A 72,089-nucleotide genomic window follows, 5' to 3' on the forward strand; every position below is an offset into this window, starting at 1 on the left:
AAAACAGAAACAAAAAAATCTCACATAATGAAACTGAAAAATTATTCGTACAATTTAAAATTAAGTACATATTTTTAAATTATTTTGTGAAAATTCAATATCCTATTAATTGGTGGGATAGCCCTTACGTTTTAGGACCTCGGCAAGTCGTTGTGGCATTGAATGAACCAGTTTGGATGTGTCATGATTTGTAATTTTGGCCCATTCGTCCATGATCACATTTTTGAGCACTTCTTTGGTGGTTATGGTGTGTTGGCGGATTCTGCGCTCCAGTAAATCCCACAAATGCTCGATGGGATTAAGGTCTGGAGATTGAGGTGGCGGGCGCAATTGGTTTTTTATGTTATAGAGCAACCAAAGCTTTACATTGTGTGCTGTGTGCTTTGGATCATTATCCTGTTGAAACCAAAAATCATCACCAAGACCCAACTGCTGAGCACTATCCTTCAAATTACTTTTCAAAATGCTTAAATAGCCGAATTGATCCATTATTGAATCTATAAAAACAAGTCTGCCTGCTCCTCCTGCCGCCATACACCCCCAGATTATCACGCCGCCTCCGCCATGTTTGACGGTGGGTAAAAGATTTTCTTTATCAAGTGCAGTACCACTCTTGCGCCACACCAACTTTTTTCCTTTAATCCCAAAAGTACAAAACTTGCTTTCGTCGCTGAATAAGACACGTTCCCAAAACTCTCGAGGCTGGCTAATATGTTTTTTGGCAAAATCCAAACGTCTTTTTCTGTTCACTTCGGAAATAAAGGGCTTCCTGCGTGCTACCCGTGTGTGATACCCATCTTTCTTCAAAAATTTTCGTAGAGTATCTTCATGGAGATTCTTGTCAAATGAATTTTTAATGTTTTCACAAATTTGCGAGGCAGTAAGGCGAGGATTTGCTCTTACTGACTGTAATATTGTTCGTTTTTCTCGAACGGTCAATATACTTGGACGACCAGAACGTGGTTGTGACACAATCAAGTTAGTTTTTTTGAATGCTTGCACGACATACTGCACAGAAGAATGAGGTCTTCCTATTATTTTACCTATTTCCCTGAATGATTTGCCCTCTTTTCTGAGTTTAAGAATACTTTCTCTTTCGCCAGCACTAATTTCTTTAATTTTTGGGGCCATCGCGAATTTTTGCACAAAGAAAAAATTCTAATAACTTTTAAGTGAACTGTTCAAAGCGAGATCAATTATACACTACAATATAAGCGCTTATGTGAATGTATTTGTCACCATATAACAAGGGGAATACCCCGTTATGATGTGTACGGATACTTTTTCCGTTTAATTTAAGCGAGTTTTTTTGTTTTTGTTCTGCGAATTTGCTTTTAATGTGAATGTCTAAAAAAAAACCTTTGCAAAATGTAAAACCTTTGCAAAATGTAAAAGAAATACTAAATAAAACTTTTGTATATAATTTTCATACATAATGAGTTATTTGAACACAAATTTCTCAGCTTATTGTTTTCATATCGAGGTGTACGGATAATTTTTCTGGCGAGTGTATATCTTTACACCAAGTGCTTTCCGAACGTTGAGAATATTGTTCGCTTAATATGGCGACATCTATGTTTTCTTCTAGCACCGTCTGTTTTAGAAGGTCTTGTGCTGCAGCGCAATGATTGAGATTAAGTTGCAGTATCTTCATTTTTTCGTTGACTTTAACATATCTGCGTATTTAGGACAGGCCGTACTCAGAACAGAGTGTTCCCCTTTGCAGAGCATACAACTCGGGGAATTCGTGCATGTCTTTGCCATGTGACCTGGGGTTCCGCAACGAGTACAAAGGGATGACCTATCAATGGGGCTGCTACATTCGGGTGCTATATGTCCTAGTTGGAAGCACCTAAAACAACGAGTAATAGGTGAAAATTCCCGGATACGACAAATAGACCACCCGATCTTTACTTTACCGCACTTAAGTAAAGTTTTGGCATCCTCAGCTCGTAGGCATATAAGAGCTATTTGAGTGCCACTTCGAGTTTTCCGCAAATTTTTTATATTTTGCTTCCCCAGGTTTTGGATAACATACTCCTTTTGTAATGCCTCACAGATTTCTTCAGGGGTCGTTATCTCATCCAAGTCTTTACACATAATGGTAATATTATGAGTTTTTGGCTGTATTACGGCCATCTCACCAATAACTCCTTCAAGGGCACTTTCGAACGTATCCTCTCTCTTTTCTGCTTGATTTTTTAGTTCAATTAGCAGGTCTCCTTTGAGGGTTTTTCTAATGTACCTCACGTTTGAACCCAGTTCTTCAAGGCCTCTGTCGCATTTTATTTTTTTCAAAATATCCGCATACGACGCTCCCTCCTTTATTGTTAAGATTATAGCGTCTGGTTTCGGTCTGATTTTCTTCTCGATCGGTTTCTTCTTTCTTACGACGTCTATCCATTTCTCGCCAGCGCGCTTGTCTCCCACACTGTCTTTGTGCATGCATTCAGTGACCTCACTATATGTTGCTTGCACTTTATGACTCATGTTTTTCGGCTTCTTTGTTGGTGGCAAATATCCCAATACCTCGCGAGGTCCCTTTGGGGCATTTTTATCACTTTTGATAGGAGATACCTGCGACGCTTTTATTACCATAATTCTTTTCGACGGGTGCTCTTGCTTTTCTGCCTTGTCATACAAGCTTGTGACACAGCTTATCAGATCCCGCATAGCTTGGTTAATATGTCTCTGACCAGACATCATGCTTTCGAGCTCTTTGATTTTTTTACCCAGTTTGCAGAAATTACTGGGATTTTCATTATTTCCATTATTTTGGAGATGCTCAGATTTGCCACCTTTGCCTGCTTGGTCGGGATTTTTGCATATTTTTGCTGATCCAGCAGCGGTGGCCCCTTCAGGTTTGCCTTTTGGAGGCGTTCTCAAAATTTTTGAGTTCCTCGGAAAAGGATTCTCTGGTGTACATCCCAAACTGTTCTCAGAGGCCATAATTCTGCCAGAGAATAGTTGGGAACACCTGTCAGTGGGTACGTTCAGTCTTTGCCCTAATAAACCTTACTTATATTTTGATGGTTGGCAATGCCGTAACCAAAGCAAAACGAAGAAGGAGAAACAAAACAAAAAAACAGCTGATAGACTAAGTCAAAACGGCAAAAAGGAATGAAGTGCACGTTTTGATACGCTGTTATGTGGGGAAATTCCTATTTATTTTTGTTTTAATTATATAGTTTTATCAAAAAAGGGGCAGGTAAGTGCCAAATAGATTCTATTGAAACCAAATCAAAGTACTTATCTAATTTTTGGTACTAGCATCCAGTTCCAGTCTCCCGGTAAGTCTCAAACAAAAACACACAAAAACAAGTCTGCTACCACTTTAAAAATCACCAATTCTTTCTGATGTTTTAGACCACTAAAAAACACGTCTACTTTCACTAACATGCACTTGTGTGAATGTCAGAACTTAAGGGGGTACTCTCATGTGAACGCATACATTTTACCACTTTTTAGGAGATTTTTTTTTATGCAACAACAAAATTCAGTCATTTTAATTTTTTTTAAATTTATATTTTGAAATGTGCAAAAAAATTTTTTTTTTCGTTTTTTACATTTTTAATATATATTTTTTTAATCAAAGTAGTCCCCAACAAAGAAAAAGTAGTTCACTGGTCATGGTGATCGCGGCTGTTCATGTTGTCTGATTATTCATCATTTTCGCTGCTATTTAGCAGAAATGAGCACGTTCTCTGGCAGAAATATATGTAAAACGACTGAATTCATACGAGAATAAATAAAGAGAAATGCTTTGAAGAAAAATATACAAAGTCACACAGAGAATGTAAAAAAGCATTCTCTAAGTGACATATGCGTGATTATTCTGTATTACCGAAAAATGGTAAGAATTTTAATTTTTTTTACAAAATCGGGAAAAATTAGGTAAAAGTTATTTCAATTTTATTTCTCTTTAGGGGTCCCGGTGGTCTTGAAAAATCGATAGTTCGAAAGTATAGACCTTTAAGAATATACTGTAAACTTTTTGGAAGGATATTCACATTATTTTAGCTTCTACAGTCGTTTTAGCAGGTAGCGCTATATATATGTATATATATTGGTTGGTATATATATATCGATATATTAGTCCTAACCTTAAAATTCAAAATGTATTCTATGTTTACAGAATGGGTTATTTTTTTCCTTTTTATGTAAAAATGTTTAAAAAAAATTTGGGGACAATCGGATGATGGGAACACGGCGCGGAATCGTTTTAAAATTAAAAATTGCCTTCCCATAGGAAAAAACAAGCTTTATGTATTCAAGTATCAATTTTTATTTTATTGCATTAATTTTCTCCAATTTTTTGCATTATATTAACTTAAAACTACTACTTAAAGGAAATATTTTTATTCATATCAATTTATTTAATACTTCTAGAAATATTAAAACTTAAATTAATTCTGATTTTTTATAGGACTTATTTTTTTTGTATTCTTCAACAACTTGAAGGAGAAACTGTTTTTCTTCTTCTTTATTTGTAAGAATAGTATTGAAATCCTTTATAAATTTAATACCTCTTTCCGCTGTATCATTAGTAACAAGCAATTTGTGGCATATTGTGCGACCATTGGAATTCCTCGATTGTTTCACAAGACTCTGGATCCAAATGCAAAAAGTTGGTTGACAACTTGTACTTCATAAAAAATGTTAAAGTTCTTTTGGATACAAATTCGCTTAAATCCGAATTGCGTATGTCACTTAATTTTTTTTTTTGCGATTGTTTTGTAGTTTATTAGTTGGCTCTTCTGATTTTAAATGTTTTACAATTTTTTTCTTAACATCTACAGAAATATTGAAATCAAAGAAAGCCATTGGGACGTTTTCCTTTGACAAATACCACATGTGTTGTTGCATTTTTCTCAGCAATTCCGAAGAAATACTTGGGTTCACTTTTTCATAATTAATACATTCTTTTACAAAGTTTAAATCATGCAGGGGAGAGGCAATTGCATTAGAGCATTTGTACCAAGCTTTTATATGTATATAAACGCACTAAAAAAACGCAAATGTGACTTAAACCTTTTAATTCAGCTTTACTCAAGTGAAATTGATCACGAAAAAGATATATTTTCAAGGAATATATTCCCTTTGACATCCAACGTGCATGACTTGTAACTCCGGGTGTTTTAAATTTACCACCATTGTCACCAAGAAATGTAAGTACTAGACGTAAAAATTCTTTTTAGTCAGCACGAACAAAGGTTTTTGTAGTTGTGAATGACAAAATTGTTTGATTTCATTGCAGACTTATATCAGATTTTATATCTTCACATTGGAGCCCACTCTTAAATGATGAAGTGTCAATATTTGGCCAGGCTTTGGCGAATCTCTCGAAAATTGAGACTTCTGGTGCTTGAGTCACTTTGAAATGCAGGTCGAATACACTACGCAAGTATATTTCAAGAATGTGGTGACGGCATGGTAACGTCAACAAATTTCTTCCTAACATGCGTTGCAATTGAGCGCATGTTCCATTCATTGGACCAGTATTAGTGGACGTGGTGTCAAAAGACATGTCTTCTACGCGATCTAAAATATTCCATTTACTAAGTGTATCAAAAACGGCTGTAGCTATATTTTCACCAGTGGCAGATATAAGTTTTGGAGCGCCTAGAAATTTGGATTCGCCATTATAACTAACAAGCACTGCAATTCGCTCAACTTTTATTTTTCCAATTAGATCTGGCAATACTTTACCATCCCAGTGGACGACCATTGCTTGTGTATCACTTAGCTAGAATAGAATATTATTAGTATTTAAATAACCTATACGTATATTTTCAATCATGGTATACTTTGTCAATAAAACTCTCTTGAATCCTCTGTGTTTCTTTTCTGCGATGCTCTTCCCTCAGTCTATGGAGAGTAGAACGATTGACTACCAAGTTTCTAGTGCAATGGCCCAATGCTTCTGCAGTCGCTATCAGAATGTGCATCGCCTTTCCATCGCTTACTTTGGCGCTATCAAGTGCTGAAAGCAACCGCGGTGTGATAAAATGTTTTCTTCCCCTGTTAATACAAGTTGAAGCAGTTTGTTTTGTATTTTTTTTTTCACATTGGTTTCCGCTACTTCAGGCTCACTGTCACCAATATCTTCTTCATAGTCCATACCAAAATCGTCTTTGAGTTCGACTACACAATATCATTTTAAAATTGACCATTACCACTATAAATAAAATTAATTTCATTTGATAAACTTACGATTCACTTCCGACATTTGTTGATGTTTCCTTTTTCTAGACATTTCTTTCTCAATGCGATGATCTGCTATATTTTGTCGCCGATACAATACCATGTCAGCACCGGCCATGCTACCAGGGCGACGTTTTTGCCTTTGCAGAATCAAAAATTCTTTGTCTTCGCTAATACGCATGTTTTGTAAGGCATCTCTATGAGCAATGTCAAACAAATTATCCAATTCTGCAGAAAAGTCTTCAACCATTTTTTTCTGAGCATCAGATCTCTTATTTGGTACGGTTTTTTGAATCTTCTGCCATAATTTGTACGGAGATTCTAATTTATCGACACACCTAGCTACATCTTTTGTCGGAATTCGAGCTTGTTGCCAAAATATTAATACAGCATTTATTGTTAATTTTGCACTTTCTCTCAATTGCCGATACATAAATCTAATGTTATAAAATAGTAATTGCAGTATTTCTTTGTTCGATGGTAGTTTAGAACCTGTTATCTGATGAGAAATTCTTCCAATTAGTTCAATATTCACAACTTGTTAAGAACGTTGTCGTGTTTGTATATGTAATGTACTCGCAGTTGCTGGTAATTCACTCATTTCTTTTTTTTTATTAAATAATCACAATTTCGCACAAATTAACACATCTGATTTCAAATGCCAAACAAACGAGAGTGACAATTATTGAAAAAAGAACACAGTCCATTTACTGTTTTATTTCGCTGCCCAAAAATACCGTTACCAAAGTCTGCAGTCGTTCGTTTTTTATTTTTGCAAATATGGCTGGTTCATGTTGCAAAAATAAAGCAATCGACAGTTACGACGATGGTGCGATAAAAAAAATGTTATTTACCGTTTTTTCACTCGAAATAAGAACAAAATATTATTAAAATTATTCTTTATATCGTGCTAGTTGAGACATATTAAAGCATACATATTCATTTAATAAATACACTAAAAAAAAATTGATACTGGAATACATAAAATTTGTTTTTTCCTATAGGAAGGCAATTTTTAATTTTAAAACGTTTCCGCGCCGTCTTCCCATCATCCGATTGTCCCCAAATTTTTTTTTTAACATTTGTACATAAAAAGGAAATAAATTAGCCCATTCTGTTAACTTAAAACACTATTTCAAAAATCTCCATATAACGTAGAACACCTCTAATGTACTTGTTAGGTCTTTCATATATATAAAAATCGTTAATACATGCGAAAACGGATATTTTGTTGCGAAGTTTTTATGAGAACACAGCCTCCATTATACGTTTAACCTTATTGATTATAGATTGATTAATTCTAAGTATTAAAAAACCAGTAAAAAAAATCATTTAATAATTATACATACAAGAAAATATTCCTTTTAGCCTCAAATAATCACATTTAAGAAAAGGCATACTTAACAGCGTTGAATACATGGTCAATAAGTAAGAAAATTATTTTAAGAGCACATTTATTTAATAACTATAAAATTAAAATCAGCAAATATATTTTTAGCATTTCCACATATTTCATACGATTTATATTAGAGATAGATGATTCTATCATAGAAATCAGGTTAAAATTAGATAATAGAGTTACTCCCATTCGGTTGTACCTGGTGGTTTAGATGTCAAGTCGTATAAAACTCGGGATATACCATCTAATTTTGATATTTCGTGAACAATGTTATGGAGAACCTTTAATGAAAAAATTATTATTATTAGTAATGCATTATTATAATTTAAAGCAGATACACTCAATGTAAAATTACCGCATTCTTAATTATCAAAAAACTTTACTTTACTTACTATCTTTAGATTTTTACCTAATCATTGTTTCAAAATATTTGTTAGATAGTTATAGTGTTGTAATAGTTCAGGTACAATAACAATCATTTATAGAACTAATTTCAACACGAGGTTTTAAATATAATAATTTCGACTCGCTGTTGGATCGAATATCTTTTCATGATGAAATTGCAAACCTTACTGAAGAGAAATGTCAAAAGAGCGGAGAAAAATATGCCGTCGTTTGCTCTCCCTGTCGGTCTACTTATGTAGCTCCTTATTGAAAAACTGCAAGCAACTCCAAACGAATTTGTTAGAAAAAACGATTCAAAAACACAATATTAAAGCTTAAGTGTGCATCAGACCTATTAAAAATGTAATCTCATAAAAAGTAAAAAACTCGAAATATTATAAAATTTAGAATTTATTAATTTAAAGAATAATCATAAACTTCCTGATGCAATTTAATAACCCGAAAATTGTAAATAAAACCCAAAATATTTATGTAGTTATTCATCAAAATTTATTTTTTCGCCTTCATATTAATTCCCACCAGATGTAATACACTCATGATAAACGGTTTTTCCAGCTGTCGCAACATTTCATAAGCACTTTTTGGAATGGCCTTCAGCGAATTTTGTTTTATCTCTTCATACTACTGAAAACGGGTTCCACGAAGCGTCAACTTCAGTTTGGGGAACAAGAAAAAATCTCACGGAGCCAAATCTGGTGAATACGGTGGTTGATCGATGGTTTCCAATGCAATTTTGGCTTCAAAATCCGTTACAACCGTGGTTCAATGCGATGGTGCATTATCATCGTGTAAAATCCATGAATTGTTCTTCTACAATTCCGACCATTATCGAAAGATGTTCTCACGCAAACACCTCAATACGGCCAAATGGAACTCTTTATTGACCGTCTTTAGCTCCCGAACAAATTCATGACGCACAAAACCAAGAATATAGAAAAAAAAACAAAAAACATCACCTTGATATCTGAGCGGCTTTGGGGTATTTTTTTGGTTTCGTCTCGTTTTTTCCCCTCTATTCCGACGATTGTTGACTTGTTTGCATGTCAAACTTATAAACCCATGTCTCATCGGTAGTTATAACGTTTTATCGGAACGAGCCCAGAAAGAGTGGACTAGCGAGAAGTGTCGAGCTCTCTTGCCATCTCACTAACACTTGTCTAACAATTTTCAAGCACCATATCCTTCACTTTTTTAATATTTTCATCAGTTGAACTTCAACGATCTCTCGACCGTCTTTGAAGACATTGTACCACTCGTATTCGATAAAACTGAATCATCGTAACTCTTTTCTAAAATTTGCAACGCTTTCGCAGACGATATTTAGTAGAAATACAAAATTTGAGACTTTGTTCCATATTTTTATCCATTGTAAAAATCACAACGCATTACAGAGGTGTGCCGATTTAAGCATTTATTTGTATACATATATTATCTATAACTAAATCTTTAAACGTGATCGGCCATGTATACAAATGGTGATAGGATGATATAAACAACATTTAAGTATAATTAAAGTTGCTTACGGATCTTTTATGAAAATCTTTATCTTGATTTTGATCAGTTAGTTTGTATGGCAGTTACATACGTGATTCGACCTGAACAATATGTTTGGGGATGGTATCACTGTATTGGACAATAATTCACTCCAAATTTCGTTAGGAATTTAATTTTAATAGATCAGTCTAAGGTGGTAGCTATACGTTATAGTGTTCCAAAATCGGCGTTTCTAACAAATGAGCAGCTTATTGGGGTTAAAAGGTCGTATGAATAATTTCAAATCAATATCTCCAAAACTAAGGGAGTTTTCCTCGTTTATACAGACATACATGGATCACGATCGATTCAACATAGCTTGCTGATATATTGGGTAGTCGAAAAAGTCTTTTCGTATTTCTAATAAAATTTTAACTTATTTTTTTATATTTATAATCTATATAAATAAAAATGAATCGTCAAAATGTGTGTACGCTCATAACTCAATAACGCCTGGACCAATTTGGCTAATTCTTTTTCTTATATATTCGTTGAAGTTCAAAGATGGTTTTTACGGCGAGAAAAATTCGAATAATTTCCGGAAAACCCCTAAAACAGCCCTTTGCTTTACCCCATACAAACGTTAAAATCACGTTTCAAATCAATATCTCCAAAACTAAGGGACTTTTCCTCGTTTATACAGACATACATGGATCACGATCGATTCAATATAGCACGCTGATATATTGGGTAGTCGAAAAAGTCTTTTCGTATTTCTAATAAAATTTTAACTTATTTTTTTATATTTATAATCTATATAAATAAAAATGAATCGTCAAAATGTGTGTACGCTAATAACTCAATAACGCCTGGACCCATTTAGCTAATTCTTTTTCTTAAATATTCGTTGAAGTTCAAAGATGGTTTTTACGGCGAGAAAAATATGAATAATTTCCAGAAAACCCCTAAAAACAGCCCTTTACTTTTCCCCATACAAACGTTACAATAAAAATGAATGTTTGTTTGTTAGTAACACTAAGAGAACGGTTGAAACAATCTTGAAATTGAAACGTGGTTTGTTGTGGATCGGGAAAGGTTTAGAAACAAAATACCTTATACTTTTAATGAGAAGAAGTCGGATAATTGGACAATTCCAAAAAGTAACATTTTCCATACACATTTTTTTCAATTTTTGTTTGTTTTGGTTTTCAATATTTTGATTTGTAAATTATTTGAATTGTTCAATTGCGGTCGCTCGCTTTTTTATTCCGGCTATCCAAAGGAAAAATTATGAAAAATTTTTCAGTGAAAACTTTATGTGTGTTTCACACAATGTGATCAAGAGGTCGCGATAATATTGGTCGGCGTTCTTTTTGCCATCAACGTATGACAGCCCAAGGAAAGGCAAGAAGTGCTCCCAAAATTTGGGGACAATCGGATGATGGGAAGACGGCGCGGAAACGTTTTAAATTTAAAAATTGCCTCCTATAGGAAAAAACAAGTTTTATGTATTCAAGTATCAATTTTTCTTTTAGTGTATTTATTAAATAATATATAAAATAAATATAAAATATAAAATAACATTTTTTTTATCGCACCATCGTCGTAACTGTCGATTGCTTTATTTTTGCAACATGAACCAGCAATATTTGCAAAATAAAACAAGTAAGGAAGGGCTAAGTTCGGGTGTCACCGAACATTTTACACTCTCGCATGATAAAGTGATAATCGAGATTTCATTATACGTCATTTACATATTTTTCAAATACCGTATTTTTGTAAAGTTTTATTCCGCTATCATCATTGGTTCCACATGTATATAGTACTCGTATTATACAGAAAAGGCATCAGATGGAATTCAAAATAGCGTTATATTGCAAGAAGGCGTGGTTGTAAACCGATTTCACCCATATTTCGTACATGTCATCAGGGTGTTAGGAAAATATTATATACCGAATTTCATTGAAATCGGTCTAGTAGTTCCTGAGATATGGTTTTTGGTCCATAAGTGGGCGAGGCCATGCCCATTTTCAATTTAAAAAAAAGCCTGGGTGCAGCTTCCTTCTGCAATTTCAATTTAAAAAAAAGCCTGGGTGCAGCTTCCTTCTGCAATTTCTTCCGTAAAATTTAGTGTTTCTGACATTTTTTGTTAGTCGGTTAAGGCACTTTTAGTGATTTTCAACATAACCTTTGTATGGGAGGTGAGCGTGGTTATTATCCGATTTCTTCCATTTTTGAACTGTACATGGAAATGCCTGAAAAACACGACTCTATAGAGTTTGGTTGACATAGCTATAGTAGTTTCCGAGATATGTACAAAAAACTTAGTAGGGGCGGGGCCACGCCCACTTTTCCAAAAAAATTGCGTCCAAATATGCCCCTCCCTAATGCGATCCTTTGTGCCAAATTTCACTTTAATATCTTTATTTATGGCTTAGGTATGACACTTTATAGGTTTTTGGTTTCCGCCATTTTGTGGGCGTGGCAGTGGGCCGATTTTGCCCATCTTGGAACTTAACCTTCTTATGGAGCCAAGAAATACGTATACCAAGTTTCATCATGATATCTCAATTTTTACTCAAGTTACAGCTTGCACGGACGGACGGAGAGACGGACGGACGGACAGACAGACATCCGGATTTCAACTCTACTCGTCACCCTGATCACTTTGGTATATATAACCCTATATCTGACTCTTTTAGTTTTAGGACTTACAAACAACCGTTATGTGAACAAAACTATAATACTCTCCTTAGCAACATTGTTGCGAGAGTATAAAAATTAAGTGACTTAGGCAATTCGGATTTAAGCGAATTTGTATCCAAAAGAACTTTAACATTTTTTATGAAGTACAAGTTGTCAACCGACCTTTTGTATTTGGATCCAGAGTCTTGGTAAACAAACGAGGAATTCCAAAATGTTCGCACAATATGCCACAAATTGCTTGTTACTAATGATACAACGGAAAGAGGTATTAAATTTACAAAGGATTTCAATACTATTCTTACAAATAAAGAAGAAGAAAAACAGTTCCTCCTTCAAGTTGTTGAAGAATACAAAAAAAATTTAAGTCCTATAAAAAATCAGAATTAATTTAAGTTTTAATATTTCTAGATGTATTAAATAAATTGATATGAATAAAAATATTTCCTTTAAGTAGTAGTTTTAAGTTAATATAATGCAAAAAATTGGAGAAAAATAATACACTAAACGAAAAATTGATACTTGAAAACATAAAACTTTTTTTTTCCTATAGGAAAGCAATTTTTAAATTTAAAACGTTTCCGCGCCGTCTTCCCATCATCCGATTGTCCCCAAATTTTTTTTTTTAACATTTTTACATAAAAAGAAAAAAAAGTAACCCATTCTGTAAACATAGAATACATTTTGAATTTTAAGGACAGGTCTAATGTATGTACATTCATTCATAATAACAAGTGTCGCACGCATCTTTCGCATCTCCGTTGTCACGAAAGTGGCGTTTTGTCAAAGAGTCAATCTGTCGAAGCACTGACGCGACGACAAAACGCCACAACATTGTGTGATAATAGAAAATCCAAGCTGTGCCGAAAAAATAAAGAAATGGCCACCAATTGTCACCGCTTACCTTGCCGCTGTAAAAGCTTCGCCTACAAACTAGCGTCAATACGTATGTTTTTATATGAGCGTGCATACATATCGACACAGATTTTTGCGAGTCACGGAAAAATATTTTAGAATTGACAAATATTATAAATCGACAACAGCTATGTTGCCACTTTTCTCTCTTCTTTCTTAGAACAAACACCAGAAAGTTGTTCAATTTACGATTTTTAGCTTTTGCCATCGTCGCGAAAAGACACTTATAGGCAAAGGCATGCTCGGCGTCTGTTTTTATGAATGAAGCGAGGTCGCTTGTGGAATATGCGCCTGCGTTTATGAATGAAATCGTTTTTGTTGTAAAATTTACTACATTTGGGCTTCGCCAATTTGGCTGCCATATTGACTTGTGGTGCTTCTGCAATTTAGACAATTGTTGTTTTTGTAGAACAAAGTTTCAATTTTTTGTTGGTGACATATTCACATGTGTTTGTATGCTTGTGCATTATTTGTTCGGCAATGTATACAAATATATGTACATATAAGTATATATGAATGTATGAACATGCAGATCAATGCGCGCACATGTAATATATTGATAAGTGATAAAATCATGATTAGAATTTCTGAACGCGCGCACGCGTATACATACATTCACATGAGCAGATAATAAGATTAATATGATAGACGATTTATTTATATATATTTTGTGATAAATTCAATTTATATTACTAAAAAACATAATACAAACAAATTTAATAGTATAGTATATTATGTAAAAATCAAATTAAATTATTAAATATACAAGTCCAAATTGACTGTAAATAGTACTATGCATGCATTCAAACAAAATTATACTCATATCATAATTGTTTTTACATGCCAATATGGAAATGCCGACGGCAAAACGCAAAGCATACATATTTGCTTACATTACGATTCGCTAGTTGAAAGCAAAAATTGAATCATGAAAATATCACAATGCTGTTGTTGGGAGTATCATAAGGAGCATGCATACATATATTTATCTCTCTTCATATTCTCAGCTTGGGCATGCACGCCATGTCATTGTATGCCGAAAATACATACGTATATTTATTTCTCTTCATATTCTCTGTTGAGTATGTGGAGAACTGTTAAAACTGTTAACATTTCACAGCGTGAATTCTGTGGTTGTGAGGTTAATTCCTTACTATAAATCTCTATACTTTACCAGAGAACATAAAACATAGAGAAGGTGCAGGTTCGATGTCGAACATTTTATAAAATTGTAATACGAAATTTTACCTCACAACTACAGAATTCACGCTGTGAAATGTTAACATTTTTAACAGTTCTCTCACATACTCAAACAGAGAATATGAAGAGAAATAAATATATGTATTTTCGGCATATAATGACATGGCATATACATATGCCCAAGCATATTGAAGAAAAATAAGTTCCTTGATATTCCACTTTTAACAGCGAAAAATGTGTACAAATACAGCTCTCTCACATACTCAAAAATATGAAGGGACATAAATATGTATGCAAGTTAATGGTTGCCACCAGATGATTAATAACACGCTGTTTTGAATGGTGAAGTTGAACTCAACTTTCTTTATTAAACACATTTCTTTTATACAGAATTTGCTTATTTACTATAAACTTACATATGTACGAATTCTTACTTACTAGTACTTATTTCTATATACTCTATAATGATAACGTAAGCAATAATTATAGGAAAACAGCAAACCTCAGTTTGGTCGAGAAACGGCTTACATTGCGGTGGCACGGTTTCCTTTCTGGTTTAGTGCCGACGAAATGTGCTGTTGTAAATTTTGGAAATTAACTTTATTGAGCAATGATATTGTATATTTACAGAATATTGCTGAATTAAGTAATATCGGTGTATTTTGCTAGCTACGACAACTTTGTTGTTGTACATTTTGTTAGCTATGCTAGCTGTAATAACTTGCATACTCCTTATGATACTCCCAACAACAGCATTGTGATGTTTTCATGCTTCAATTTTTGCTTTCGCAATGTATGCAAATATGTATGCCTTTGCGTTTTGCCATCGGCATTTCCATATTGACATGTAAAAATAATTATGATATGAGTATAGTTTTGTATGAATGCATGCATAGTACTATTTACAGTCAATTTGGACTTGTATATTTAATAATTTAATTTGATTTTTACATAATATACTATACTAATAAATATTTTTGTATTATGTTTCTTAGTAATAGAAATTGAATTTATCACAACAATATATAAATATATCGTCTATCATATTAATCTTATTATCTGCTCATATGATTGCATGTATACCCATGTGCGCATTCAGAAATTCAAATCATGATTTTATCACTTATCAATATATTACATGTGCGCGGATTGATCTGAATGTTCATATACATTCATTTATACTTATATGTATGTACATATATTTGTATACACTTCCGAACAAATAATTCACAAGCATACAAAAATACAATTGCGTACACATTTGAATATGTCACCAACATAAACTTGAAACACTGTTCTACAAAAACAACAATTGTCTAAATTGCAGAAGCATCACAAGTCAATATGGCAACCAAATTGGTGAAGCCCAAATGTAGTAAATTTCACAAAAAAAACATTCATTCATAAACGCAGGCGCATCATATTCCACAAGCGAACTCGCTTCATTCATAAAAACAGACGCCGTAGCATCTCCCCGAGCATGCCTTTGCCAACAAGCGTCTTTACGCGACGATGGCAAAAGCTAAAAATCGTAACTTGAACATCTTCTGGTGTTTGTTCTAAGAAAGAAGTGAAAAAGTGGCAACATAGCTGTTGATGATTTATAATATTTATCAATTCTAAAATATTTTTCCGTGGCTCGCAAAAATCAGCGTCGATATGTATGCACGCTCATACAAAAACATACATATATACGCTAGCTTGTTGGCGAAGCTGTTCGAGCAGCAAGGGAAGTGGTAACAATCTGCGATCGTTTGTTAGTTTCTTTCGGCACAGCTCGGATTTTCTACCAACAACACAATGTTGTGGCCCTTTGTCGTTGTGTCAGTGCTTCGACAAAAGCATATTTCTATACTTAAACAAAATTACTTCAACCATTGTACAGATATTTCTTTCATGCATAACGAAAACATAATTAGGACAACGCAATAAACATAAGTGGTGTTGGTGGTAAGCGCTTGAAAAGTCAAGATGAGTACACAGGTTCGAATCTGGACAGAATTTATTTTTAATTTTTACCTTTTATTCTTCCATGAGAATAAATTGTAAAATAAGAATTTTTAATTTTTTTGTCACTTTTGTTGAGCTGCCGGCACTGTTGCAACATTTCTTCTAAGCAGTTGTGCCATCATGACGAGAAATAGTTTATGGGCAGCGATGCTTGTGCGGGAAGATGTGTTGATACGTATGTTGTTGCTGTTTTTGCTTCATTCGCAGTTTAAAACTATTTGAAGCCACATACACATACACGTGTTTCTTTGTTTGGCTGAAGTCATATTTATGTTGGTATGGTTGTGATAAAGAAGGAATTCTCTGCCCTGCCAACCACGGCTACCCTCATGAGTCAAATATTTCAATACAACTACACATTTTTTATCTATGCAGTAACATCAACGCACATTTTCGGGTTATTTTTGTTTAACTAAATGCCATGAAAAAAGTTTCTTTCATTTCTTGATTTATTTGAATGAGTGCGAAGGAGAAAACATAATTGTCAATAGTGACAAAAGAAAATTCCAAAAAGGGTGATAAAAAACGATTGAAAGACGCATGTCATTCGTGCTCGTACAACAAGAAGATAAGTAAGTGAATTTTATGTGATTTTTTTTTAAATAATTTGCAAATAATTACTGCATTTGTTTTTATAGAATTGAAAATCAGAATGAATTGGAAATAGCAGCAGCAGCAATATCATCAGAAGCAGCAAATATCAACTGTTAAGTAAGTTTGTGAAAAAAGTGTGTGTACTTTGAAATTGGACTGCGCAGTCCAATATAATACGCAAAAATAAATACATACATATGCATGTATTTTATGCGTTTAAGGCGGCCTGCACAATCCAATATACAAACAAATGTTTGTTTTATATATTAAATGATCAATAATATTGATCTTTTCTTTCAGATATTATTATCATTTTATACAATTAATCTTTCTTTTTCTTTTAGATATTACAAATTCAATGTAATTATTATTTATTTTCAGGTATTAATAACATTTATTTTGTTCCAATCTTTTTTCAGATATGTGTCTCTTACAATCTTTTTTCAATCTTTTATTTTCAGGTATTTGTCTTTTACAATCTTTTTCCACTCTTTTATTTTCAGGTAATTTGTTTTTTACAATCTTTTTTCACTCTTTTATTTTCAGCTATTAATTATACTTTTCTTTAATTAATCTTTTTTCAGATGAAATTATTTTTTTAAATTAAATATATTTTTATTTACACAATGTTAGCGTTAATATATATAATTACAATAAATTACAATTTTATGTAAATATGTATCAAAAATAATAAAATTAATACTTTAAAAATTAAAAAGTTTTCTTTAAAATTTTAAGAAATTTTCAAAGCAGGAATAAAAAAAAATGCAGCCCTGCATCAGCTGTTTAAAATAAAACTCTGCATCAGCCGTCGATTGGGGATATTAGAGCATGACAGATATACTTTTTTATATGACACTGCTGAATGAGCACAATAAAGATGTATGATCACATGTACTTATACGTACCATTGTAGAAACAAACAAGTAACAAAAGAATCATATGGTCGTAAACAGCTGAGATCACCTGATCGAAAGAGTTGATTTTTCGGCACAGAGATTTAAATAAAAGGATTTAAAAATAGTAAAGAGATTGCAATATAGGCGCGAGTTATGTGTATTAAAACAACCGATTCCGATGAGTGATCAAAACTTAATGATTTATTGTAATTTTAGTTCGAGAGAATCGTAACAGTTATTGTAAAAAATAGGAAAATGTTGTCGGCAACTTAAGTGTAACATAATATACAATGTTTATAAACACAACTTTTGTAGACATGTTTACATACATAATTTCTCCATCGCCTAAATTTAAAACTCTCAAAAACAATTGCGTACACATTTGAATATGTCACCAACATAAACTTGAAACACTGTTCTACAAAAACAACAATTGTCTAAATTGCAGAAGCATCACAAGTCAATATGGCAACCAAATTGGTGAAGCCCAAATGTAGTAAATTTCACAAAAAAAACATTCATTCATAAACGCAGGCGCATCATATTCCACAAGCGAACTCGCTTCATTCATAAAAACAGACGCCGTAGCATCTCCCCGAGCATGCCTTTGCCAACAAGCGTCTTTACGCGACGATGGCAAAAGCTAAAAATCGTAACTTGAACATCTTCTGGTGTTTGTTCTAAGAAAGAAGTGAAAAAGTGGCAACATAGCTGTTGATGATTTATAATATTTATCAATTCTAAAATATTTTTCCGTGGCTCGCAAAAATCAGCGTCGATATGTATGCACGCTCATACAAAAACATACATATATACGCTAGCTTGTTGGCGAAGCTGTTCGAGCAGCAAGGGAAGTGGTAACAATCTGCGATCGTTTGTTAGTTTCTTTCGGCACAGCTCGGATTTTCTACCAACAACACAATGTTGTGGCCCTTTGTCGTTGTGTCAGTGTTTCGACAAAAGCATATTTCTATACTTAAACAAAATTACTTCAACCATTGTACAGATATTTCTTTCATGCATAACGAAAACATAATTAGGACAACGCAATAAACATAAGTGGTGTTGGTGGTAAGCGCTTGAAAAGTCAAGATGAGTACACAGGTTCGAATCTGGACAGAATTTATTTTTAATTTTTACCTTTTATTCTTCCATGAGAATAAATTGTAAAATAAGAATTTTTAATTTTTTTGTCACTTTTGTTGAGCTGCCGGCACTGTTGCAACATTTCTTCTAAGCAGTTGTGCCATCATGACGAGAAATAGTTTATGGGCAGCGATGCTTGTGCGGGAAGATGTGTTGATACGTATGTTGTTGCTGTTTTTGCTTCATTCGCAGTTTAAAACTATTTGAAGCCACATACACATACACGTGTTTCTTTGTTTGGCTGAAGTCATATTTATGTTGGTATGGTTGTGATAAAGAAGGAATTCTCTGCCCTGCCAACCACGGCTACCCTCATGAGTCAAATATTTCAATACAACTACACATTTTTTATCTATGCAGTAACATCAACGCACATTTTCGGGTTATTTTTGTTTAACTAAATGCCATGAAAAAAGTTTCTTTCATTTCTTGATTTATTTGAATGAGTGCGAAGGAGAAAACATAATTGTCAATAGTGACAAAAGAAAATTCCAAAAAGGGTGATAAAAAACGATTGAAAGACGCATGTCATTCGTGCTCGTACAACAAGAAGATAAGTAAGTGAATTTTATGTGATTTTTTTTAAATAATTTGCAAATAATTACTGCATTTGTTTTTATAGAATTGAAAATCAGAATGAATTGGAAATAGCAGCAGCAGCAATATCATCAGAAGCAGCAAATATCAACTGTTAAGTAAGTTTGTGAAAAAAAGTGTGTGTACTTTGAAATTGGACTGCGCAGTCCAATATAATACGCAAAAATAAATACATACATATGCATGTATTTTATGCGTTTAAGGCGGCCTGCACAATCCAATATACAAACAAATGTTTGTTTTATATATTAAATGATCAATAATATTGATCTTTTCTTTCAGATATTATTATCATTTTATACAATTAATCTTTCTTTTTCTTTTAGATATTACAAATTCAATGTAATTATTATTTATTTTCAGGTATTAATAACATTTATTTTGTTCCAATCTTTTTTCAGATATGTGTCTCTTACAATCTTTTTTCAATCTTTTATTTTCAGGTATTTGTCTTTTACAATCTTTTTCCACTCTTTTATTTTCAGGTAATTTGTTTTTTACAATCTTTTTTCACTCTTTTATTTTCAGCTATTAATTATACTTTTCTTTAATTAATCTTTTTTCAGATGAAATTATTTTTTTAAATTAAATATATTTTTATTTACACAATGTTAGCGTTAATATATATAATTACAATAAATTACAATTTTATGTAAATATGTATCAAAAATAATAAAATTAATACTTTAAAAATTAAAAAGTTTTCTTTAAAATTTTAAGAAATTTTCAAAGCAGGAATAAAAAAAATGCAGCCCTGCATCAGCTGTTTAAAATAAAACTCTGCATCAGCCGTCGATTGGGGATATTAGAGCATGACAGATATACTTTTTTATATGACACTGCTGAATGAGCACAATAAAGATGTATGATCACATGTACTTATACGTACCATTGTAGAAACAAACAAGTAACAAAAGAATCATATGGTCGTAAACAGCTGAGATCACCTGATCGAAAGAGTTGATTTTTCGGCACAGAGATTTAAATAAAAGGATTTAAAAATAGTAAAGAGATTGCAATATAGGCGCGAGTTATGTGTATTAAAACAACCGATTCCGATGAGTGATCAAAACTTAATGATTTATTGTAATTTTAGTTCGAGAGAATCGTAACAGTTATTGTAAAAAATAGGAAAATGTTGTCGGCAACTTAAGTGTAACATAATATACAATGTTTATAAACACAACTTTTGTAGACATGTTTACATACATAATTTCTCCATCGCCTAAATTTAAAACTCTCCTGAGTTTAATACTTATTTTAAATAAATTAAATGAGATTTTGATGTTTTCCTTCAAATCTCAGTTGTCTTTTTATGTTTGAACTATGAACATTTTGTAAATTATTAAATCTAAACTTAGGTTCATTTTTATGTCGTAAAGATTTATAGTTTTTGATATATCCTTCTTTCCTATTATCCATAAATATTTCTCTATTTTTATTTCTTTTTTTAAGATAATTTGTTTTAAATTTTAAAATATTTTCATAAATAAATTTTTTATTACAATTCCCATATTCAACATCGATTGGTTTATATCTTGTAACAGAATGATAGCTATTATTATAAAATTCTACGGCCTTCCTCATTTTATCTTTTATGCTTAATTCTTTGTTTTCAATATACAAAATTCTTATTTTTTCCGTTAATGTACTATGGAGTCGCTCAATGTCACTATTGCCTGTGTGGTTATTTGGCTTAACAAAATGTAAATCTATGTTTTCGGTTTTAAGAAAATCTTTTATATTAACGCTTTTGAACTCATTATCAATTATAATTTTATAAAAATTTCCTCTTTGGGATTTGTAACGTGATTATTACGATCTTCCAGATAAAAAGCTGTTGCAAATTTCGAAAAACGGTCTATAAAGGTTAAGAAATTGCATTTGGAATTTATATACACATCCATATGTACTATTTGCTTTGTGTCCGTCGGAATATCTGTAAATTTAAAGTTTTCTTTAATAGGGTTGCGATCGTATTTACATCTGCTACAAATATCGCAATTATTTATGATCGTCTTGCAGTAAATATACCTACTTTTCCAGTACCTATATGTTCTGTTAATAAATGTTCGAAATTTGTTTCTAAGTCAGCTGAATTAATAAATATTTTCTTTTTGTTATGTTTATATTCAAAGTCTTTGATTTTATCATCTGTAAGAATTATTTGCGTTTTAAAACGATTAACAACTGTGTTAAGAATGCCAATATGATTATGAGTATCTTCTTCCTGGGAATGTCTCGTCTCATGATCATCGGTATTATTATATAGAGAATCAGCTTGTTCAGTTGATGAGTTAAGTGTATGTATTTCATCGCATCCAATTCTACTCAAAAAGTCTGCAACATGATTATCTTGACCCTTTATGTAGTTAATGTTAATATTAAATTCGCTAAGTTTAATGAGCCATCTATACAATTTCGGATTTAGATCTTTTACATGTGATTTGACAAAAAGCCATCGCAGTGGTTGATGGTCAGAAAGAATGTCCAATTTAACACCAAATAAATAAGGTCGAAAGTAACCAGTAGCCCAAACAATTGCTAATAACTCTTTTTCAGTGGCAGAATAATTTTTTTCATGGTTATTTAGGGTTCTACTAGCGAAGCAAATTGGATGATTGTCTTGCTGCAAAACTGCACCCAGGGCATAGTTGCTAGCGTCTGTTATCAGTTGAAAACGTTTTTTAAAGTCGAGGTACTTGAGTACGGGAGATTCAGTTATTATTGTTTTAAGTTTTTCGAAAGCAGTGATGAAACTGGGATCATTAGGATTGACTTTAGCATCCTTTTTTAAAAATTTTATTAGTGGGTAAGCTACCTTTGAGTAGTCGCGAATAAATTTTCTGTAATATCCGGTAACACTCAGAAACGATTTGATCTGCTTCACATTTTTTGGTAGTTGCAGCTTTAAAATTCAATCAACTTTTGCCGGATTGGGTTTCACTCCTTCTGGGGTGAGTATGTGGCCTAAGAAAGGAGTTTCTTTTGCGAAAAATTTGCACTTATTAATTTGAATTTTTAAGTTTGAATATCTTAATTTGTTAAGAATATGCTTAATGTCGACGACATGCTCTTGTAAACTTGTGGAGAAAATTAAAATATCGTCAACATCGTAACAGTTATGGTAATAAGAATAAAAAGCTTAAAGAAAATAGGAAAATGTTGTCGGCAACTTAAGTGTAACATAATATACAATGTTTATAAACATAATTTTTGTAGACATGTTTACATACATAATTTGCGTGACCGATATGTTTTGGATGTTCGGTTCCCCAGGATGCCTATTTTCACCCATATAATATATACAATACTAAGCAAAACTTCTTGTAATAATTTAAATAAAAATCGATATATTCTTCACATATTTTTAATAAAAAAGAAAAGATTTACCAATATTTCGATACAATGAATAAATTTTTAATAATAACTTGGTAAATATAGTCTTTATGAATTTTAAAAATCGAAATATATTTGAAAATTTAACAAAAACGTACTTAAAATAATAAATTGGATAGCATAACACGGCAACACACTCGTGCCATTTCTAAGACATTTGACCGTTTTAGTAGTAGAATATTTTGGAAACCCTAACGAACTGCCTGGGCTTTTGCCCTGCGTCTTCCCTCATTCTATTGCATTCTTAATGTAATTTCTGTCATTCTATAAGCTTTCGCCTGCGTATGTATGGGTGTAAATTATAGGATTTATTACTTGTAGGTTTATACAATGATACGTACGTGTGAGGGGAAAGCAGGGTATAATCTTCACGCGGCCTATGACAAAATACACATGTTTACCCACATGTTACCCACTGATTATCTGGTTTTGTACCCACTCATGGTTGGCAGGGTGGTGCACATATGTACATTAGAGGTGTTCTACGTTATATGGAGATTTTTGAAATAGTGTTTTAAGTTAACAGAATGGGCTAATTTCTTTCCTTTTTATGTAAAAATGTTAAAAAAAATTTGGAGACAATCGGATGATGGGAAGGCGCGGAAACGTTTTAAAATTAAAAATTGTCTTCCTATAGGAAAAAACAAGTTTTATGTATTCAAGTATCAATTTTTTTTTAGTGTATTTATTAAATGAATATGTACGCTTTAATATGTCTAAACTAGCACGATATAAAGAATAAATTTAATAATATTTTGTTCTTATTGATTATTCATATAAAAAATTGTTGAAGACTTTTCTGCAGAATTGGATAATTTGTTTGACATTGCTCATAGAGATGCTTTACAAAACATGCGTATTAGCGAAGACAAGGAATTTTTGATTCTGCAAAGGCAAAAAGGTCGCCCTGGTAGCATGGCCGGTGCTGACATGGTATTGTATCGGCGACAAAACAGAGCAGATCACCGCATTGAGAAAGAAATGCCTAGAAAAAGGAAACATCAACAAATGTCGGAAGTGAATCGTAAGTTTATCAAATGAAATTAATTTTATTTATAGTGGTAATGGTCAATTTTAAAATGATATTGTGTAGTCGAACTCAAAGACGATTTTGGTATGGACTATGAAGAAGATATTGGTGACAGTGAGCCTGAAGTAGCGGAAACCAATGTGAAAAAAATACAAAACAAACTGCTTCAACTTGTATTAACAGGGGAAGAAAACATTTTATCACACCGCGATTGCTTTCAGCACTTGATAGCGCCAAAGTAAGCGATGGAAAGGCGATGCACATATCGTTCTACTCTCCCTAGACTGAGGGAAGAGCATCGCAGAAAAGAAACACAGAGGATTCAAGAGAGTTTTATTGACAAAGTATACCATGATTGAAAATATACGTATAGGTTATTTAAATACTAATAATATTCTATTCTAGCTAAGTTCCCTTTATACCGAGTTGTTGACGAGTGCTCTCAGAGAGCAGGAGTGCAAGCCGAGTAGAAAATCGTTCGGCTGTCTGTTGTGATTGCAGCTTCTCGACGTTCCTTATGTTTGCTGACGCGCGTTTTTTGCTGCACAGAGGCGGGTGCGAATTTTAGCTGCAACAAGATAGTGGTCCGAGTCGATGTTAGGACCTCGGAGCGCACGCACATCTAAAACACTGGAACGTGTCTTCCGAAATGATCGATCTGGTTGGTAGTTTTTCGATCCGGAGACAGCCAGGTAGCTTGATGAATCTTCTTATGCTGGAATCTAGTACTACAGATAACCATATCATTTCAAACTCCTTACGTACAGCTGCAACCGAAACCATTGGTTTTCGGAAAGTGCAAAAGAACAGCTGGTACGACGAGGATTGCGTGTCGCAGCGGAGAGAAAACAGGCTGCCTACCTCGCAACGTTACGATCGACCACTACACGTGCGGGATGGGATAGATACCGAGAGTTGAAGAGGGAAGCGAGACGCATTTGTAGACAGAAGAAGAAAGAGGCTGAAATGCGTGAGTACGAAGAGCTTGATAAGCTGGCCGACAGGGGTAATGCTCGAAAATTCTACGAAAAAATGCGGCGGCTTACGGAAGGTTTCAAGACCGGAGCGTATTCCTGTAGAACCCCCAAAGGTGATCTAGTTGATGCCCAGAGCATACTTAAATTATGGAGGGAACACTTCTCCAGCCTGCTGAATGGCAGTGAACGCACAACACCAGGAGAAGGAGAACCCGATTCCCCAATCGATGACGATGGAGCAGACGTTCCATTACCCGACCATGAAGAAGTTCGAATAGCAATTGCCCGCCTGAAGAACAACAAAGCGGCAGGGGCCGACGGATTGCCGGCCGAGCTATTCAAACACGGCGGCGAAGAACTGATAAGGTGCATGCATCAGCTTCTTTGTAAAATATGGTCGGACGAAAGCATGCCCAACGATTGGAATTTAAGTGTGCTATGCCCAATCCATAAAAAAGGAGACCCCACAATCTGCGCCGTGGGATTAGCCTCCTCAACATCGCATATAAGGTTCTATCGAGCGTATTGTGATTAAAGCCCACCGTCAACAAACTGACTGGTCCTTGTCAGTGTGGCTTCAGACCTGGCAAATCAACAACCGACCAGATATTCACCATGCGCCAAATCTTGGAAAAGACCCGTGAAAAGAGAATCGACACACACCACCTCTTCGTCGATTTCAAAGCTGCTTTCGACAGCACGAAAAGGAGCTGCCTTTATGCCGCGATGTCTGAATTTGGTATCCCCGCAAAACTAATACGGCTGTGTAAACTGACGTTGAGTAACACCAAAAGCTCCGTCAGGATCGGGAAGGACCTCTCCGAGCCGTTCGATACCAAACGAGGTTTCAGACAAGGCGATTCCCTATCGTGCGACTTTTTCAACCTGCTTTTGGAGAAAATAGTTCGAGCCGCAGAACTAAATAGAGAAGGTACCATCTTCTATAAGAGTGTACAGCTGTTGGCGTATGCCGATGATATTGATATCATCGGCCTCAACACCCGCGCCGTTAGTTCTGCTTTCTCCAGGCTGGACAAGGAAGCACAGAAAATGGGTCTGGTAGTGAACGAGGGCAAGACGAAGTATCTCCTGTCATCAAACAAACAGTCGTCGCATTCGCGACTTGGCACTCACGTCACTGTTGACAGTCATAACTTTGAAGTCGTAGATAATTTCGTCTATCTTGGAACCAGCGTAAACACCACCAACAATGTCAGCCTAGAAATCCAACGCAGGATAACTCTTGCCAACAGGTGCTACTTCGGACTGAGTAGGCAATTGAGAAGCAAAGTCCTCTCTCGACAAACAAAAACCAAACTCTATAAGTCACTCATAATTCCCGTCCTGCTGTATGGTGCAGAGTCTTGGACGATGTCAACAACGGATGAGTCGACGTTGCGAGTTTTCGAGAGAAAAGTTCTGCGAAAGATTTATGGTCCTTTGCGCGTTAGCCACGGCGAATACCGCATTCGATGGAACGATGAGCTGTACGAGATATACGACGACATCGACATAGTTCAGCGAATTAAAAGACAGCGGCTACGCTGGCTAGGTCATGTTGTCCGGATGGACGAAAACACTCCAGCTCTGAAAATATTCGACGCAGTACCCGCCGGGGGAAGCAGAGGAAGAGGAAGACCTCCACTCCGTTGGAAGGACCAAGTGGAGAAGGACCTGGCTTCGCTTGGAATATCCAATTGGCGCCACGTAGCGAGAAGAAGAAGCGACTGGCGCGCTGTTGTTAACTCGGCTATAATCGCTTAAGCGGTTTCTACGCCAATTAAGAAGAAGAAGCTAAGTGATACACAAGCAATGGTCGTCCACTGGGATGGTAAAGTATTGCCAGATCTAATTGGAAAAATAAAAGTTGAGCGAATTGCAGTGCTTGTTAGTTATAATGGCGAATCCAAATTTCTAGGCGCTCCAAAACTTATATCTGCCACTGGTGAAAATATAGCTACAGCCGTTTTTGATACACTTAGTAAATGGAATATTTTAGATCGCGTAGAAGGCATGTCTTTGGACACCACGTCCACTAATACTGGTCCAATGAATGGAGCATGCGCTCAATTGCAACGCATGTTAGGAAGAAATTTGTTGACGTTACCATGCCGTCACCACATTCTTGAAATATACTTGCGTAGTGTATTCGACCTGCATTTCAAAGTGACTCAAGCACCAGAAGTCTCAATTTTCGAGAGATTCGCCAAAGCCTGGCCAAATATTGACACTTCATCATTTAAGAGTGGGCTCGACTGTGAAGATATAAAATCTCATATAAGTCTGCAATGACATCAAACTATTTTGTCATTCACAATTACAAAAGCTTTTGTTCGTGCTGACTACGAAGAATTTTTACGTCTAGTACTTACATTTCTTGGTGACAATGGTGGTAAATTTAAAACACCCGGAGTTACAAGTCATGCACGTTGGATGTCAAAGGGAATATATTCCTTGAAAATATATCTTTTTCGTGATCAATTTCACTTGAGTAAAGCTGAATTAAAAGGTTTAAGTCACATTTGCGTTTTTTTAGTGCGTTTATATACATATAAAAGCTTGGTACAAATGCTCTAATGCAATTGCCTCTCCCCTGCATGATTTAAACTTTGTAAAAGAATGTATTAATTATGAAATAGTGAACCCAAGTATTTCTTCGGAATTGCTGAGAAAAATGCAACAACACATGTGGTATTTGTCAGAGGAAAACTTCCCAATGGCTTTCTTTGATTTCAATGTTTCTGTAGATGTTAAGAAAAAAATGGTAAAACATTTAAAATCAGAAGAGCCAACTAATAAACTACAAAACAATCGCAAAATAAAAAAATTAAGTGACATACGCAATTCGGATTTAAGCGAATTTGTATCCAAAAGAACTTTAACATTTTTTATGAAGTACAAGTTGTCAACCAACTTTTTGCATTTGGATCCAGAGTCTTGGGAAACAAACGAGGAATTCCAATGGTCGCACAATATGCCACAAATTGATTGTTACTAATGATACAGCGGAAAGAGGTATTAAATTTATAAAGGATTTCAATACTATTCTTACAAATAAAGCAGAAGAAAAGCAGTTCCTCCTTCAAGTTGTTTTGATTTACAACGGTCAAAGTGTACGGTCAACAATCGAGTGTGCTCCTCAATTTGTGTTAACTTACGTGAATTCCAGGCTGTGAAAGCTTGCAGGCAGATTCGCTGGAGATCCTCATCATCGTTGGCACCTCGTGTGCAACAATTTGCTTGGTGCATTGGTGTTTGGAATCCATACATGTTTGATTGTAAAAACTTACAATTATAAAACAAAAAAAAAAAAAACACTCAATTAATTTTTGCGGAAAAATTCTCCTTCGCATATTTGAAGTGCTTATCAGCTGTTTCTGTCACACGGCAAACCATCTGTCTACGCAGAGTTGTAAGTGGGCAGGATCATTTCTACATTTACAGTCGGTAAAGCAGTTGATAAGGCAGTTCATATAACTTAACGTAATCTGTGAACGTTAAACATAAACAAACACTGCACGTAAAGTGTTTCTTAATATAATAATAAAAAAAAATAAAAATAAAAAAGTAAACAAATAAAATAAAAAATATAAAAAATATACAAAAATAAATAAAAAAAAAAAAATATAAAAAAAACATACTAAATGATAACATCATGAGCCAAAGCGATATCCGTGCCCAGAGACAACGAGAACAAGATGCACGCCGGCTCTCCGTCCAGCGCAACAATGCATACTTTTCGATCAGGTCTCAGAGTGACAGTGAAAGCGTAAAATCAAACTCATCGTCCACCCTTCAACCCACTACAAATTTAAAAGTCCGATCTTCCTCAATGTCAACGATTCCAACTTCAGAGCTCGTTATGCCTGATGATGTTGTACAAGTTAAGGTCGGTGCATGCTCTGACTCCGGCAACAAAAGCAAAGCGCAAGATAAGAAAACCCAAACACCTAAAAAAGTGGCTATACAGACCGGAATGGATCGATACATTACCATCAAGCGTAAGCTTAGTCCGCAAAACTCAACAAACGCTAAGCAAAAAATAAACCGTGGAAATGCATCTGAGCCATCAAGCACAAATCGATTTGCGCTTTTAAGTGACAACGTTGACGGTGAGAGTAACAAAACTCCTGAAAGTCTTACAAAGGTCACTAACACTAAACCACCGCCAATATACGTATGAGAGGAAAACTCTGGCGCTCTCGTTAAAATATTTACTGAACTTATCGGCAATAATAACTTTCATATAGTTCCGCTGTCGAAGGGAAACATTCGAGACACGAAAGTTCAAATATGTATACTCCGAACAGAACTTTCGTACGTTGTCAAAATACCTAAATGAGAAAAAGATTAAATTCTACACTTATCAGCTTAAAAGTGAGAAGGGCCTGCAAGTTGTTATTAAAGGTATATTTTTAATAAAAAGAAAATCCCACAGCCTATGTTCAAAGTTGAGATAGAAACAGAAAACAAACAACTTGGAAAAAATTGTGTGCACCCCATTTACAAACTACAATATTTGCTACATCGTAGGATCTCTGTGGAGGAACCGCATAAAAGAAATGGGCCTGTACAATGCACAAATTGCCAAGAGTATGGTCACACCAGGTCTTACTACACACTTCGCGCAGTATGTGTAGCTTGTGGAGAGTTACATGATTCTTCCACTTGCACGTCAAACAAAAAAGACCCAAATGCAAAAAAGTATGGAAACTGCGGTGAAAACCACACTGCAAACTACAGAGGATGTCCAGTCTACAAGGAGCTAAAACATCGGATCAACCAATGTGTAGTCTCCGAACGCAATCATAATGTACCGAAGTTTGTGTTCTCCAATGTGAATCCGCTGACAGCTCCATCCAAAACAGTCACGGGCGTATCGTTTGCAAACGTCCTAAAATCAGGCCTAGGAAAACCCACAACAACAGCAACAGCGAGTCCTATTGAGCCGCAAGAACGGCAGCCCCACGTTCAATCAGGTAATCAATCGAATATCGAAGCAATGATAGCGTCAATGCAACATAGCATGATGAACTTCATAACATTCATGCAGAACACAATGCAAGAACTCATGCGAAATCAAAACACATTGCTGCAACTGCTTGCTAACCAAAATTCAAAATAATGAGCTCGTTTAAAATTGAATTTGAATTTTAAGGACAGGTCTAATGTACATACATATGTACATGTGTACATATACATTTGATGTTTTGTGCGTTTTGTTTTTAGCTACTTAGCTCTAATATTTTTCACAGGCGTATGAATATTTGTAAGTAAATACATATGTATGTATGTATTATGCTTCGAAAGCATGCGTGCGTATGCCATAGAATTGGTATTTAAAGTTTTTACCATTTCTCTGAAAAAAAAAAATGGTTCTATCATACAAGATAATCACGCATATGTGACTCAGAGAATGCTCCTTTACATTCTTTGTGTGACTTTGTATATTTTTCTTCAAAGCATTTCTCTTTATTCATTATCCCATGAATTCAGTCGTTTTACATTTATTTCTGCCAGAGAACGTGCTCATTTCTGCTAAATAGCAGCGAGAATGGTGAAATTCCGTATTACAATTAGTGGTTGTACAGTTTATTTCAGACTGACTGATAAATTCTAATGTGCACATATATGTACATATATAAGAGAAACTTATTGCTCGCAGGCAACGGGATTTTACAGTTACGAATATTGCGTTGTATATAACTACATATGTATGTAAATGTCTTCAGTATTTCTAACACTCCTTCTCAACGCAATATGTCATTAGACAATTAAAAGTTAACATTTTTCATTTTAATATATACCATACGCGCATGGTACTTCGAATCTTTTTGAATATTTTTGTTGCATGACCATCACTCAAACCCATCTCGTTCATGAGTTTGCGGATATACGCCGCTTCTTTAGCAGCCGTTGACAAAGCTATGTACTCCGCTTCAGTGCTGCTTAAGGCCACAACGCCCTGTTTCTTCGATTCCCATGAGATCACTGCTCCCGCTGCAAGAAATGACCAGTCGCTATACGATTTTCGATCTATGCAATCTCCAGCCCAATCAGCATCAACATAACGTTCGATGGGTTTTCCAGTTCGTTGGTAATGCAGACCCAGCTCAGCAGTGCCCTTAAGGTATCGCAAAACTTGCTTGGCACCCACTTCATGTTCCTTATGAGGATTTGCACTACGTTATGAAAGCTTCGTAACAGAATGTAAAATATCTGGCCGGGTTGTTATGGCTAGATAAATCAGCGAACCTATCAGGGATTGATATCATAACTGGTTCGCTCGCGGACACTCATCATTGTCACACTTAACCTGGAATCCTGCGCTCAACGGAATGACATTCGGCTTGCAGTCACTCAGACCATACTCGTGTAGTAGATTCCCAATATATTGTTTGTGACCAACAGAAACGTTGCCAGTTACTCCTTCTCTTTCTATTTCCATACCAAGGAAATGCTTCAGCTGACCGCCATCGAATACGTTTGCTATTGACGCCTTCACTTTGTTGAGTACTTTCATAGATGTGCTGGCAACAATCAAGTCGTCAACATAGACAATGACCATGCTGAAGTCCTTGCTACTACGGAGTGTGTACAGACACGGTTCACTAGCACATGAAACGAGTCCAATGTTCAGGAGCACTTGATTCAGTTTTGTGTTCCATTCACGACCACTTTGCTTTAGGCCGTATAAAGATTTCTGAAGCTTGAACACACTCCCAGGATTTTCTTTGTCTTCAAATCCCTCGGGTTGTCTCATGTACACCACATCTCGCAGTTCACTGTTGAGGTAAGCAGATGACACATCTATTTGGTGCATATACATACCTTTCTCAACCGCTATGGCAATTGCTAGACGTATTGTTGAATACCGTGCCACAGGAGAGAACGTTTCAGTATAGTTGACACCGAATCTCTGGCCACAGCCTTTGGCCACTAGACGAGACTTAAAACGAGCGATGTTGCCATGCTTGTCACGCTTTACTGCAAAAACCCATTTACAACCGATCGCCTTTCCGCCCTCAGGAAGAACCACCAATGACCACGTTTTATTGGCCTTTAGGCTGTCCATCTCCGTCTGCATCGATGCCTTCCACTGACTGGCATGATCAGAACTTAAGGCCGAAGTTACTGTTTACTGTTTTTCCTGTACTCGGATCGTATAAACAGTATGCCTTTGCTGACTCTGAGTAGCCAACCATCACACGTGCCTCGCCTTTCGGGAGAAACTTCCTGCTATGCTTCTTGTTCAGAACTATAGCTTTGATCCCGAATTCTCTCAGATGGTTCACTGTTGGCTTTTTGCCAGACCACGACTCGAATGGTGTCATGTCCTTTAAAGCAGATGTTTCCGAACGGTTTCTTAGGTATGCAGCCGTGTTAATAGCTTCTGCCCAGAAGCCCTAATCCAGACCAGCGTGTAGAATCATACTGCGCGCCATCTCAACCAATGTTCTGTTCGCGCGCTCAGCTACACCATTTTGTTGAGGTGTGTGCGGTACAGTAAGCTGTCTTTTAATGCCATTGCTTGTCAGGAGCAGGCCAAACGCGTCACTCAAATACTCCCGACCGTTGTCGCTTCTCAGACACTTTATTTTTTTTCCAGTCTGCTTCTCAGCGAACGCCTTAAACACTTTAAATTTTTCCAAAACTTCGTCCCGAGATTTCAAGAAACTTACATACGTGTATCGCGATTTATCATCGATGAATGTTACAAAATACCGCGCTCCTCCTTGTGAGGATTTATTCATTGGTCCACAAATGTCTGTATGCACCAGATCCAATACGTCTTTCGAGCGATTTTTAGTTTTCTTTGGAAATGGTTTTACGCATATTTTACACTTTGCACAGGTTTCACATAGTATATGATCATTTAAATTACTGTAAACTTTTGATGTTTCTAAACCATGCACCAGTTTTTTATTAATCATTTTGTTTAGACTACCAAAGTTCGAATGTCCAAACCTATTGTGCCATTTCATTATATCAGTCAGATCAGACTGTGCACACTGTGCATCAAACACAGTATCTTCCTTGTTTTTTACGATACGACCGCAAACTACGCCCCATAGCTCTGCATGTATGACCACACTTTTCATCTGTACGACCCACGCGCTGTAATTGGTGTCGTCCAGCTTTTCAATAGAGTGCATAACGGAATTCATTTTGCCTTCTAACACGAAATTTCACTTAATCACTTTAAGTTCTTAGTTTTTTAGTTTTTTTCGTTTAATTTTGCTCGAGCGTAACAAAAACTGAAAATTAATTTTTTGCAAATCAAAATTAACGCTTAACACCGCACACAAAATCTCATACGCAAACTTTTTCACTTGTACTAAGTATATTCAAATGTTTTTGCCACACGATTTTTTTCAAGGCTAGCCTGGGCCCATAACCTATTGGTTGTACAGTTTATTTCAGACTGACTGATAAATTCTAATGTGCACATATATGTACATATATAAGAGAAACTTATTGCTCGCAGGCAACGGGATTTTACAGTTACGAATATTGCGTTGTATATAAGTACATATGTATGTAAATGTCTTCAGTATTTCTAACAACAATCTTATAAGTTCTGTTAGCCGTCCAATCGATCATCATACAGAATTCAATTTGCACCTTCTCTATGTTTTATGTTCTCTGGTTGAACTCTGGCCAACTCGATAAAATACATTCCGTAGCTAACAGATGGCGCTAATTTCGAAATCATTGAAACCGCAAAATCGAAAATATTTGTCGAAATCTATCCGTTGACCACTGAACTGCGTAAATTGACAAAAATGGAGCATTTGTAAGTATTTATGTAAAAGAATACCTGAGAACGCATTAAATTATGTTTTAAATGTGTAATTTAGAGAGAAGAAACAAAAACACACCAAAAAAAACCAACCAACAAATTCAAATCACTCATATCCCATATGTGAGAATCATGACTACTGCCGGGATACTTAGCACAAACGTATCGTATTTGCATCTTGTGGTCGTACGAAAAACATATACATACATACATATGTATATGGAATACTGAGTGAAAAGTTAATTTTGAAAAAGCCTAACCACCATAACATTCACACTTGAGAATCCTTTCCGATGAGTATCTCTTGACGGTGCCATTATCTTTACGTGCGTTCCATCAACTGCCATTGCCACACCAGGAATTTTTGATTTTCCAAACAAATATGTTTTTGCTTCTAATTCCCCGCTGGCGGTCAAATCAATGGAAATCCATATTCAACATAGCCTGTACTCAAGAATGTTGAGTACTTCATCTAATACAACACAAAATGTCGATTGGGCCATATTTATATTGAAGTCCTTTCCAATACAATGTTGATAACTGCCTGTGGCTAATACCATATTCAGACCGACACTTAATCGCACGATTTCGGCTGTTGAGTGGTTTGTCCCACTAATCTTATAAATTTATCAAGATTTCGCCATACAAAAATGACAGTTCAAAACCACTTCATCGGAGTGATTTGAAACTGATCCACGCTAAATCTCTCTGTGCGACTCTGATTTTGCGCCATCTACTTGGCAGCATTAGAAATCTATTACATTATCACAGCTGATTTAGACACTACAAAAAGGAAAAAATGTAAACAAACAAATTTTTATTAGAGCAATGAATTTAATTTCTGCTGAAAATCGACTTCTCAAATGATAAAATGCGTCCATTATTTCCATTATATGGAAAATATTTAAAAGACTACGGCTTTTACTACAAAATATTATATGACAATGTTTTCTTTCAAAATGTATATAAATGCCCTTCTAAAAAATGTATGTTATTATATATTAGGAAATATAATACATTTGAAAGAGCTAGTCCCTATAAAAAGCAGGAAATTTGCGCAATGAAATTCAGTGACATGAAAGAAATAAACTTTCTTTAAACACGAAGTTAATTATTAAGACAGATTATAGACATATCTATTCGAAGATGTAAGAAACAAATAAATGAAATATTAGAAAATAATATAATATAATTACAGAAAACAATTCTGCTTACAACACTCCTTTGTGGGTAAATCCCAAAACAGCAGATAAATCCGGAAATAATAAATGGCGCATTGAGATCAATTACCGAAAGTTAAACGAAATTACCGTTAGTGATAAATTTCCCATAACCAACATCGATGTTATCATGGATAAATTAGGAAGGAATTAGGAACTGGTGGATGAAAATGACATTAAGGAAACTGCAATTTTTACACCGTTAGGGCATTATAAATTCTTAAGAATGCCATTTGGTTTCCAAATTGCTCCATCGACATTCCAACGTCTCACAAATTCAGTTTTTCGAAATTTTATAAATAAAATATGCGTTGTTTATTTAGATTGCATCTTGATCTTTAGTACCTCTTTGTCAGAGCACTTAGAAAATATTTAAAAAATTTCAAAATTTAAGGTAATCCAAGATGCATTTTCTGAAAAAAATAAACAGACTTTCTAAGTAATTTATCAACCCTTGAAGGGATAAAACCAAACCCAAATAAGATTGAAGCCATACGAATATAAAGTCACCCACTTCGCAAAAATAATTGAAATTCATAAATGACTTTTCTAAAAGAATTTACCCGATGGTCGCCTATCAAAAAAAATATGCAAAAATTACCCTTAATAATAATAAATAAATAAATAAATTTAAAGTAATATAACTGTGTTCGAAAAGTTAAAAGACATTATTACAAATCCTCCCATTTTAAGATATCCTGTTTTTAACAAAAGGTTTAAATTAATAACTGACGCTAGTAACTATTGTAGCAGTTCTCACACAAGATGGACATCTAATTTTATACGGTTCGGGAACATTAAACACTCACGAAAAAAACTACTCAACAGTTGTTAGCGATAATGTGGGCTGTAAAGTATTACAGAACTTATTTATACGGAAGCAGTTCGTTCTAAAAACAGATATTTAAGCTCTTAAGTGATTGCAGAAGAAAAATTGTGATAGTAACGAAATAAATTTAGTTCATTTAAAAATTTGAGAACCAAATGCTAAAATTTAAAGATGTTAACGCTGCAGAGCAGCATAAGATCCAAAAGATCCAATCATAACCCAAATGTGTAAAGCCGTATGTTCTACAATAATTCGTATCACACCACAATAAAAGCTACACCTTTAAATGTTCAGAATTACAAAATCGAGCATAAAATAACTAAAAACCGATAGAAGAAGCAAAATTGAAAATTATTTCAAAACACGACACCAAAAAGGAAACCTATTTAGAAACCAGAGGCGAAGGTTTTATTAGTAATTATAGAATTATAAGACACAAAGAAAAGTCAAAATTTATCAAAGAAAACTTAAAAAACATTTATACAATGACGAAAATGACACCCGAGCTCTAATGACGGTTAACCTTATGTTAGAGAAACTTTAACTTTTAACAATATACCATATCTCAGCGTAGTAAAAAAGTAGTAAAAAAATATTTCCACATAATTATTAATGTAAAAGTTAAAATCCATTACTTCAAAGAAATTTAATAGAAATGAGAGAGATGAGATTAGATAGTAGAAGACGATACCAAAACATATAACATATTGTTTTCAAAATATTCTAAATGAAAAACAGATCGATTTTTATAAATTAAATTTGACTCGAATAGGTTTAGGGATCTATAACAACGATAACTCATTTGAATACGAGTTGTATGTTAAAGTGTACGGTCAACAGCTAAGTGTGTTCCTCAATTTATTTTAATTTACGTGCAATCCAGGCTGCGAAAATTTGCAGGCTGATTCACCGGATGTCCTTATATCGCTGACACCACGCGGCACATCAATTTAATCGAAATAATTTACATTAATATCTAAAAACCATATTCAATTTATCACATAAACGTTTGGAAATTTTAAACTATAGAAAATAGAAACATCAAACAATGAATTGAAAAATAAAAATGCGACACTTAAACTCAAAAATGAAAACTTGGGGAAATCGCTAAACAAATATACTAACGAAACGTCTTCTTCTCCATCAAAATCGACTTTTGTAGCAGAAATAGACGAAGAAGAGCTGGAAAATGAAACAAATTGGCTATTAAAAAAGAAAAAAAGTAGGGAAAGTAAAAAACGCAAAGCAGATTCTTCACCGGATGTAACGCTGAAGTCTCTGAGTCCGGAAAACACAGCAGAAGATAAAAAAGCTATAAAAATAAGTCATCGGACCTTTGATGCGTTCCTTGATAACTGCGGAAGCTAAGAAATACTTACACACTTAAGCTCACTGGCCCAAGTTCATGTCAAATAAACCTTGCAGATAGTTCAGATTACAGAATACTCACAAGGAAATTAAACGAATCGCAAATTTCTTGGTACTTGTACGAGGACAAGCAGTCGCATGATATACTCGTAATGGTAAAAGACCTTCCTCACTCATCTGAGCCTGAAAGCATTGTCACAGATCTTCAGAAGCAAGGTTTTAAAGTTTCGAAGGTCATAAATAAACTTCAATATAACACAAAAAATCCATTACATACAACATCAAGAAAATTTACGAAATTAAGCATATTTTAAATTCTGTCGTCAAACTCGAGCCTATCAAGCCATCGAATCTTGTGCCGCAATATAAGTCCTGTCAGGTATTCGGTCACACCAGGAATTATTGTTGTAAACCACCAAGGTCTGTGAAGTGCGCCGGAAATCATACTACTCTTAACTGTACAAAACCTGCGACCCTGCGAACTATAGGGGATGTGAAGTGGCAAAAGAATTTTAAAAAATTAGAAGCGTGACCGAAAAAAATAAAGAGCATAACCAACAACCAAAACGCTTAAGTACAACCGCTTATACTGCTCCTCAGAAGGAAGTTACTAATATAAGTCAGCAATCTGGAAACCCCTCATTTGCCAGCATATGTATTCAAACCAAACAAAGCTAGAAGAGCAAAATAAACTTACCCACGAACGACTTACTTAACTAGAGCAAAAAGAAAGTAACGCGCAAAATGAAACCGGTAAAAGTTATGACATGGGATGCAAATGGCTTACTCAAACGTAGCAAAGAATTAGAGACATCCCTCTATGTTGAAAAAATTGATATTTGCCTTATATCAAAAACCCATTTTACAAATGAGACTTTCGTTAAATTCAAAAACTACAAGACGTATTGCTCGAACCACCCAAATAACAATGCGAGAGGGGGGAGTGCCATAATTATCAGAGATAATATTCCCCACTACGAAGAAATTAATATAAGTATCCCAGAATACCAAACCACGACCATTTCGGTTGAAACTAGTTTCGGAAAAATGAGTATTACCGCAATATATAGCCCACCTAGACACAGTATTACAATGGACTTGTACACAGAACTTATACTAAAATACCACGGGAACTTCATAATGGGTGGTGATTTTAACGCAAAACACTCCCAATGGGATTCAAGAGTTACGACACCGAAGGGAAGAGAGCTATTTAAAGCTGATATGGGCACTGGATGCGACTTCATGTCTACTGGCAAGCCGACATACTGGCCTCCCGACACAAGAAAACTACCTGACATCACTCGACAAATATCCAAGACCTTCATTGCCATGGAAAATGGATTGGACTTAAATTCTTACCACTCGCCATTATATCTAACCCTAAATGGCCATCAAAAGAAATCGACACTCCGCCTTATCTTTCTAATAGACATACGGATTGGGAGTATTTCAAAATTATGGTCGACAAAAATATTGATGTTAAAGTAAATATAACAACTCAAGATATTTTAGAAGATGAAGTTCATATATTTACGAAAAATATTCAAGAATCGGCTTGGAAAAACCTAAACAAAAAAGCTTTTATACTAAATATCCATCAGACATTTTAGATCTCATAAATAAAAAGAGAAAACTACGTAAAAAATGGCAAATTACGCGTTTTCCTCAATACAAATCAGAATTGAACAATTTAACTAAGGTTCTCAGTACAAAAATAAAGTTATTTACAAATAAAAATATTTCCAATTATATTGAGAAATTAAAGCCAAACAAACATTCGGATTATTTCCTTTGGAAAGCTGTAAAAATGCGAAGAAACAGATTTTGGGCCAAAAGCGACGAATAAATAGCGGAAGTTTTTTCAGAGAAACTAACTAAAACGTTTAGTCCCTTTGTGTTCCATGGAACTTTACCGCAGCTGGAAGGATCGCAATACGTTGGAGAAATCCAACCAGCATCAATTAAAGAAGTAGAAAATATCAAAAAAAAAGCCAAAAAAGCTCCCGGCTTCGACTTGCCGACTTCTGATGTAAGAAAAACTTACATCGATAATAAACGCTTGCTTAGATCTTAGATGCGTCCCATTCTGCACAATCGCCACATGTGCAGATGGTACCTGCATCATTACTACCGGTAAAAATCAATCTGAGTTGTCGAACAGAATGCAGTCTTCAATCAACCAAATTGTAAAATGGACACAAAAATGGAACATTGCTCTAAACGAGTTGAAGTCTATACATATAAACTTCACTAACAAAAGTGCTACGTATATCCCCTTACATATTGGAAATGCTCCACCTCAGCGAAATATCTTGGTTTGACCAGAGAACGTTAAGTCAGAGAACTTAAAACATAGAGAAGGTGCAGGTTCGATGTCGAACAATTTATAAGATTGGAGTAAGGAATTCACCTCACAACTTCAGAATTCACGATGTTAATGTTAACATTTTTAACAGTTCTCTCACATACTCAAACAGAGAATATGAAAAGAAGTAAATATATGTATTTTCGGCATATAATGGCATGGCATATATGCCCAAGCAGAGAATATGAAGAGACAGAAAGAAGAATTTCGTTTTGCTTTTCGTTTATATTTTATTCCATTTTGACAGCGAAAAATGTGTACAAAATACACCTCTCACATAGAGCACATAAACAAATTTTTTATGTTCTTGTCTCACATGCCGAAGAATATGAAGAGACATAAATATACATATGTATGCATGCCCATGGTGATACTCCCAAACAGAGAATATTGAAGAAAAATAGTATATTTGATATTCCATAGGAAAGGTATGTATGAATGTATGGAAATATGTATGTATATAGAACTTTTATTCATTATTTGTCAATTTAATTTTATTTTATAATAATTCATTTTAAATAAATAAAAGCTTTACCTAACATCATTATGATATTTTCATGATTCATGTTAGCTTTCAACCAGGGAATTCCTTTCATACGCAATGTACGAATGTAAGGAATTTCGTTTTGCCGTCGGCATTTCTATTTCTCATACTTCAATTTTTGCGTTCAATCAAGGAATTGCTTGTATGTATGTGCAATGTATGCCTTTGCGTTTTGCCGTCGGCATTTTCATATTGACATGTAAAAGTAATTATGTATTTCTTTGTTTCGTTTTGGCCCAATTTTGTATATTAAGACAAGTGTCAATAATTGCGCCAAAATCAAATAAATATCTATTTACATATCACTTACCAGGGAACCTGTAAAAATCTTCTTCTTACATGTTCTTTGTATATGTATATCATATGTATGTACATAAATAAGTATTGAGCTTCACACACAAATGAAAGTAACCATCCTTCTTTCTCCTACTTTTAAGTATATTGGCCCAATTGACAAGTGTCGATAATTGCGCCAAAATAAAATATATTATGTATTCATATGTAAATATGTTTTAAACTTAACATAAAATTGAAGTGTCAGTAATTGCGCCAATTTTCATAAAGTTGGTGATTTTGTGAAGTGCGGACGGATTTTTTCTCAGTCGTGTTATTTTTAAAAATCGAAATAAAATGCCGAAAGTTCGTAAGTGTCGCGTGCGCGGGTGTGAGAGTACCAGCGGTGGGGTACTACGTTTATTTAGTTTCCCAAATGAATGTGAGTTGGCTGAAAAGTGGAAGGAGAATCTAAAAATTTCTCCCACTGACCACGTTCCAGCCAGCAACTCATTCATTTGTGAGAAACATTTTCAAAAAGAGGCAATTGGCCCAAAAATGCTTAAAAGGAATGCAGTACCTACATTGCATCTGGGTAAGTGTAGTTCTTTTTTTATCTTGGGGGTGTTTATTTGAGTGTAATATTTGCTTGTGGGTGCCCTTACAAGTGCATGAGTGTGTTTGATGATTTGCGGGTGCACATACAAGTGCGTGCGTGTGTGTGTTTTGATAATTTGCCCAGCCAGCATTTAGACATAAAAATAATCGTTTTGTGAGCGTTCAAGTCTGTGACCTTTACAAAATAAGAATATATTCTAAATATAACAATAATAATAACTTATCCTGTGCAAATATGCTGGACTAAATCTTTTAATTTCATCTTTAACAAAAGGTATATTCAGAACTGAATAAAGAATGGCTTTATTTGTTATGAACCAAGGCGCGTTTGTAATTAATCTTAGACTTTTCGATTGGTATCTTTGTAGAATTTCAATATTTGTATTACAAGCAGTGCCCCAAAGTTGAACACCGTATGTCCATATAGGTTTTAGTATAGGTTTATGTATATAATAGTAATTTATTTTCAAGATATAACTGCGATGTATGCCCAAGTAGCCAATATCGTTGTTTGGTTTTTATTTTTAATTGTTTATTTTTGGCTGTTACGTGTGTGTGCTTAATTAAATTTCCTGTGGGTGCATATAATATTTAATATTACATATATGTATGTACATACACTTATATTGAAATTTAGTATTTATTATATATATTTTATATTTATCTTTATATTTATTTACAATTTTTTTAGATGAGGCCCCAACGCAATTATTTCAACCGGTGCGCCAGTACAAAAGTTGCTGCGTTAGCAACTGTGCCGGTGGAGCAAAACTTATTACGTTTCCTAAAACGGAAGTTGCTAGAAATAATTGGGTTAAGGCCTGCAATCTTCAGTTACCACTGAAAAAACATTTATATATATGTGAAAGACATTTTCACAATAAAGATATCTCGTCAAGGCGCATTTTGAATGAAGCTCTTCCTGTGCTAAATTTAAAATTTGAAGTTGACGAAACTAGTCAGCAATCGCCACAGTGGGTTTTGCCGCCGGTTGTACAAACATATGATGTTTTAAAAACCGAGTGTACAACACCAAATGATATGTCATTTGAAGAGATGGGAAATCCAAATGACATATCATTTCAAGAATTCGAAAAATATTCCCGCCTTCATGAAATAGAAATGAAGTGCGAAGATAGTGAGAATATCACTGTTCGCGACCACGAGCATTACGCTCGAGTAGCTAGGGGTTTTCAAAGTAATTCTTTGAGGCAAATGAAAAAGATTAAAGAGCTAAAACGGAAAGTTTTCCTGTTGACAAAAAAATGTCAAGCTCTGGAAAAAAACGTCATAATAACAGGCGATGCTAATGAACATGCGATAACATTCGCAAAGATGATTTTAAAGAAAAAAACTCCTACGATGAAAAGGAGAAATCAATGGCTTTAAACATCAATTATATGTCGACTAAGGCATATAATTTCATGCGCGACGATTTGGGGTTTGCATTGCCCCACAAAAAAACACTTTTGCGTTGGCGTCCGATCCGGTATGTCTGCTCCGGTATCGACGAAAAAGTCTTGAACAATTTAAAAAAAATTGTTCAAGAGTTTAAACCAGAAGAACGCATATGCCAACTAATTTTCGACGAAGTCTCAATCAGAAAAGATCTGACGTACAACAAAGTACGAGATGTGATTGATGGCTTCGTCGATAATGGAGAAGGTCACCGGGAAAGCGTGATCGGCAATAAGTGCTGCTTCTTTATGTTGAAAGGCATAGTCGCAAAATGGAAATATGTGATTTCCTATTATGTGGCAAAAGATGGCGTCAAAAGTGAGAATTTGTTGAATATGCTCAAGAGCAATATAAATGCCTCAGAAGAAATCGGACTTAAAATCAAGTCAATAGTGTGCGACCAAGGTGCACAAAATGTCAAATTGAGGCAACTGGTAGGCGCTACACCAGAAAAGCCATATTTCTTTCATAATGAAAGAAAAATATATATGATGTTTAACTATTGCCATTTAATAAAATGCATGCGCAATATGTACTTAAAGTATGACGTTGAAACGCAAGATGGGCTGACAAGTTTTAAAGTTGTGCGTAAAATATATGCCATAGACCAGGCGAACGTTAATTTTAAAATGTGCCCTAAATTAACCTATTCGCATGTGTACCCCGGAAATTTAGAAAAAATGTCAGTGTCAAGAGCGACACAAGTATTTAGCAATTCGGTCGCCGCGGCAATTGATATGGCTATAAAGGAAAATTTGTTTGGCTCCGATGAGCACGTAAAAAAATGCGCCAAAGCAACCCAACTGCTGGTGAAAAGAATGGATGATCTTTTCGACGAATTGGATTGCAAGACGCTTTGCAATCCAAATGAGCGAAGACGACCAATAAAAAGAGGTTGTATTGAAAAAATTAATAGATTAAAAGATCACATTCAGTACATAAGGAATATGAAAAAGCCCAAAAGCCAAATAATATGCCTCGATTCGTTTATATTAACAATAAATGCAATGATTGCATTGAGCGGCGATATATTCGAAGAATATTCGAATGTATCCTTTATACTCTTAGGGAGAATGAACCAGGACGCACTGGAAAACTTTTTTTATAGGATACGGGCAAATTTAGGATGTAATAATCATCCATCAGCACACGAGATGCAATATATTGTTGCAAGGTTAGTATCCATGCATATATTGCGACGCAACTTCTCGCAAACAGGCAGCAATTGCGAAGAAGACGACGATGAAAACCTTGATTGGAATATTGGCCAGGAAGACGACCTTAAAGAAAATTTAAAACCGTCTGAGCAACTTGCCGTGGAACAAATATATGTTCCAGATGAGCACTTTGCTCAGACCGAAAAACCAGCAGAAATACAGGTTCGTCGCTATTATACTGGATATGCAATATACCAGAAGGTTTTCTGCAGATTAAAATGCGAAAAATGTGCATATTTAATGAGGAAGAGTGATACCTCTCTACAAGCCTCATCGGAAGCCCTTATAAGGTCTAAAAATTATAAAAGCGCGGATGACCTAAGGCTGGTTAATCCCAATGATAGAGTCTTCGAGATAAGCCGCCTTCAAATGAGCCTCTATAAAGATTTGTTTAAGGAAAATTCTTGCAGAGTGGGTATAAAATCGATGATTTTAGCCCAGATTACTACAATTACCGAACAAAAATACCCAGAGTGGTACAGCGAGGCTGGAGATTGCCTCGAGCATAGGCACCAATTTTTAGATTTTTTAATAACAGTTTTACTGTTTAAAAACGCGAAATGGCTGGCACAGCAGCAGGAAGAGTCTTACAAAAATGAAGTTAGGGCGAGATATTACAATAAAAGAGAGAAACTAAAGAAACTGGTAACATAAGTTGATTGTAGGCCATATTTAATTTTTCTAGCAACTTCCGTGTTATAAAAGGTAAAAGAAATACATACATATTTATATGAAATACAAATACAATATAAATACTTTTCATTAATAACTAAAATGCATTTCTCTCTTCTCATTTCAGATTCTTCAAAAACTAATAATGTTCTTTTTATTTTTTTCAGGGTAGAATTAAGTTGTAAATAGTTTGTAGTAGTAGTAGTAGGTTTAGTATTAGTTATTGTTAGTTAGTTTTAGTATTTATTAATTTAGTAAGTAGTATGAACACGTGAGCCAAGCTTTGAAAAAAGCCGGTGAAAAAGACCTAATCTTTATTGATTAGGTTGTGTGAGAATTTGCCATTGTACATGCTCAATTCTGCTAAATAGCAGCGAGAATGGTGAAATTCCGTGTCGCAATTTTATAAGCTCTGTTAACCGTCCAATCGAACATCATACAGAATTCAATTTGCACCTTCTCTATGTTTTAAGTTCTCTGCTTCAATCTTATAAGCTCTGTTAGCCGTCCAATCGAACATCATACAGAATTCAATTTGCACCTTCTCTATGTTTTAAGTTCTCTGGTTAAGTATAGAGAAGATGCAAATCGAAATCTGTATGATGGTTCGATTGCGCGGCTAACAGAGCCGATAGAATTTGTGTAAGGAATTCGCCGTGCTCTGGCTATTTAGCAGAATTGAGCACGTGCAGTGGCAGAAATATATGTAAAATGACTGAGAATAAATAAAGAGAATTGCTTTATAGAAAAATATACAAAATATGTGACTTTTTGTTGCTAATTCTCGGGCGATTCTCTTTTGCTGTCGCTCATTACCTTCACACGAGCAATTTCCCAGCGGGATAATGGTTCACCGCTTACATTTTTCTTTGAAGAATACTTCGAAGAAAATTCGATGTAGAATTCTTCGATACCTGGTAATGCATAAAAGTAAGCTATACGGCAAAATTCTACTGTGTTCATATTTACAAATCAAGTAAGTACATGAAAAACGACAAATACAAATTGATGGAATAAAATTTATAAGTAAATTTTTTCATTATTTCGTCAAATCATCAAGCAAAAAGTTGGTCGTGATCAGGTGAGCTACTATTTTAATTAAAAATTTTGTTTATTTTTTTGTGTTTAAACTTAGAATAAAAAATAAAAGAATGTTCTCAAAAAGACATCTAAAAACATACTCTTTCAACTTTTTTTTGTAGAATGTGTGAAAGTTGAAGGTTTCACCGAGTCGGAGTATATACACCAAATTCAAAAAAGTATCAAACTCGCCAAAGGCCGTTTCTTCAAGTCTCGTTGCTTGGATAAAAAACGAAAAGAGGCTCAGCCACAAAATTAAAAGCAGCATACCAATTCGAACAAAAAGGAACGAGAAATGATCTCGCGCAGCTTTCTTCGTTACGACGTCGTTCGACCAACATCTCCGCTTTCGCAGCATCCCGGTTCTTTCCGCTAGTTACCCGCCTGTATATATATTTAACGTTTTTTAAAACCTGCTGTTTTCAACCTTTGATCATTTTATATATACTATACATATATAATATGTATTTAACGTTTTTTAAACTATTTCAATTTGTAATAATTCAGTTCAGTTAAACACATTTTGTTATAACAATTTTTAAGTGCATTTCGCAAAAAATAAAACCTTTATAACGATTGTATCGAATTTAACTGTGGCATGATGGAATTCTTTGTTAACTATGGCATCGAAGAATTCTTCGTTAACTATGGCATCGAAGAATTCATCGTTAACTGTGGCATCGAAGAATTCTTCGTTTACTATGGTAAGCGAAAGGGGTGATCTGTTACTTTTCGTAGGACATCGCCGTGTTAATTTTCATCGGTCGGAGTAAGCGATACAATCATGCTACATCGTTTACCTTGCTCGCTTACCAATGTCTACCATATCCCGCTGGGTTGTGTTGCGCAACTCTGTTCGAGTTTTTTTCTCACTCTCTTCACTTATGCATGCTTATATTGAATTATATGAACCATTGTCACATATGCGTGATTACTTTGTGTTATAACAATCATTGTTTTCCGAAAAATGGTAAACATTTTATGTGATAAAACTAAATAAAAAATAATTTTAAATAAATTATTATTTCCAAATTATATTAATTTCGACTATTATAAAATGAACTTAAATGTGCTCATATACCCACTTCCATTCATTCCTTTGATTTCTTCAAAAAAAATTAATGTCCTTCATGAAATATGCATATTCGCATTATTTCGTTGTCATTTCCATATTCGTAGCAATAGAACTTCTATGGCATACACATATGTATTATTATGTATGTATTATTTCTTTGGCACATTTGTCTGTATGTTTACGAAAGCAAATGCGAGCCACATACATATGTATGTACATACATTCATAATAGCAAGTGCCGCAGGCATCTTTCGCATCTCCGTTGTCACGGTCAACCAATGGCCGAAACTGGCGTTTTGTCAAAGAGTCAAGTGCTGAACACATTGAGCGCGAATACACACGTTCTTATGGACACAGTTATATAGTTGTAAAGCTGCCTCAATAAATGTATCCCTAAGAACGTGTGTATTCTAATATTTGACAAATGTCGCTTGCAGTCTGTCGCGCTCATTGTGTTCAGCACTTGTATGATGATAGAAAATCCAAGCTGTGCCGAAAAAAATAAACGCCAATTGTCACCGCTTCCCTTGCCGCTGTACAGCTCCGCCTACAAACCAGCGTAAATATGTATGACGATGTATGCGCGTACATACATATCGACGCAGATTTTTGCGAGTCACGGAAAAATATTTTAGACAAATATTGGAATTCGACAACGGCTATGTTGCCACTTTTGTCACTTCTTTCTGTGAAGAAGCATCAGAAAGTTGTTCAATTTATGATTTTTAGCTTTTGCCATCGTCGCGAAAAGACGACTTGTTGGCAAAGGCATGCTCGGGGAGATGTTACGGCGTCTGTTTTTATGAATGAAGCGAGGTCGCTTGTGGCATATGCGCCTGCGTTTATGAATGAAATCGTTTTTGTTGTAAAATTTACTACATTTGGCCTTCGCCAATTCGGCTGCCATATTGACTTGTGATGCTTCTGCTATTTAGACAATTGTTGTTTTTGTAGAACAATGCTTCAATTTATTGTTGGTGACATATTCACATGTGTACGCATATGTATGTTTGTATGCTTGTGCATTATTTGTTCGGCAATGTATGCAAATATATGTACATATAAGTATATATGAATGTATGGACATGCAGATCAATGCGCGCGCATGTAATACATTATATTGATAAGTGATAAAATCATGATTTGAATTTCTGAATGCGCACATGCGTATGCATACATAGTAAGATTATGATATAAGCATGTAGAGAGACATAAGATTAATATGATAGAAGATGTACATACATGCATATATACATACATATGTATATATTGCTGTGATAAATTTTATTTCTAATAGTAGGAAATAAAATAAAATACAAAAATATTTATTGGAATAGTATATTATGAAAAAATCAAAGAAAATTATTAAATATGCAAGTCCAAATTGACTATAAATATTACTATGCATGCATTCATACAAAATATACTCATATCATAATTACGTTTACATGTCAATATGGAAATGCCGACGGCAAAACGCAAAAGCATACATATTTGCACACATTGCGATTCCCAAGTTGAAAGAAAAATTGAAGCATGAAAATATGACAATGCTGTTGTTGGGAGCATCATGAGGTGCATGCATACATATGTATGTATATTTATGTCTCTTCATATTCTTGGGCATGTGAGACAAGAACATAAAAAATTTGGTTATGTTCTCTGTGTGAGAGATGTATTTTGTACACATTTTTCGCTGTCAAAATGGAATAAAATATAAACGAAAAGTAAAACGAAATTCTTCGTTGAGAGTGTATTAGTCTCTTCATATTCTATGCTTCGGCATATATGCCTTGTCATCATATGCAGGGTTCTCATTTACTACTCCGTAGCAGCAAAATTTCTAAAACTATTGCTATGCTATCGCTACCGCTCTCACTTTGTTGGGAGCCATAGCATAGCCTTAGCATAACAATGCAAAGTATGTGCTCGACTCTGCTCCGAGTTTTGTTAGGTAAAAAACTATAGCTGGAGCGGGAGCAAGAAATTAAATTCTGCCCTATGCTCTGGCGTAGCGGTAGCAAAAAATTGATAGCGGTAGCTCAGCGGAGCTAATGAAAATTTTCATGTGCTACATCTCCCGCATGTGTTTGTTGTTTTTTTTTTCTTTTTTGCTATTTTCTGTCATAATGTTTGAATTAATTGAATAATTCAAACAAAAAAATGTTATGCAAATCATTTTGGCACTTGTTGCGTCAAGTGACTTTATAAATCTAAAATCAAATATTTTAAGAAATATATTAATAAAGTGAATTAGATAATAATTGAATAAAGTATAAATTTTTTTTTTATTATGTAAAATATTTACCATTTTTATATTACCAAAAACATCATCTATTCCAAATGTATTACAATACTCACTTACTATGAATTTTCGAAATTAATTTTAACTACATATACTTTCCCCCTTTTTATATACATTAGGGTGTTTTTTTTTAACTATTAATTTTTTTCAGTCCCGTCACGAAATTTCCTTGGAAATACCCCAAAAAAAAAATTCCCTGAAAAGTTTAGCCCTAAATATTAACATTAAGAACTGGACCGAGGCATGTAAAATTTTTCCATAGAAAATACACTACAATCCTGATTTTTTATCTTTAAATTCCTACAGATCAGAGGTATTTTATGGCATCGCACATTGAGTACTCAAAGCAAATCGACCTTTTCGACATAACAGAAAATATTTGTACACATATACATACTTCAATGTATATTGCAAAGAATCGAAAGGATTTCTGTATATCTAAAATTATAATAAACCTTTTTATCAACACTCCAATTATTCCGCTATATCTTTATGTTAGATATCGCGTTTGGTTTGTTATGAATGCATTTGCGTCCTTGACCAATAATCCAGCAAAGTATCTGCAGTGCCTTGACGATGAAAATTTCAATGCCATTTTTTGTTGTGATATTAAATACAGTCAAACCTGGATATGTGAGAACTGGATTAGTGAGAAAACTCTATAAGTGAGAGTAATAGCTAGGACCCGTCATTTTAAGCTTCCTAAACCTCTAACAGTGAGAAACAAAAACCTCTATAAGAGAGAGTCGTTTTTGCCTCATAGACCTCCGTAAGTGAGACTGCTACTTATCTATACCTCTATAAGCGACAGTCGAGCTTTATTTATTTATGAATATTATATATGAGGAACTATAGCTACAATAAAAATACATACATACATAGAAGATACATATATACAGTAACAAATGACAAAACAAATAACAAATTTAACATCTGCTATTTTATTACCCATTCTTAATTTCGTGGAACTTCTTATCATTGATTTTGTATTGTTTTCTTCTCAATAGATTTTATTTGTTGTTAATTTATCGCACTCGGGTTAGTGAGAAACCTATATAATCGAGAATAAAATTGTGCTCCCTTGAACTCTCGCTTATACAGGTTTGACTGTATATCGGACGGGTTCGTCTTAAAAAAAAAAAAAACTACCTGGGTAAGGAGCAAAATCAGTATAACCCATATACTAAGCATGTTTGGATGTGAAAACTTTTACTTATGTATTTCTTTCTATTTTTGAATTACTAAAATTTTCAAATGATTCTTACATAAATTTTGAACAAATGCTTATGATTTGAAATATAATTTTTGTATTTATGAGTTGTATTGAATTTTAGCATAAAGAGGTAGATCCTATGTCCTTACCCTGCTTCTATGCTACATCCCCACCAATTTTAAGCCAAATCGGTTCAGCCGTTCTTGAGTTATAAACGACTTTCTTTTATATACCAACTTGTACCATTCTTGTAAATGACAGAAAATAGCCAAAAAGAAAAAAAAACAACAAACACATGCGGGAGATGTAGCACATGAAAATTTTCATTAGCTGCGCTGTGCTACCGCTCCCAATTTTTTGCTACCGCTACGCCAGAGCATAGGGCAGAATTTAATTTTTTGCTCCCGCTCCAGCTATAGTTTTTTACCTAACAAAACTGGGAGCAGAGTAGAGCACATACTTTACATTGTTATGCTAAGGCTATGCTATGGCTCCCAACAAAGTGAGAGCGGTAGCAAGAGTAAATTGAAATGCTACGAGAGTAGCGTAGTTTTTCAAACGCTGATCATATGCCGTAAATACATATATTTCTGTCTCTTCATATTCTCGGTTAGAATATGTGAGAGAATTGTAAAAAATGTTAAAATTGCGAGGCGAATTCCGACCTACAATGTTAACAAATGCGGCGAATTCCTTGCACAAAATCTAACAACAACTTAACAAAGTAAAATTAAGCAATAATTTTGTTTACTGTTGTAAACTCATGTCGATATGGAATACACCATAAGACTAGAATCGTAGCAATCGGAGTGGTTACAGGCTCCCTAATGATTAAAACAGCCATAAATGAACACGTTTATCAAATTTAGAAAGAAATATTACTATAAATGGTAATAACTTGAAACAGTTTATAAAATAAACAAGTAAGGAAGGGCTAAGTTCGGGTGTCACCGAACATTTTATACTCTCGCATGATAAAGTGATAATAATTTACATATTTTTTTATTTTGCTGCAAAATTAATTAGATTAGATCAATTTGTGTACTTTGAGTATTGAATTGTATTTTCATTTCCTAATGTACATATATGTATGTATATTATATAGTGAAGGCATCACCCATATTTCGTACATGTCATCAGGGTGTTAAGAAAATATTATATACCGAATTACATTGAAATCGGTCTAGTAGTTCCTGAGATATGGTTTTTGGTCCATAAGTTGGCTGCGCCACGCCCATTTTCAATTTTTAAAAAAGGCCTGGGTGCAGCTTCCTTCTGCAATTTCTGTCGTAAAATTTAGAGTTTCTGACGTTTTTTGTTAGTCGGTTAACGCACTTTTAGTGATTTTCAACATAACCTTTGTATGGGAGGTGGGCGTGGTTATTATCCCATTTCTTCCATTTTTGAACTGTATATGGAAATGCCTGAAGAAAACGACTCTGTAGAGTTTGGTTGACATAGCTATAGCAGTTTCCGAGATACGTACAAAAAACTTAGTAGGGGGCGGGGCCACGCCCACTTTTCCAAAGAAAATTACGTCCAAATATGCCCCTCCCTAATGCGATCCCTTGTGCCAAATTTCACTTTAATATCTTTATTTATGGCTTAGTTATGACACTTTATAAGTTTTCGGTTTTCGCCATTTTGTGGGCGTGGCAGTACGCCGATTTTGCCCATCTTCGAACTTAACCTTCTCATGGAGCCAAGAAATACGTGTACCAAGTTTCATCATGATATCTCAATTTTTACTCAAGTTACACCTTGCACGGACGGACAGACGGACGGACGGACAGACAGACATCCGGATTTCAACTCTTCTCGTCACTTTGATCACTTTGGTATATATAACCCTACATCTGACTCTTTTTGTTTTAGGACTTACAAACAACCGTTATGTGAACAAAACTATAATACTCTCCTTAGCAACTTTGTTGCGAGAGTATAAAAGATCCGTAAGTTCGTGCTCAAGTAACAATTGCGGCTGTTGCATCGTCAATTTAGGCAAACTCACGAGTTTCGACACGCAACTCATGATGATTTAAACCTTTTTTCGTATAAATTTGCCTATTCGCGTAGAATTTTTGCCAAAAAATTATTGAAATTTTAGAAGAAAACAATAACTCGTTAAATCGCCAGCTTCTGTCCAAAGCAGTGGTGTAGTTATCTAGGGGCTTGGCGGGACAGTGCCCTGGGGCCCTTGAATTCTTACCAGAAATCTCGATCGAACTTAACTTTTGGAAATTTAAAAATAAATATGTCAGGTTGCAACCCCACGTTAATCCTGTCAACTCAGTTGAGAGAAATTCGAAAGTTATGCATTGGGAATTCCCCTAAAGTCTTTCTTTAGGTTGGCAGTGTTGTCAATTTGACGGATATTGATATGTGCGTTTAATTATTTGTCGATGTGCGTTTTATTGTGAACTCAAGTTAACATTTTTATTTTCGAGAATAGTTAAAAAATATGGCTGTATCAGGAGTAAGTAAACTAATGTCAATAAATTTTTTTGCATTGGTCAATATAGTTGGTTAATTTTTATTTGATGTCCGTTAAATCAACAAAACGTGTCATATCTATAAATTTCGTGTATAGCTCATTGTATAACACGAAATATCGTGACAAATGCAAGCCACCTGCAGTAGGTAATTCAAGTCCGCGGGTAAGAGATCGTTCATGGTCTCCACCGTTAACCCAGCAAACAACGTCAAGAGAAGAAGATAGTAAATAACAAGTAAGGAAGGCTAAGTTCGGGTGCAACCGAACATTTTATACTCTTAGCACTTGCAAGAATCAAAGCCACGAAACTACTTTAATACCCATGACAGACATGTAGTAACAATACCATATATTGTACAAATGCCATATGTGTGTCACCAAATACTAGCAAAATACCATATGAGCAATATACCCAGCAAAACTTGCGTGACCGAAACTCCAATACATTTACACAATTTTTACTTGTCACTAACACTCCCTCACAAATCTTTGAAATGAGTAAGAAGTCAATATATGTATGTCAATATGTCTTTTGTTTGTTTTATATTATAAGCTCTTCACTTAACAGATGTTAAGCAAAAATAAAACAAAAGAAGACAAACACTCTGTCACCGCTTATTGAAAACGATGGATGTGAAAGCGTACAGCATGATACCGTGAATTTGACGTTTGCTTGTTCGTTGTAACAAATTTAATTCGAAGAAAAAAAAGAATTCGGATACAAACGCGTCGATAGTTGAGAATTGTGCAGATTTGTGTTTGTGCATATTTATTATATTTAAAATAAATATTTAAACCTACGGGTATTATAATTGTGTTTCTTTAACTTTTGTGAATATTTTGTGTCTTCAAGATAATATTTGGAAAAAGGGTGAGTAAAACAAATACTAATCTATATATATAAAAATAAGTCCGAACTAATCATCAACACGTAGTGCGATTTCAACCAAACTTATACACTACGTAGGCAGTGGCCCATATATGGTTTAAATGAAGTTTGGTTGAAATCCGATAACACATGTGTGTGCGGTGCGTATGTGAAGTGAGTGTGTTTTTGTTGCAGGCATTTTTTGTACCGCATACAGCATTCATTAGTATTGAATACATTTTGGAGAGCATTGCACGGAGTGATGCAAATAGCAATTTGTTATCATTTCCCTTTTCTCTTTGGACGTCATTGGTGATTGATCCTATCATAATCGATTTTTGACAATATTAATTTCTTCGCATTTTGTAAGTGAGCTAAAAATTACTTGAATTTTTGGCCAATTTTTAATTGAATTTTGTCACATTTACAGCAGATTTTCGTGTCTTTATTATTTCGATTTTTTGGCCAATTTTTAATTGAATTTTGACACATTTTCAGCATATTTTTAACAATTTTCGTGTCTTTTCGTGACTTTTTGGTGCTTTTCGAGTCCAGAATTTGCTGGATTTCATCAATTTATTACATCATCAATCATCAATATTATCATCAATCTTTATTATCTTTAGTTTAGTTTCTTCTAAAAATGCCACGAAGAGCAAGAACTTCATGAACATAATGATTTGATTAATACTTTTCGGACAGCACTTGATCAGATGCCGTCTGATGATCATAAAATCGTGATTCGTGCTGATAGAAGACCAATCGGAGAACACGAACGAAGATTTAATGCACCTATAAATAATAAAGTTGCTGTGGTGATTGTCGGCGATGAGTTTCAATCACGTGCCATTGTATTGCGTAGAAGAAATAATCAATTACAACGTGTTTGTGAAACACATCGCTCTTACGATGCCCTACAGTACCCAATTTTGTTTTGTCGGGGTGAAGATGGATACTCTATTAATTTTAAAATGGTAGATCCCGCAAACCCACGTGAGTTTTTGTTGTGTTTAATATACTCTTCCAATTTTGTTTAACAAGAATTAGTATGAAATGATTTAAATTTCCATTTGTTTTTTTTTTTTTTCTCTTCAGAACGTGAAGTCAATAAAAATGTCAGCACATAGAATTATGATACGACAAAATCAGGAAAATCATATTTTGAAATGTCGGAGACTCTTTCATCAATATGTCGTAAACATGTATGCAAAGATAGAAACAGAGCGTTTGAACTTTATTTGATTCAATCAACGGAAGTTGCGATCAGAAGAGTATATACATCTACATAATGATGGAAATGTTGACAATGTTGGACAAGTTGTTATTTTACCAGCAAGAACAGGCAGTCCAAGGCACATGCATGAATATGCACAATATGACATTTGCTATGTTCGTTTGTATGGTCGACCAGATTTGTTTATTACATTTACATGTAATCCACAATGGGACGAAATCAAGCAATATTTATATGAAGGGCAATCTTCTACAGACCATCACGACATAACTGCACGAGTATTTAGACAGAAGCTGAAGTCGTTGATAGATTTTATTATTAAACATCAAGTTTTCGGCGAAGTTCCATGTTGGATGTATTCGGTGGAATGGCAAAAGAGAGGATTACCACATGCCCATATTTGGTATGGTTAGTCAACAAAATAACAAGCGATCAAATAGATGACATCATCTCAGCAGAAATTCCTGATCAGGAAATCGATCCAGGTTTATTTGACGTTGTTACAAAAAGTATGATTCATGGACCATGTGGTGTTCTAAATATTAATTCGCCATGTATGAAAGATGGGAAATGCACGAAGCGGTATCCCAGAGATTTGATTTCCGAGACAATTAATGGAAATGATGGTTACCCATTGTATCGCCGACGCACTGTGTTGCGGCTAGTGGAAAAGTAACTTTTCTCCGATTATTTTTTTCAGTGTTTTTAATGATGCAATTTTGTCACAGACATTCCAAGTAAACAAAAAACACATAAAGCTTATTTTTATGTTGGCCCGTTGATTTTTAATTGATTTTAGAAGTCAAATATACAAAATTTTCACGAAAAGAGGGAATTTCAGGGCTGTATTCAAAGTGGCATTATATGCCACCAACTGTCCACAAGGTTCTTATTCATGGAGCTGAAATAATTCGTTCATTTTTGGTCCCCATTGGGCAACTATCAGAAGAAGCATTGGAAGCAGGAAACAAGGACTTCAGAAACACAAGGCTTTACCTTCAAGAAAAGACAATTGTGAAGACATATTAAATTATCTGCTCGCCAATTCTGATCCCGCAATCACAAGTAGGAGAATACTGAAGGAGAAGAAACACCTGAAATTATCAGAGGAAGCAATGAACTTATTGGTAGATGACTGATAATTTGTAATTTTTCTGTAGAATGCAATAAAATATGCCTGTGTTATAAAATATTATCTTCAAAATTTTTTTTATTCTACATCTATTCTAGCACTCCACAAAAATGAGCATAACTCTCTTAAAACTGAAGCTATTGACTTCAAACCGGTATCAAATTAAAGCTTTTATTGCCATCTTTCAAATAAGAAATGAAATAGATTTTGGTTTTATATAAAATTTCAGAGTTTGTCAACAAATATCGAAAAATCATGAAAATTTGACGTTTATAATTCTTGTTCGGACCACCCTATACTTTATTTAAAAAGCTAATCATAGGGTATTTATCAGAAATAAAAGAAGAATTAAAATAAATTTTTTTTGGAAATTTTTCGAGCAACTTTTTTTTTTGACTTCTGTTGAAAATTTGACCCAACAATTTTTTTCGGTGTAAATTTTTTTTTCACTCATTCTCTTTGGGATTTCATTCTGACCAATCTGTAGAAGTTCCTCATCGATACAATTAAAATTACAGTTTAGGCAATATGATTTCTAAAAAATCCCGGTTTCGCAACACTGTGCGACGCTCAACGGATGATAATGGCAAATCAATCAATATACGAGTCAATAATCAAGATATTACAGTTTATAATAGGTGGGTTGTCCCCTATTCGCCAGTACTATCAAAAGCATTCAAAGCTCATATCAATGTAGAATATTGCAATTCTGTTAAATCGATTAAAAATATCTGCAAGTATGTAAATAAAGGCAGCGACATGGCTGTGTTTGGTGTTGCAGAGAACCGAAATGATGAAATAACACAATACAAGACTTGCGTAGTAATGATCAACAAATATTTGGTGGCGCTTTGATTCTGTTGGCTGGTGATTTTCGTCAGACATTGTCTATGATTCCCCGTTCAACACCAGCAGATGAATTAAAAGCATGTTTAAAGTCATCTTATTTATGGAGACATGTACAAATACTCAATTTAACTTCAAATGTGCGAGTACAAATTCCAAACGATCCATCGGCCGACACATTTTCAAGGCAACTGTTGGCAATAGGCAATGGTCAACTTACTGTTGATCGTGACACTGGCTTAATCACTTTACCAGATAACTTTTGTAATATTGCACCGACAAAAGAAGAATTGGTGTCAAGTGTTTTTCCAAATATTGCAGAAAATTATCGCAATCATAATTGGTTAGCAGAAAGAGCTATACTGGCCGCTAAAAATAAAGACGTTGGTCAAATGAATGCAGACATTCTATCCCATGTTTCTGGCGAGGTTGTAACATATCAATCAGTTGACACGGTTACGAATCAAGACGACGCTGTTAATTATCCGACAGAATTTTTGAATTCATTGGATTTACCCGGATTTGAACCTCATTGTTTACAATTGAAAGTGGGTGCTCCCATGAACAATTTGATCGAAGCAACAATTTTAAGGGGAAAGTTTAAAGGTGAAGATGTATTGATTCCACGAATTCCAAAGATTCCATCAAATTTACCTTTTGAGTTCAAAAGACTACAGTTTCCAATACGTCTTGCATTTGCTATTACAATAAATAAAGCGCAAGGGCACTCGTTGGAATTGTGTGGGATTGATTTAGAATAGCCTTGCTTTTCACACGGCCAGTTATATGTTTCGTGCTCACGTGTTGGCAATCCTTCAGTTCTCTTTATCTACACAACAACTCATGGCAAAACCAAAAATGTTGTCTACGAAAGAGCTCTAAGATAGTTTAAGTGATACATAGTCTAAGATTTTAAGAAACTAGAATTAAAAGTTGAATAATAGGGAACAAAACCAACTGTATTAAAAAAAAGTGTGTTTCTTTTCTTATTTTGTTTTGCCGTGCGAAGCAGGCACCGGGTCCGCTAGTTCAATATGAAAAAATATGCATTTAGTGCATATATGGCCGGGAAAAAAAGGCTTTTAATCTTGGTTCATCTAAATTTATGAAAATTTGTGAAAAAGATGTAAATTATTGTAGCCCGGTCGTATTTTATTATATTATGTTAAGTTATTTAAAATGAATTTTGATGCTGCTAAATTTTTATTTCTTAATCAGATGGATTCACCAGCGCTTTTTGATGACACCTATTTGGAGGAATGCCCGACAACTTCTTCGACTCCCGTAAAAGGTACATGTAAAATCGTCATTTTAGTTTTCAATTCATTTTTACGCATTTGTTATTGTAGAACAATTGACATTTAAACGGAAGAAATTCAACATTTCTGGATGCTACATCCCAGAGGTAAGCTTCTCAAAACAACAAGGAAACAATTTGGCTGTGGAAGGAAATGGTAATCCAATACATTGTTAAAATGCATAGAAGTATATTTATGCATTATTTTTTGTATCTACATAAGAATTTATAGAAATAATTTTTATATTATTAAAAAAAAATGTCAAAAGATGAAGGAAATGAATTAAATGTAAATTTAAATAAAATTATTTTATTATTAATATTAATAAAAAAAATATATGTTATAAAAAAAATCTTTATATTTTTGAGTTTCGAACTTTAGGTTGAAGGAATGACAAGCGAGTGGTTTACCCACTAGGCTATTGTAGAGTGCACCGGCACGCGTTACCGACATGTCACTAGGTAACGTGACCGTCACTGTTCTAACTGGGATACTATGATGTTTCATTGTGGTATTTCAATAAACACTGCAAGCACAACAAGCTTTGCTAGAAGCATTTAGACAAAAGCTCTTCGAAATATTCCGTCAAAATTACTTAAAAAATGAATGGGTCTAATTATTGAATCCGTTTCGATCGAAAAACTTGACAATTCGCTCGAAAATTATTACATTGAAATCATTGAAAACGTATCAAAAATTAAGTTTTCGATGCAGTTGAACTTACTTGCCGACTCGATAAAAAAACATCCGTAGCTAACAGATGGCGCTAATTTCGAAAACATTGAAACCGAAAAATCGAAAATATTTGTCGAAATCTATCCGTTGATCAATGAACTGCGTAAATTGGCAAAAATGGAGCATTTGTAAGTGTTTATGTAAAAGAATACCTGAAAACGCATTAAATTATGTTTTAAATGTGTAATTTAGAGAGAAGAAACAAAAACACACCAATAAAAATCAACCAACAAATTCAAATCACTCATTTCCCATATGTGAGAATCAAAACTACTGCCGGGATACTTAGCACAAACGTATCGTATTTGCATCTTGTGGTCGCACGAAAAACATATACATATGTTTATAGAATACTGAGTGAAAAGTTAATTTTGAAAAAGCCTAACCACCATAACATTCAGACTTGAGAATCCTTTGCGATGTTTATCTCTTGACGGTGCCATTATCTTTACGTGCGTTCCATCAACTGCCATTGCCACACCAGGAATTTTGATTATCCAGAAAAATATGTTTTTGCTTCTAATTCTCAGCTGGCGGTCAAATCAATGGAAATCCATATTCAACATAGCCTGTACTCAAGAATGTTGAGTACTTCATCTAATACAACACAAAATGTCGATTGGGCCATATTTATATTGAAGTCCTTTCCAATACGATGTTGATAACTGCCTGTGGCTAAGAAACGTAGACATGCAGCAAGTTTTATTTTTGGAGAAAGAGAACCTTGTCTTTTGTCATTTGCAAATTCATTGTCGCATTCCCCCAAAATGTATAAGTTAACACAACAAATATTTATTTCAATATAACAATATTCATTGCAACAATGTCGTTGTTAAAGTTCAACAACATACAGAAATGGATGATTGTTTATTTTTATTATTATTTATTGATCAGCAACAATGTCGATCGATTCTGGTTGCAGCGGATGTTTGTTTTAACAAACTCCAATTTATTGTAAATTCTTCTGACCATTCAACATCCGCTAAACTCTGCCGTTAAGAACGCCGACGCCGCTGCCGTTGAACCACAGCTAGTGTAGGGTATTTTTAAGATACTATGTTCAGTTACATTTCTTAACTCAATAAAGCAAAACTTAAATGGCGCCCGAGCAGGGACCAACGACGCTAGAAAAACTTAAAAGTTGTTGTAATCAAGCCCGCAAGACACCTTCTACTCATGAGTAAGTTGCAGGATCCCTAGTAGGGACAAGACGAACCAAACGGGAGAGATCCGGACTACCAAGAAGGGCAGCCACACCAAAAAATAGCAACGTAAGTTAGATTTAAGTGAAAATTAAGTGTGACAATTTAAAATTTATAAAATCTTGGTACTATATTAAATCACAAATTAAAATTATAAAGTAAATATTTTCTGGAAATTTTTAAATTCCATATAAAGCAAGTAGAGAAGGGCTAAGTTCGGGTGTCACCAAACATTTTATACTCTCGCATGATAAAGTGATAATCGAGATTTCATTATCCGTCATTTACATTTTGTTCAAATACCGTATTTGTGTATAGTTTTATTCCGCTTGGTTGACATGGCTATAGTCATTTCCGAGATACGTACAAAAAACTTAGTAGGGGGCGGGGCCGCGCCCACTTTTCCAAAAAAATTACGTCCAAATATGCCCCTCCCTAATGCGATCCCTTGTGCCAAATTTCACTTTAATATCTTTATTTATGGCTTAGTTACGACACTTTATAGGTTTTCGGTTTTCGCCATTTTGTGAGCGTGGCAGTGGGCCGCTTTTGCCCCTCCTCGAACTTAACCTTCTTATGGAGTCAAGAAATACGTGTACCAAGTTTCATCATGATATCTCAATTTTTACTCAAGTTACAGCTTGCACGGACGGACGGACAGACAGACATCCGGATTTCAACTCTACTCGTCACCCTGATCACTTTGGTATATGTATATAACCCTATATCTGACTCTTTTAGTTTTAGGACTTACAAACAACCGTTATGTGAACAAAATTATAATACTCTCCTTAGCAACTTTGTTGCGAGAGTATAAAAATTAAATTATATAATTAAGTGAAGTGGAAATTATTGAAAAAGATCGAATTGCATTTTGAAGCATTTAAAATCATAAATAATATATTTCTAAAAAGGGCGTAAAGCGATAATAAAGTAATAACCCCTTCTTCTTGTTAATTGGCGTAGAAACCGCTTAAGCGATTATAGCCGAGTTAACAACAGCGCGCCAGTCGTTTCTTCTTTTCGCTACGTGGCGCCAATTGGATATTCCAAGCGAAGCCAGGTTCTTCTCCACTTGGTCCTTCCAACGGAGAGGAGGTCTTCCTCTTCCTCTGTTTCCCCCGGCGGGTACTGTGTCGAATATTTTCAGAGCTGGAGTGTTTTCGTCCATCCGGACAACATGACCTAGCCAGCGTAGCCGCTGTCTTTTAATTCGCTGAACTATGTCGATGTCGTCGTATATCTCGTACAGCTCATCGTTCCATCGAATGCGGTATTCGCCGTGGCTAACGCGCAAAGGACCATACATCTTTCGCAGAACTTTTCTCTCGAAAACTCGCAACGTCGACTCATCCGTTGTTGACATCGTCCAAGACTCTGCACCATACAGCAGGACGGGAATTATGAGTGACTTATAGAGTTTGGTTTTTGTTTGTCGACAGAGGACTCTGCTTCTCAATTGCCTACTCAGTCCGAAGTAGCACCTGTTGGCAAGAGTTATCCTGCGTTGGATTTCTAGGTTGACATTGTTGGTGGTGTTTATGCTGGTTCCAAGATAGACGAAATTATCTACGACTTCAAAGTTATGACTGTCAACAGTGACGTGAGTGCCAAGTCGCGAGTGCGACGACTGTTTGTTTGATGACAGGAGATATTTCGTCTTGCCCTCGTTCACTGCCAGACCCATTTTCTGTGCTTCCTTGTCCAGCCTGGAGAAAGCAGAACTAACGGCGCGGGTGTTGAAGCCGATGATATCAATATCATCGGCATACGCCAGCAGCTGTACAGTCTTATAGAAGATGGTACCTTCTCTATTTAGTTCTGCGGCTCGATCTATTTTCTCCAAAAGCAGGTTGAAAAAGTCGCACGATAGGGAATCGCCTTGTCTGAAACCTCGTTTGGTATCGAACGGCTCGGAGAGGTCCTTCCCGATCCTGACGGAGCTTTTGGTGTTACTCAACGTCAGTTTACACTGCCGTATTAGTTTTGCGGGGATACCAAATTCAGACATCGTGGCATAAAGGCAGCTCCTTTTCGTGCTGTCGAAAGCAGCTTTGAAATCGACGAAGAGGTGGTGTGTGTCGATTCTCCTTTCACGGGTCTTTTCCACGATTTGGCGCATGGTGAATATCTGGTCGGTGGTTGCCAGGTCTAAAGCCACTTTGATAAGGTCCAATCAGTTTGTTGACGGTGGGCTTTAATCTTTCACACAATACGCTCGATAGAACCTTATATGCGATGTTGAGGAGGCTAATCCCACGGTAGTTGGCGCAGATTGTGGGGTCTCTTTTTTATGGATTGGGCATAGCACACTTAAATTCCAATAGTTGGGCATGCTTTCGTCCGACCATATTTTACAAAGAAGCTGATGCATGCTCATTATCAGTTCTTCGCCTCCGTGTTTGAATAGCTCGGCCGGCAATTCGTCGGCCCCTGCCGCTTTGTTGTTCTTCTGGCGGGCAAATGATATTCGAACTTCTTCATGGTCGGGCAATGGAACGACTGGTCGTTCGTAACGTTGCGAGGTAGCAGCCTGTTTTCTCTCCGCTGCGACACGGCATTCCTCGTCGTACCAGCTGTTCTTTTGCACTTTCCGAAAACCACTGGCTTCGGTTGCAGCTGTTCGTAAGGAATTTGAAATGCCGTCCCACAGTTCCCTTATACCGAGTTGATGACGATTGCTCTCAGAGAGCAGGAGTGCAAGCCGAGTAGAAAATCGTTCGGCTGTCTGTTGTGATTGCAGCTTCTCGACGTCGAACCTTCCTTGTGTTTGGTGGCGCGCGTTTTTTGCTGCACAGAGGCGGCTGCGAATCTTAGCTGCAACAAGATAGTGGTCCGAGTCGATGTTAGTACCTCGGAGCGCACGCACATCTAAAACACAGGAGACGTGTCTTCCGTCTATCACAACATGATCGATCTGGTTGGTAGTTTTTCGATCCGGAGACAGCCAGGTAGATTGATGAATCTTTTTATGCTGGAATCTAGTACTACAGATAACCATATTTCGGGCCTCGGCGAAGTCAATCAGCCTCAACCCATTTGGGGATGTTTCGTTGTGGAGGCCGAATTTACCGACCGTAGTGCCAAAGACACCTTCTTTGCCCACCCTGGGGTTAAAGTCGCCAAGCACGATTTTGACATCGTGGCGGGGGCAGCCTTCATAAGTGCGCTCCAAGCACTCATAAAAGGCATCTTTCGTCACATCGTCCTTCTCTTCCGTCGGGGCGTGGGCGCAGATCAGCGATATGTTGAAGAACCTCGCTTTGATGCGGATTGTGGCTAGACGTTCATTCACCGCAGTGAATGATAGTACTCGGCGACGGAGTCTCTCTCCCACCACGATTCCTACACCAAACTTGCGCTCCTTTATATGGCCACTGTAGTAAATGTCACAAGGACCTACTCGTCTCTGTCCTTGTCCCGTCCATTGCATTTCTTGGACGGCGGAGATGTCAGCCTTTGTTTTTACGAGGACATCAACCACCTGGGCAGCGGCACCTTCCCAATTAAGGGACCGGACATTCCAGGTGCATGCCCTCAATTCGTAGTCCTTATTTCGTTTGCCATGGTCGTCATCAAAAGGGGGGTCTCTCATCCGAGGCTGGTTATAGCTCTTCACTGGGGGTGTTTTTTTACGTGGCGGGTCCCAAACCCAGCGCACAACCCTTGTAGGGAATGTTTCGCCTTCTCACTTTAGCTCGCCTTCGAACGGATGTTCTTAGGCAACCCAGAGGATACTTGGTCAAAGACCGGAAGTAGTGAGCTGCTTGAGCCATGTGTAAAAGAATCGTTTCTGGCCACTCCCAAGTGAATGGCGATCACAGAACTTTCCTCACTTGCGTGAACTTCTACACATGACTCCATCCTCCGTTTTTTGTTAGTCGGTTAACGCACTTTTAGTGATTTTCAACATAACCTTTGTATGGAAGGTGGGCGTGGTTATTATCCGATTCCATTTTTGAACTGTATATGGAAATGCCTGAAGCAAACGACTCTAGTTGACATAGCTATAGTAGTTTCCGAGGTACGTACAAAAAACTTAGTAGGGGCGGGGCCACGCCCACTTTTCCAAAAAAATTACGTCCAAATATGCCCCTCCCTAATGCGATCCCTTGTGCCAAATTTCACTTTAATATCTTTATTTATGGCTTAGTTGCGACACTTTATAGGTTTTCGGTTTTCGCCATTTTGTGAGCGTGGCAGTGGGCCGCTTTTGCCCCTCTTCGAACTTAACCTTCTTATGGAGCCAAGAAATACGTGTACCAAGTTTCATCATGATATCTCAATTTTTACTCAAGTTACAGCTTGCACGGACGGACGGACGGACGGACAGACGGACGGACGGACAGATAGACATCCGGATTTCAACTCTACTCGTCACCCTGATCACTTTGGTATATATAACCCTACATCTGACTCTTTTAGTTTTAGGACTTACAAACAACCGTTATGTGAACAAAACTATTATACTCTCCTTAGCAACTTTGTTGCGAGAGCATAAAAATTAAATTATATAATTAAGTGAAGTGGAAATTATTGAAAAAGATCGAATTGCATTTTGAAGCAATTAAAATCATAAATAATATATTTCTAAAAAGGGCGTAAAGCGATAATAAAGTAATAACCCCTACTTTTGCAAAAATTAACTTAACGAAGTTTTGTACGCAAAAGTAATATAACTTAACCCAATTCTACCATTCCTACCCAAAGGACCCTCCAGGATAAATGGGTAAAACTATCTACTGGTTTTCAAAAAAAAAAAAAAACTAATAATTAAAAATAATGATCGGAATGATTGATTGATTGACTAAGGCGAATCAGTAATAAACTTGAGGAAGTTAGAATACTTAAATGAAATGTTGAAAAAACGGATGGCTAATCCAAACAATTAGATTAGACCTCCCATAATTAATATTGGAGAAATTCCCCACCAACGACAAAGACAAGTGACATACGAAAACAATAGAAATATGACACATCCTGGCGATTTAACAAATGCCATTAACAGACTCAAAATCAAACATTTGATTTTACTAATTTAGAGTGTCAAGAAATTGACCAAGAGCACCTAGGTAATTTAGGAGAATCGGACAAAGTGCCCGATATAGTAAAAAGTCTAAGAGCATTTTCCGGGGACCAGCCGAGTTTGACTCATAGAAAAAAAGTGTAGACAGAATTTTAAGAACATACGAACACACATTTGGTACGGCAAAGTACTTTGGTATTTTGCATAATATTCGCAATGAAATAACTGGAAATCGTACAACGTACCTTTAAATTGTGGGATGTTATAAAATTTCCACAAACTGCAGCCGAACAAAAGCAAATCACTGAAGATTTTCAATTCTGCGCTTCAATCCATTCCCCTTTGTTCTGGGGTGCGTCGATGGAACACATGTTCCAACTTCACAACCAATCAAAGATGAAATCAGTTATCGCAACCGAAAGGGAACATACTCAATCCAGAGAACATAAAATTTTTATGTTATGTAAACAAAAAAATAAAATAAAAATTTTAAGAACCTCCTGGTGCAAGAGCGAAATATTTTAAAGTGTTTGAAGCACAAAATTTATAAAATAAAATAAAACAAAAATTTAAGTGAACAAACGGTGACAAAGTTAAAGTGAACAAATACATATGTATAAAGCACAAAGTTACAGTGAAAAAAGAAACAAATATCAGAACCCCGGAAAATAGAAAGTGAAATATAAGTACATGAAAAATAGAAAGTGACGTGTAAAGATAATTACAAAAAATTTAAATATAAAGAAATAGTGAAAAAAATAAAAACCAAACCTACTAAAATCAAAAACGGGCGCGGTATAATTATGTACAAAGTTTAAGAAACATACAAACATTAAAACTAAAATAGCAAACAGGCGCGGTGTAATAACATATACAAGTTAACTTATTTTAAGTTTTTTATTTTAACACGTTTTGCCAAAACTGTACAAATATAAAAATACTTCTTTAATTTTAAATTCTAAGTTGCTGGAGCGATCTCCAACCAACTTAGAGGAAAGTCGAATTAAAAGTGAAGCTTAAATCTAATCTTATGCTATCACCAACTTAATATCCTAAGTGCCGGCAGAGTGAGACGTCGGCGGCGACGCATATTGTTAGTGGCGTGCTAGTAGCGTCATTAAAATTCGTAATATTAGCTTGGCGCTCTTTTAGTGGGTAGCGGTAAAGTGGCGTGATACGTTTGCCAAATTGTGTACCTGCATTCTTGAGCATTCTTAGGCTTACATGGTACGGTACACTGTTTAACAAAATATTTATTTTGTTAACTTACACAAAACTCTTCTACTATACATAGTCACGGGAGACTACATTAACAAACAACAAAGAGGAAGACAGCAAATCAATAGGGACAGCGCTGGACGTACATAAGAGTAAAAGGAACTGAAAGAAGCAAAAAGGGGTATAAGTACAATGACCCAAAACCCTTGGCGGAAAATAAAGTGAGTCCGTTTCAGAGAACTGCATCGAGTAAAAAATTTTTGTTTATACCTAAGTACTGATCCGTTACTCTGTCTGATTCTGTCAGTTCAGTTCATGTACACGAAGCGAACTGTTTGTATTCAAATCAGCGATAGAAAACAACTTTGTATCACTAGCGATCATCTTATACCTGATTTGTTTATGAACGTTCGTATCAGCAGAAAATACCCGAAGTGATGCAAACTTATGCTTCAATGATTTAAATGATCGACAGCGTTTAGTTTGTACAAGTATATCATCCCCTAAACACTGATTTACTAGTGCACTTTTGTTCTTTTTCAAATACATATGTTTGTATATACATGTATGTATGTATGTACATATATTATACATATGTATAATGAAATTCCATCGAGTACATACATACAACAAATGTATGTATATATGTATGTATGTAGGTACTCGATGGAATTTCCATTGTTTACGCATCGAAAATTTGTAACATGCGCACATTTTCAAAGCTGATACATTTTTTGCCACACATGATTCAAATCAGTCCAGCAGAAAATTGTTGTTGTTTGCTGTACTCATAGATTTACTCGAAGATTTACTTATCGTTTACCCAAAGTTTCATTTCAATTCATACAATCGTCGCAACGCTATGAACTGACATGACACGATTGCAACCGAAGCCAGTCATACGTTTACACGATCCTGATTGCCGAAGAACAGATTGTTCGTATTGCATCAGGTCAGTTGACGCTGGCAGCTAGACGAATTGATTAACAATGTTGTCTATGCTGAACTGAATTGATTTGATTGTGTTTTTGGTACGACTGTTTGTTCTGATTTGATATTTAAAAATATATAAATTCCCTTTTTGTGCACATATATGTATTTGTATGTATGTTAAGTTACAGTTTTGACGGTATTTCGGGACACCGTTAACTGTTCTTAACAGTTCGATATACATATGTATATCTACAAAAAAAAATAATACCTGCAAAAAAGTACAGTACCCGCCTTTTGCATAGCTTGTGTCGTTAGACACCCCATTATATAATTTCAAAAAAAAAATGTTTTCCTAAGTCAAGTATAACTTACTTGCAATAATTCTTGCGATACCCCTTGGGCTATAAAAAAAGCAACAAGCAGGATCGCTCAAACCCTGAGCAAAAGCGGAAGATACGAAAAGTAAACCAAATATATACATATATAATTAAAACATAGGTACATATATAAGTATAAGCATATTCTTCTAAAATTGCAATTCTCCCATTTTAATATACATACTTATATGCATACATAATCATATGGTACATACATAACATAATTTAGCATAAAGCTATAATACATAATAATAATGTCAAGAATCGATTCTTAATCGACTTGGACTACTGAAGATCGACTCCGAAAAATCGATTATTTTACGAGAAAACTCATTTCTCGAGTAGAATAGGAATCGAGTTTACCATCCCTACTGGCAGCCATCGCGTGCACAAATAATAACCTCCGCACAATAACCACCACAAAAAAAATTATTATTTTTCCATGTAATTTATATGGAAAACAGAAAATTTGAAAGAGGCACCTCTTAATATTAATATTAAGAGCTCATCTTTTGAGTGACTTTTTTTTTTACACATTTCGAAAGTTTTGAGCCTGTTTTTCAGTTGAAAAAAAAAGGTTGACTCAAAATGGCACACCCGAATATACATACGAACATAAATATATAAACATCAAGCGTGTTTGAGAAGCGAAAATATAACTTAGGGAATGCGCGAATAAAATAAAGCCTAATTGCCTCTCGAAAATAAATTGAGATAAAAAATGAAAACGCGTCCGGTCTATTCCACGGTTCAATAACAATAGCGCATTTATTTAATTTCATTTAGTTGCTTAGCCTAAATCTTAACTAACGGCTTAAACTAGTGGTAATGTTCATATGTCTTAAAAAAGGGGTAAGTATGGTAATTTTCAACTTTCGTTAAATATTGTAAAAGATTACATTGAGGTAAGTAAGGTGAGTAATATCTTAGTATTAAAAATGTATTATTAAGGTAAGTATATAATAACAATAGAATTCAATATTTTATAATTTTTATAATTCATTTCTCTACAATTCATTTATTATTTTTATTTTAGGTATAAATTTGTCGCTTGACGCAACACCGGCCACCTTGACAGGATCAGATTCCTTCAATTTCCAGTGGAAGCAAGGCCAGCTTGTGGATAGGACGCTTAATTGTGCCCGTCTTAGTCGCCACGTCTGCGACTCGCACCTTGCCGTCTTGCCCTTCGGCCGTTGCGACGACGTGCCTAGTACCCACTGCTGCGGTGGCACGTTGTCCTCGTGGACGAGAACGAGGTCGTTGAGCTGCATGTTGCGTTTGGGGTGCAGCCACTTGTTGCGTTCCTGAAGGCCCGTCAGGTAAACTTTGGACCACTGTCGCCAGAACTGTTGCTTGAGACAGCAAACAAGTTGCCATCTCTCGCAACAACGAACTGGGTCCACTGGCACCTTCTTTGGAGGTAATGCTCGCAGGGAGCATCCTATCAGTAGATGCGCCGGTGTTAACGCTTCGTCGTCTTGACTCAGGGGTACTAGGGGACGAGAGTTGAGGATGGCCTCCACTTCGGCCAACAGTGTTGCTAGCTCCTCTGCTGTGAGTAGCGCGTTGCCGATTACGCGAACGATATTGTGTTTGGCGGACTTCACCGCGGCTTCCCATAATCCGCCGAAGTTCGGCGCCCTTGGTGGTATATAGGTGAAGCTGCACCCTTCGTCTGCTGCGAATCTCCTCAATTCTGGACCCATTGCCAGAAACGCCTCCTTCAGCTCGCGCAGCTTGCGATCGGCGCCGACGAAATTGGTGGCGTTGTCGCTGAATATCTTCGTCGGCATTCCTTGACGTCCAATGAACCTTTTTAGGGCGAGAATAAATGAATTAGAAGATAGGTCCGAAACTAATTCTAAATGTACTGCTTTGGACGTAAAGCAAATGAAAACTGCAATATATGTTTTTGCGGGTGGTCGACCGCGTATTTTTAGAGTTGTGTATATCGGACCACAGAAATCTACGCCACATATAAGAAAGGGCCGTAGTGCTCGAAGTCTTTCGACTGGCAAATTTCCCATTATTTGGTTTTGCAACTTCAGCTTGTAATGAAAACAATGTATACAGTTTCTTACGGTTCTACTGCAAGCTTCTTGGGCATTAATTAGCCATATGCGTTCTCGAAGAAGCGCAACCAACGCTTTAGCCCCAGCGTTGTGATTTCGAATATGCAGGAACCGTAAATACGTTATAACGAAGTGCGAACTTTTAACTTCTGGTGAGAGCTGGAAGTGGTTATTAATTGGCCATAATGCAGGGTCTTCTAGGAGGAACTGTGGACCGCCAAACCATATCGAATTATTCAATTCGTCGACGTTACAACCCCGAGTAGTAAAAAAACTGAGAAACACACCATAATAAACTGTTAACAATAACAATGAAACTAACACAAAATATTCAATCACTTGACCTAGTATTGCGACATATCGATCATCCATTCGATTTGTATGACATATGTATATGTATGTATAAACCAACATCTTCCTCATACAGATTAACATGGACGTGGATATGCCAATGACACAAACGCCAACCGTTCGGTTGGCTGCCAATGTGTCACACACCGGGCCCACCCCAACGTCCCGATCTAAAGTTGTAACTATACTGCAACAGCACCTTCAACAGCTCCTGCAACAGTACTTGCACCAGCACCCGCTCCTCGCGGTGGCACCCGAGCACCGCCGATGAAGGCATAATATAATATAATCTATATATATAAAAAGAAGTTACATTTCCTTGGTAATCTTATAACTCAAGAACCGCCGAATCGATTGACACAAAAATTTTAGAGTTCGTTCCTATCTATAAGGAGGTGGTTTGTGTGAAGTTTGTTTGGAATCGGTGCAGCCGTTCCTGAGTTTGACATTTTTTGTGAGTAAGTACACTGTACCAAAATCAAGTATTTTCAATACGATTTATCAATTTTACATCGTGCTCTCATTGCGTACAGAATATTAATTTGCTGTCATTGGAATTCAGTTGACAGTTTTCTTATGTGCTTTGAGTTCTTTTATATCTTGCTCTCATTTTGAACAAACATACTTTTGGTGAGTGTTAACCATGTGTTTCTTTTTTAATTGTATTTTAATTGCTTCATTTATATATATATAGTTCAATTGCCAAGCGTTACTTAATTTTCACAATTTTAATTTGATATCGGTGAGTGTTTTCTTTATTTGCACAATTGAGGTTATGTCCAGTGTGAGTGTATGTGAATTCATATTTCCACGCACACACATTGAAGTTTGAATTAAATGTATAATTTTTTCTAGAAATAATTTTCAATGTATTGCTTTTACATTCAATTAGTCATACACTGTACTGAAAGAATACCACGTTCAAGACGACCAAACATTGGCAGACGTTCACGTCAATCAAATGCTACAGCGTTAAATCGATGATCAAAAAGTGAAGAAGATCGTGTTCGACGAAATGAAATGGAAACACAACGACACAGACGGAGAACTCACTTGGATAAGAGTGAAGCACCAAGAAACCGTCGTGGGCGTACGTCCGTTTATGATATACGTCAAATGGAACACGCGGCTTTCAGTTACGATGCCACCATTGATTACAGCATGTATGCCTACATTGGCCAGATGAATATAGAATGTACATACACATTGCAAAGCATTTAAATTCATAAACGAAACGCCTGGCATGTGTTGTGCTGGTGGGAAAGTCAAATTACCGGTGCTAGAACTTCCGCCAGAACCTTTGCATTCATTGGTTTTTGGTAATTCGCCAACGTCAAAGCATTTCCTCTTAAATATTCAAAAATACAATTCATGCTTTCAAATGACATCTTTTGGAGCTACAAATATCATAAAAGATGGATTTATGCCGACGTTTAAGGTGATTTCTTCGTGTGGAATTAGCAATATCATTTTTAATTTATGTGCCGTCCCTGTGTTCGATGTTTTTAGAAATTAAGATCCGTTATCATCTATATATATTTCTCGACCGTTACCGATTCAAGGTCAATTATACCATAAGGTTGGGTCTTTGCTACCATTCCCAGATGATGATCATAAATTTTTGCAAATATATTTCATTGATGGTGAGAATCGTGAATTAAATAAGCGCTGTGCAATTTCGACGAATACGAGAAGATCAATCGTGAATGAATTGCAAACATTTTTTCATCAACACAATGATTTGGTGAAATTGTTTAAAGTGGCACTCGAACGGATGCCCTCCGATGGCCACAAAATCATAATAAAAGCCGATAAAACACCAATTGGGGAGCACACCAGACGATTCAATGCACCAACGATTGATGAAGTAGCCATTGTTGTGGTTGGCGAACAGTTTCAGTTCATTGTTTTGTATCGTAGAAATGAGAATTTACAACGTATTTCAGAACTCCATCGCTGTTATGATGCATTGCAATACCCCATTTTGTTTTGGAGAGGGGACGATGGCTATCACATCAACATACCAATGATAAATCCAACAACTGGTACATATACATTTTATTTTGTTTAACACGTTCGCGTTCATTTGAATTTAGCGGGTGGCTGCCAGATAATCACTTAATTTTTCCATACAAAATTGAAGAGCGGGAATTCCCGCTTTTTTTCTACAGGTTAATTTTTTTAAATAGTCTGAACAAATTAGGGAATTCCCGCCATTACCACATGAATTTCTTATGCACTTTTGTCGGGATTTCCCGCATTTCGTTTTATTGAAACTTCCCCTCAACAAACCCCAAATGACTGGC

The 72,089-nt window shown here is 35.4% G+C and overlaps 3 protein-coding genes and 1 long non-coding RNA gene across 6 annotated transcripts; 2 read left to right on the forward strand and 2 right to left on the reverse strand.

The window, feature by feature from the left end:
* Positions 1-4,423: 4,423 nt before the first annotated feature.
* Positions 4,424-6,083, reverse strand: LOC126765398 (uncharacterized). The gene is made up of 2 exons (XM_050483129.1): positions 5,808-6,083; positions 4,424-5,746 (listed from the first exon to the last, which is right to left on the reverse strand). Exons 1-2 carry the CDS (start codon positions 5,946-5,948, stop codon positions 5,249-5,251), a joined length of 639 nt encoding a protein of 212 aa, XP_050339086.1. The 5' UTR covers positions 5,949-6,083; the 3' UTR covers positions 4,424-5,248.
* Positions 6,084-12,106: 6,023 nt separating this feature from the next.
* LOC126765501 (uncharacterized) lies at positions 12,107-41,495 on the forward strand. The gene is made up of 2 exons (XR_007668470.1): positions 12,107-12,253; positions 41,110-41,495. It is a non-coding gene; the product is annotated as an uncharacterized LOC126765501 (long non-coding RNA).
* Positions 41,496-42,940: 1,445 nt separating this feature from the next.
* LOC126765269 (uncharacterized) lies at positions 42,941-44,879 on the forward strand. 3 transcript variants are annotated; one of them, XR_007668329.1, is made up of 3 exons: positions 42,941-43,151; positions 43,930-44,354; positions 44,449-44,879. XR_007668329.1 is itself a non-coding variant. In XM_050482973.1 (2 exons), the coding sequence occupies exons 1-2, from the start codon at positions 43,170-43,172 to the stop codon at positions 44,504-44,506; spliced, it is 1,098 nt and encodes a 365-aa protein (XP_050338930.1). In that variant the 5' UTR covers positions 43,158-43,169; the 3' UTR covers positions 44,507-44,879. The 3 variants fall into 3 exon arrangements, 1 of the variants encoding a protein (XP_050338930.1); XR_007668328.1 differs by lacking the exon at positions 42,941-43,151 and having other exon boundaries at positions 43,158-44,354; XM_050482973.1 differs by lacking the exon at positions 42,941-43,151 and having other exon boundaries at positions 43,158-44,249; positions 44,489-44,879.
* Positions 44,880-65,873: 20,994 nt separating this feature from the next.
* LOC126765573 (uncharacterized) lies at positions 65,874-69,066 on the reverse strand. Its single transcript, XM_050483180.1, has 3 exons — positions 68,755-69,066; positions 68,531-68,706; positions 65,874-66,066 (listed from the first exon to the last, which is right to left on the reverse strand). The coding sequence occupies exons 1-3, from the start codon at positions 69,064-69,066 to the stop codon at positions 65,874-65,876; spliced, it is 681 nt and encodes a 226-aa protein (XP_050339137.1).
* Between the last annotated feature and the right edge of the window lie 3,023 nt (positions 69,067-72,089).

Source organism: Bactrocera neohumeralis, unplaced genomic scaffold (assembly GCF_024586455.1).
Source record: "Bactrocera neohumeralis isolate Rockhampton unplaced genomic scaffold, APGP_CSIRO_Bneo_wtdbg2-racon-allhic-juicebox.fasta_v2 cluster10, whole genome shotgun sequence".
Lineage (NCBI taxonomy): Eukaryota > Metazoa > Arthropoda > Insecta > Diptera > Tephritidae > Bactrocera > Bactrocera neohumeralis.

What these genes read in the sequence shown, in the direction of transcription:
- LOC126765269 (XM_050482973.1), top strand. Translation starts at nt 43,170, where the DNA reads ATGGCTATAAAGGAAAATTTGTTTGGCTCCGATGAGCACGTAAAAAAA.
- LOC126765573 (XM_050483180.1), bottom strand. Translation starts at nt 69,066, where the DNA reads ATGGGTCCAGAATTGAGGAGATTCGCAGCAGACGAAGGGTGCAGCTTC. An exon ending in AGAAGGTGCCAGTGGACCCA is followed by an intron (nt 68,707 to 68,754) that starts GTTCGTTGTTGC and finishes CTCAAGCAACAG; the next exon opens with TTCTGGCGACAGTGGTCCAA. An exon ending in CCGAAGGGCAAGACGGCAAG is followed by an intron (nt 66,067 to 68,530) that starts GTGCGAGTCGCA and finishes TTTGTTAAACAG; the next exon opens with TGTACCGTACCATGTAAGCC.
- LOC126765398 (XM_050483129.1), bottom strand. Translation starts at nt 5,948, where the DNA reads ATGCACATTCTGATAGCGACTGCAGAAGCATTGGGCCATTGCACTAGA. An exon ending in AAGAGAGTTTTATTGACAAA is followed by an intron (nt 5,747 to 5,807) that starts GTATACCATGAT and finishes ATTCTATTCTAG; the next exon opens with CTAAGTGATACACAAGCAAT.